Source organism: Triticum dicoccoides, chromosome 4A, assembly GCF_002162155.2.
Source record: "Triticum dicoccoides isolate Atlit2015 ecotype Zavitan chromosome 4A, WEW_v2.0, whole genome shotgun sequence".
Classification (NCBI taxonomy): Eukaryota; Viridiplantae; Streptophyta; class Magnoliopsida; order Poales; family Poaceae; genus Triticum; species Triticum dicoccoides.
The window spans coordinates 179,062,766-179,134,854 of NC_041386.1; positions in this window are offsets into that span (position 1 = coordinate 179,062,766).

Sequence of the window (72,089 nt, forward strand, 5' to 3'; positions counted from 1 at the left end):
CCCAGATTTGTTGTTTTATGCCTATTTCAGTGTTTTGAAGAAAAGGAATGTCAGACGGAGTCGAAACGGAATGAAATCAACTGGAGAAGTTATTTTTGGAAGGAAACACACCCGATGGACTTGGACCCTACATCAAGGAAGGAACAAGGTACTCACGAGGGTGGGGGGCGCGCCTCCCCCCTAGGGCGCGCCCCCCTGTCTCGTGGGGCCCCCGTGGCTCCCGTGACGTACCTCCTGCACCCATATATACCTATGCGACCTAAAACTTCCAGAACGCAACATAGATCAGGAGTTCCGCCGCCAGAAGCTTCCATAGCCACCGAAAACCAATCTAGACCCGTTCCGGCACCCTGCCAGAGGGGGTAATCCCTCACCGGTGGCCATCTTCATCATCCCGGTGCTCTCCATGACGAGGAGGGAGTAGTTCTCCCTCGGGGCTGAGGGTATGTACTAGTAGCTATGTGTTTGATCTTTCTCTCTCGTGTTCTTGAGATGATACGATCTTGATGTATCGCGAGCTTTGCAATTATAGTTGGATCTTATGTTTCTCCTCCCCCTCTTCTCTCTTGTAATGAATCGAGTTTCCCCTTTGAAGTAATCTTATCGGATTGAGTCTTTAAAGATTTGAGAACACTTGATGTATGTCTTGCCGTGGATATCTGTGGTGACAATGGGATACTGCGTGCCACTTGATGTATGTTAAGGTGACCAACTTGCGGGTTCATGAACCTATGCATAGGGGTCGGCACACGTTTTCATCGTGATTCTCTGGTAGATCTTTGGGGCACTCTTTGAGGTCCTTTGTGTTGGTTGAATAGATGAATCTGAGATTGTGTGACGCATATCGTATAATCATACGCACGGATACTTGAGGTGACATTGGAGTATCTAGGTGACATTAGGGTTTTGGTTGATTTGTGTCCTAAGGTGTTATTCTAGTACGAACTCTAGGGCTGTTTGTGACACCTATAGGAATAGCCCAACGGATTGACTAGAAAGAATAACTTTGAGGTGGTTTCGTACCCTACCATAATCTCTTCGTTCGTCCTCCGCTATTAGTGACTTTGGAGTGACTCTTTGTTGCATGTTGAGGGATAGTTTTATGATCCAATTATGTTAGTATTGTTGAGGGAACTTACACTAGCGAAAGTATGAACCCTAGGCCTTATTTCCTATCATTGCAATACCATTTACGCTCACTTTTATCACTTGCTACCTTGCTGTTTTTATATTTTCAGATTACAAAAACTATTATCTACTATCCATATACCACTTGTATCACCATCTCTTCGCCGAACTAGTGCACCTATACAATTTACCATTGTATTGGGTGTGTTGGGGACACAAGAGACTCTTTGTTATTTGGTTGCAGGGTTGCTTGAGAGAGACCATCTTCATCCTACGCCTCCAACGGATTGATAAACCTTAGGTCATCCACTTGAGGGAAATTTGCTACTGTCCTACAAACCTCTGCACTTGGAGGCCCAACAACGTCTACAAGAAGAAGGTTGTGTAGTAGACATCAAGCTCTTTTCTGGCGCCGTTGCCGGGGAGGTTAGCGCTTGAAGGTATATCTTTAGATCTTGCAATCGAGTCTTTTAGTTTCTTGTTTTATCACTAGTTTAGTTTATAGAAGAAAACTATAAAAAATGGAATTGAGTTTGTCTCATACGCTTCACCTTTTTAATATCTTTCGTGAGTATGATGGAAAGGATAATTGTGCTCAAGTGCTAGAAGAAGAAATCTATAATATGTTTGGCACTAAATATTTGAATGATGAGCATGATTGCAATGTTGTTAGTATGAACTCCTTGAATATCCATGATGCTAATGATATGCAAAGCCACAAGCTTGGGGAAGCTATGTTTGATGAAGATAATATTTTTTGTCCCCCAAGTTTTGATGAGCAAATTTATTATGATGAAAGCATGCCTCCTATTTATGATGATTATATTGATGAAAGTGGATTTGGAGAGGTCATGACCTTATTTCGCGATGAATCCACTATTCCGGAAGAGGTTCCAATTGATTATGAGAACAAAGTTGATATCTATGATGATTATTGTGATGATTTGTATGCTATAAAGAATAATTATATCCATGAAACTTGTCATCATGATTTTAGTTTTCAATTGGATTATGCCTCACACGATAATTATTTTGTTGAGTTTGCTCCCACTATTATTCATGAGAAGAACCTTGCTTATGTGGAGAGTAGTAAATTTTCTATGCTTGTAGATCATGAAAAGAATGCTTTAGGTGCTGGTTATATTGTTGAATTCGTTCATGATGCTACTGAAAATTATTATGAGGGAGGAATATATACTTGTAGGAATTCCAATAATACCAATTTTCCTCTCTATGTGCTTAAAATCTTGAAGTTACGCATGTTTTGCTCTCCTATGCTAGTTGATTATTGTTCCCATAAGTTGTTTGCTCACAAAATCCCTATGCATAGGAAGTGGGTTAGACTTAAATGTTCTAGTCATATTCTTCATGATGCTCTCTTTATGTTTCAATTCTTATCCTTTATGTGAGCATCATTGAAATCATAATGCCTAGCTAGGGGCGTTAAACGATAGCGCTTGTTGGGAGGCAACCCAATATTATTTTTTCCCTTGCTTTTTGTTCCTGTTTAGTAATAAATAATCCATCTAGCCTCTGTTTATATGTGGTTCTATGCTTTTAATTAGTGTTTGTGCCAAGTAGAACCTTTGGGAAGACTTGGGGAAAGTCTTGTTGATCATGCTGTCAAAAACAGAAACTTTAGCGCTCGCGAGAATTGCTGCCATTTTTATTTGGAGAGTGATATTTAGTTAATTCTTTTTGAATATAATTAATAGATAAATTCCTCAGGTCCAGCAATTTATTTTAGAATTTTATGAGTTCCAGAAGTATACGTTTGATTCAGATTACTACAGACTGTTCTGTTTTTGACAGATTCTGTTTTTCATGTGTTGTTTACTTATTTTGATGAATCTATGGCTAGTAAAATAGTTTATAAACCATAGAGAAGTTTGAATACAGTAGGTTTAACACCAATATAAATAAAGAATGAGTTCATTACAGTACCTTGAAGTGGTGATTTATTTTCTTATACTAAGGGAGCTTACGAGTTTTCTGTTAAGTTTGTCTTGTGAAGTTTTCAAGTTTTGGGTAAGGATTCGATGGACTATGGAATAAGGAGTGGCAAGATCCTAAGCTTGTGGATGACCAAGGCACCCCAAGGTAATATTCAAGGACAACCAAGAGCCTAAGCTTGGGGATAGCCCGGAAGGCATCCCCTCTTTCGTCTTCGTTCATCGGTAACTTTACTTGGAGCTATATTTTTATTCGCCACATGATATGTGTTTTGCTTGGAGTGTCAATTTATTTTGTTAGGATTTGCTTTCTGTTTTTTAGAACAATGTTTTGCATCTTTTATTTCAATAAAAGTGGCATTGATAGCCTTTACTATGCCTATGTTACAAGTATACATGTTGCTGTTTGAAAACAGAAAGTTTACCGCTGTTGCAATAATTCCCTAGAAAATTAAGAATGTGATAAAATGTTTAAACCTTTTTAATATTAAGATCTGATAAATGTAATACAGTGGGAATTTTATTTCATAATTTTTGGAGCTAGGGAAGTATGGATGTTGCTGCATTCTTTATAGACTATCCTGTTTAGGCAGATTGCTGTTATGTTTGTATTGTTTGCATATGTTTGCTTCTTTAATGATTCTATTTTAGGATAGGACTATTAAATATGCAGAGGCCTTTAGTATGCAATATTGAATAATAATTTTAGTGATTTGCTACAGTATAGTATGATAAGGTTTTGGCAATGGTTTATACTAACTTATCTCACGAGTCCTTGTTGAGTTTTGTGTGGATGAAGCTTTTGAGATTTAGGGAGACCTTGATATGAGAGGAATTAAGGAGACACAAAAGATCAAGCTTGGGGATGACCAAGGCACCCCAAGATAATATTTCGAGAAGTCTCAAGCATCTAAGTTTGGGGATGCCCCAGTTGGCATCCCACCTTTCTTCTTCAACAACTATCGGTTAGTTTCGGTTGATCCTAAGTTTTTGCTTCTTCACATGATGTTTGCCATTCTTAGAATGTCATTTTGCTTCGCTTGCTGTTTGAATAAAATACCAAGATCTGAAATTGTTAAATGTTAGATAGTCTTCACATAGTTGCATAACTATTCAACTACTCATTGATCTTCACTTATATCTTTCAGAGTAGTTTGCCATTTGCTCTAGTTCTTCACATATATCTTTTAGAGCATGGTGGTAGTTTTATTTTGAATAAATAGATAAACTCTCATGCTTCACTTATATTATTTTGAGAGTCTTAAATAGCATGGTAATTTGCTTAAAATCCTAATATGCTAGGTATTCAAGAATAATACAATTCTCTTTATGAGTGTGTTGAATACTACGAGAAGTTTGATACTTGATAATTGTTTTGAGATATGGAGATGGTGATATTAGAGTCATGCTAGTTGAGTGGTTATGAATTTGAGAAATACTTGTGTTGAAGCTTGTGATTCTAGTAGCATGCACGTATGGTGAACCGTTATGTGATGAAGTCGGAGCATGATTTATTTATTGATTGTCTTCCTTATGAGTGGCGGTCGGGGACGAGCGATGGTCTTTTCCTACCAATCTATCCCCCTAGGAGCATGCGCGTAGTACTTTGTTTCGATAACTAATAGATTTTTGCAATAAGTATGTGAGTTCTTTATGACTAATGTTGAGTCCATGGATTATACGCACTCTCACCCTTCCACCTTTGCTAGCCTCTCTAGTACCGCGCACCTTTCGCCGGTACCATAAACCCACCATATACCTTCCTCAAAACAGCCACCATTCCTACCTATTATGGCATTTCCATAGCCATTCCGAGATATATTGCCATGCAACTTTCCACCATTCCGTTCATCATGACACATTCATCATTGTCATATTGCTTAGCATGATCATGTAGTTGACATCGTATTTGTGGCAAAGCCACCGTTCATAATTCTTTCATACATGTCCCCATGCATCATTGCACATCCCGGTACACCGCCGAAGGCATTCATATAGAGTCAACATTGTTCTAGTATCGAGTTGTATCATTGAGGTGTAAATAAATAGAAGTGTGATGATCATCATTCAATAGAGCATTGTCCCAAAAAAGTCCAAATAAATAAAAAAAGAAAGGCCATAAAAAAGGAAAGGCAAAAAAAGGCCAAATAAAAAAAGAAAATAAATAAAAAGGGGTAATGCTACTATTCCTTTTTCCACACTTGTGCTTCAAAGTAGCACCATGATATAGTGAGTCTCATATATTGTGCTTCAAAGTAGCACCATGTTCTTCATATAGAGAGTCCCATATGATGTCACTTTCATATACTAGTGGGAATCTTTCATTATAGAACTTGGCTTGTATATTCCAATGATGGGCTTCCTCAAAATTCCCTAGGTCTTCGTGAGCAAGCGAGTTGGATGCACACCCACTTAGTTTCTTTTCGAGCTTTCGTACACTTATAGCTCTAGTGCATCCATTGCATGGCAATCCCTACTCACTCACATTGATATCTATTGATGGGCATCTCCATAGCCCGTTGATACGCCTAGTCGATGTGAGACTATCTTCTCCCTTTTTATCTTCTCCACAACCACCATTCTATTCCACCTATAGTGCTATATCCATGGCTCACACTCATGTATTGCGTGAAGATTGAAAATGTTTGAGAACATCAAAAGTATGAAACAATTGCTTGGCTTGTCATCGGGGTTGTGCATGATTTAAATATTTTATGTGGTGAAGATAGAGCATAGCCAGACTATATGATTTTGTAGGGATAGCTTTCTTTAGCCATGTTATTTTGAGAAGACATAATTGCTTAGTTAGTGTGCTTGAAGTATTATCATTTTTATGTCAATATGAACTTTTGTCTTGAATCTTATGCATCTGAATATTCATGCCACAATTAAGAAGAATTACATTGAAATTATGCCAAATAGCATTCCACATCAAAAATTATCTTTTTATCATTTACCTACTCGAGGACGAGCAGGAATTAAGCTTGTGGATGCTTGATACGTCTCCAACGTATCTATAATTTTTGATTGCTCCATGCTATATTATTTACTATTTTGGGCATTATTGGGCTTTGTTATCCACTTTTATATTACTTTGGGACTAACCTATTAACCGGAGGCCCAACCCAGATTTGTTGTTTTATGCCTATTTCAGTGTTTTGAAGAAAAGGAATATCAGACGGAGTCGAAATGGAACGGAATCAACTGGAGAAGTTATTTTTGGAAGGAAACACACTCGATGGACTTGGACCCTATGTCAAGGAAGGAATGAGGTGCTCACGAGGGTGGGGGCGCGCCTCCCCCCTAGGGCGTGCCCCCCTGTCTCGTGGGGCCCCCGTGGCTCCCCTGACGTACCTCCTGCACCCATATATACCTACATGACCTAAAACTTCCAGAACGCAACATAGATCGGGAGTTCCGCTGCCAGAAGCCTCCGTAGCCACCGAAAACCAATCTAGACCCGTTCGGGCACCCTGCCGGAGGGGGCAATCCCTCACCGGTGGCCATCTTCATCATCCCGGTGCTCTCCATGACGAGGAGGGAGTAGTTCTCCCTCGGGGCTGAGGGTATGTACTAGTAGCTATGCGTTTGATCTCTCTCTCTCTCTCTCTCTCTCGTGTTCTTGAGATGATACGATCTTGATGTATCACAAGATTTGCTATTATAGTTGAATCTTATGTTTCTCCTCCCCCTCTTCTCTCTTGTAATGAATCGAGTTTCCCTTTGAAGTAATATTATCGGATTGAGTCTTTAAAGATTTGAGAACACTTGATGTATGTCTTGCCGTGGATATCTGTGGTGACAATGGGATACCGCGTGCCACTTGATGTATGTTAAGGTGACCAACTTGCGGGTTCATAAACCTATGCATAGGGGTCGGCACACGTTTTCATCGTGATTCTCCGGTAGATCTTTGGGGCACTCTTTGAGGTCCTTTGTGTTGGCTGAATAGATGAATCTGAGATTGTGTGACGCATATCGTATAATCATACTCACAGATACTTGAGGTGGCATTAGAGTATCTAGGTGACATTAGGGTTTTGGTTGATTTGTGTCTTAAGGTGTTATTCCAGTATGAACTCTAGGGCTGTTTGTGACACCTATAGGAATAGCCCAACAGATTGATTGGAAAGAATAACTTTGAGGTGGTTTCGTACCCTACCATAATCTCTTCGTTCGTCCTCCGCTATTAGTGACTTTGGAGTGACTCTTTGTTGCATGTTGAGGGATAGTTTTATGATCCAATTATGTTAGTATTGTTGAGGGAACTTACACTAGCGAAAGTATGAACCCTAGGCCTTATTTCCTATCATTGCAATACCGTTTACGCTCACTTTTATCACTTGCTACCTTGCTGTTTTTATATTTTCAGATTACAAAAACTATTATCTACTATCCATATACCACTTGTATCACCATCTCTTCGCCGAACTAGTGCACCTATACAATTTACCATTGTATTGGGTGTGTTGGGGACACAAGAGACTCTTTGTTATTTGGTTGCAGGGTTGCTTGAGAGAGACCATCTTCATCCTACGCCTCCAACGGATTGATAAACCTTAGGTCATCCACTTGAGGGAAATTTGCTACTGTCCTACAAACCTCTGCACTTGGAGGCCCAACAACGTCTACAAGAAGAAGGTTGTGTAGTAGACATCAAGCTCTTTTCTGGCGCCGTTGCCGGGGAGGTTAGCGCTTGAAGGTATATCTTTAGATCTTGCAATCGAGTCTTTTAGTTTCTTGTTTTATCACTAGTTTAGTTTATAAAAGAAAACTATAAAAATGGAATTGAGTTTGTCTCATACGCTTCACCTTTTTAATATCTTTCGTGAGTATGATGGAAAGGATAATTGTGCTCAAGTTCTAGAAGAAGAAATCTATAAAATGTTTGGCACTAAATATTTGAATGATGAGCATGATTGCAATGTTGTTAGTATGAATTCCTTGAATATCCATGATGCTAATGATATGCAAAGCCACAAGCTTGGGGAAGCTATATTTAATGAAGATGATATTTTTTGTCCCCCAAGTTTTGATGAGCAAATTTATTATGATGAAAGCACGCCTGCTATTTATGATGATTATATTGATGAAAGTGGATTTGGAGAGGTCGTGACTTTATTTCGTGATGAATCCACTATTCTGGAAGAGGTTCCAATTGATTATGGGAACAAAGTTGCTATCTATGATGATTATTGTGATGACTTGTATGCTATAAATAATAATTATATCCATGAAACTTGTCATCATGATTTTAGTTTTCAATTGGATTATGCCTCACATGATAATTATTTTGTTGAGTTTGCTCCCACTATTATTCATGAGAAGAACCTTGCTTATGTGGAGAGTAGTAAATTTTCTATGCTTGTAGATCATGAAAAGAATGCTTTAGGTGCTGGTTATATTGTTGAATTCGTTCATGATGCTACTGAAAATTATTATGAGGGAGGAATATATACTTGTAGGAATTGCAATAATACCAATTTTCCTCTCTATGTGCCTAAAATCTTGAAGTTATGCATGTTTTGCTCTCCTATGCTAGTTGATTATTGTTCCCATAAGTTGTTTGCTCACAAAATCCCTATGCATAGGAAGTGGGTTAGACTTAAATGTGCTAGTCATATTATTCATGATGCTCTCTTTATGTTTCAATTCTTATCCTTTATGTGAGCATCATTGAAATCATCATGCCTAGCTTGGGGCGTTAAACGATAGCGCTTGTTGGGAGGCAACCCAATATTATTTTTGTCCCTTGCTTTTTGTTCCTGTTTAGTAATAAATAATCCATCTAGCATATGTTTACATGTGGTTCTATGCTTTTAATTATTGTTTGTGCCAAGTAGAACCTTTATGAAGACTTGGGGAAAGTCTTGTTGATCATGCTGTCAAAAACAGAAACTTTAGCGCTCGCGAGAATTGCTGCCATTTTTATTTGGAGAGTGCTATTTAGTTAATTCTTTTTTAAGATGATTAATAGATAAATTCCTCAGGTCCAGCAATTTATTTTAGAATTTTATGAGTCCCAGAAGTATATGTTTGATTCAGATTACTACAGACTGTTCTGTTTTTGACAGATTCTGTTTTTCATGTGTTGTTTACTTATTTTGATGAATCTATGGCTAGTAAAATAGTTTATAAACCATAGATAAGTTGGAATACAGTAGGTTTAACACCAATATAAATAAAGAATGAGTTCATTACAGTAACTTGAAGTGGTGATTTATTTTCTTATACTAAGGGAGCTTACGAGTTTTTTGTTAAGTTTGTCTTGTGAAGTTTTCAAGTTTTGGGTAAGGATTCGATGGACTATGGAATAAGGAGTGGCAAGAGCCTAAGCTTGGGGATGCCCAAGGCACCCCAAGGTAATATTCAAGTACAACCAAGAGCCTAAGCTTGGGGATGCCCTGGAATGCATCCCCTCTTTCGTCTTCGTTCATCGGTAACTTTACTTGGAGCTATATTTTTATTCGCCACATGATATGTGTTTTGCTTGGAGCATCAATTTATTTTGTCAGTATTTGCATTCTGTTATTTAGAACAATGTTTTGCATCTTTTATTTCAATAAAAGTGGCATTGATAGCCTTTGCTATGCCTATGTTACAAGTATACATGTTGCTGTTTGAAAACAGAAAGTTTACCGCTGTTGCAATAATTCCCTAGAAAAGTCAGAATGTGATAAAATGTTGAAACCTTTTGAATATTAAGCTCTGTTAAATTTACTACAGTGGTAATTTTATTTCATAATTTTTGGAGCTAGGGAAGTATGGATGTTGCTGCATTCTTTACAGACTATCCTGTTTAGGCAGATTGCTGTTATGTTTGCATTGTTTGCATATGTTTGCTTCTTTAATGATTCTATTTGAGGATAGGACTATTAAATATGCAGAGGCCTTTAGTATGCATATAGAGACATACTTATATTAGACTCCTGCGATATTGTTTGATCCTGTGTTCGGCTTTTCTTTGTGAACACCGAACAGAGCATCAGGGGCTACTGTCTATGCGGTAATATTTTTCCTATATTTCAAATACTTACCTCAAAGCCTGTCAGAAGGCTGGCACATGCTTATGTCAGTCCGCTCTTGGCGGAATGAACCTTCTGGATCACCGCACTCATAATAGTGCGGTGCTCTTCGTCGATGGAAGCGCTGCGAAGCGCTCCCAGCAGATTGTCCGGTGCCTCTGGATGGACAGAGGTCACCGGCGCAGGCGTCTTGCCCCTTTTGGAAGGAGGCCGCCTCCCTGAGTCCGGAACCACTGGAGGTTCCGGCGCGGTGTTCGGCTGAGGGCCGAACTCAGAGCCCTCGGGAGCCTTGCTCCCTCTGCTCCCGGAATCCAGAAGGTCGCCTCGAGGCGCCTCCGGTGCCTCTTGAGACAATACCTCGGCGTTGTCCGTAGGGCAAGGGGAGGTGGCGGTCGGAAGTGGATCGCTATCCATATCCGATGAGCCCAGGGAGCCGTCCGACGATACGTCGATATAGGCTCGTGGCGGCCTGCATAATCATAATTCAGCGTTAGATGAAGCAATTCGACAAAGGTATGCTATGAATTACTCTGGCATCCAAATACTTACGACTTTGCCAGGGGCTTGGCCCTAAGCAGCCACTCGTCTTCGCCTTCGGCGGTGGTGGTGGAGTAGTCAGGAAGGAGAGTCCTTCCCTTCTTGGACCCTTCGCCCCCCCCCCCGGTTGGGGCGGCCTTCCTTTTCTTGTCTCCCTCGACTGGAGGGGGAGCATCTTCATCTTCCTCCTCGTCTTCGGGGGAGGAGTGCGTCGCGGAGTTATCGGATGATGAGTCCGATAACACCTGGCGTCGGGAACTCTTTCGGGTTCCCTTGGCCTTCTTGGTCTTCTCCGGCACCTTGTAAGGAGCCGGAGTCAGCATCTCCGTTAGGAGAGCATCCGCGGTGTCTTCGGGCAGAGGGGCCGGACAGTTAATCTGCCCCGACGTCCCCACCCAGTCCTATCAAAGGCGTGGAGCTCAGACCCCGCACATGATTAAGCTAGGGGAAATAAAATATACTACCGGATCTATAGAACTCACCAAATGCGATGGGCGCTTCGTGCTTAGCCCGCGGTCCTCGGTGAGAGAGGGAGGGACCTCGGCGCCCTTGAACAGCACCCTCCAGACGTCCTTATGCGTCATGTCAAAGAGCTCGCTCAGAGTCTGGTGCTGGGCCGGGTCGAACTCCCACAAATTGAAGTCCCGTTGTTGACACGGGAGGATCCGGCGGATGAGCATGTGTACTATGTTGACAAGCTTGAGCTTTTTGCTTGCCATATTCCGGATACACTTCTGGAGTCCGTCCAGCTCCACCGATGAACCCCAAGACAGGCCCTTCTCTTTCCAGGAGGTGAGCCACGTGGGGATTCCAGATCGAAACTCGGGGGCCGCCACCCAGTTGGTGTCACGCGGCTCGGTGATGTAGAACCACGCTGATTGCCACCCCTTTATAGTCTCCACGAAGGAGCCTTCGAGCCATATAACATTGGGCATCTTGCCCACAATGGCTCCGCCACATTCTGCTTGTTGGCCTCCCACCACCTTCAGCTTGATATTGAAGGTCTTCAGCCACAGACCGAAGTGGGGCCGGATGCGGAGGAAAGCCTCACACACGACGATGAACACCGAAATGTTGAGGATGAAGTTCGGGGCCAGATCATGGTAGTCCAACCCGTAGTAGAACATGAGACCATGGACGAATGGATGGAGGGGAAACCCCAGTCCACAGAGGAAGTGGTGGAGGAAAACTACCCTCTCGTGAGGTTCCGGGGTAGGGACGATCTGCCCCGCGGTGGGCAGCCGATGCGCGATATTCGCGGCTAAGAATCTGGCTCCGTGCAGCTTCTTGATGTGTCCCTCCGTAACGGAGGAAGCCATCCATTTGCCTCCCACTCCGGACATGTTTGTAGAAGGTTGAGGGGAAGGATGTGGACTTGGGGTGTTGGATCTCGAGTGCGCAAGAATGGATGAGCAAGGAGGAAGAAGGCGTGGGTAGAAAAAGGTTAAACCTTGTCCCTTTATAAGGGCGGCCGAAACTATGTGCCCCCACTAACCTGGTAAACTCGCTTATCCCCCAAGCGCCGTAATCGATGGCGCGGTTGGGTTACCCACGCCCGTATTGATGAGAAACCCGTAATAAGGGGGACATGATCTCTGCTTTGACAATATGTGTCAAGAAACTACCTCGCGTTATGTGCGGGGCTAGTTAAAGGAAACGGTTCGAATAATCACCGGGCCATGGCATAATGTCATGTTGCCAAAACGTGTCAGCAGATTAGATTTGTGGAAATATTATTCTCTCTACGGTGGTATGTGGAACTTATTTTGCAGGGTCGGACACTATCCTTGTATTCAAATTCTTCTATGGTGTATTCGGACGAGGAACCCGCCTTGCAATGCCGAAGACAATACTGCGCGCCGGACTCATCGTCATTGAAGCCTGGTTCAGGGGCTACTGAGGGAGTCCTGGATTAGGGGGTCTCCGGACAGTCGGACTATATCATTTGGCCAGATTGTTGGACTATGAAGATACAAGATTCAAGACTTCGTCTCGTGTCCGGATAGGACTCTACTTGGCGTGGAAGGCAAGCTAGGCAATACGGATATGTATATCTCCACCTTTGTAACCGACCTTGTGTAACCCTAGCCTCCTCCGGTGTCTATATAAACCAGAGGGTTTTAGTCCGTAGACGACATACAATCATACCATAGGCTACATTCCAGGGTTTAGCCTCTCCGATCTCGTGGTAGATCAACTCTTGTAATACTCATATCATCAAGAATAAATCAAGCAGGACGTAGGGTTTTACCTCCATCAAGAGGGCCCGAACCTGGGTAAAACATCGTGTCCCTTGCCTCCTGTTACCATCCGCCTTAGACGCACAATTCGGGACCCCCTACCCGAGATCCGCCGGTTTTGACACCGACAGTACCTTCGTGCATATCAAAGTATCCCAAATTTCATTTGCATTCTCAAGATGGCTGATTTTGTTGAATTATTCGGGGCACAATACGTTGAAGAGGATATCACAAGCTTGAACATTGTATTGCAACATCTTCAACTCTTCCATGGTAGCTTCATGGTTTGGTTCTCTCCCATCAAAGAATTCACCTTGCAAGCCAATGCACACAATAGCCCAAACAGTGGGGTTATGTCCAAGAATATGCATATTCATCTTATGCTTCCAACTAGCAAAATTAGTACCATCAAAGTAAGGACCTCTACGGTGGTAATTTCCCTTGCTAGACGCCATACTCTCGTAGGTTGTGAAACCAAGGCTATGATCACCAAAAGCTATGGAAATTAAGGCAAATGGAGACCAAAGCTTTGATACCACTTGTAGGATTGAAAGTATGTCTAGAGGGGGTGATTAGAGTACTTGACCAAATAAAAATCTAGCCTTTTCCCAATTTTATGTCTTGGCAGATTTTAGCTACTTAGCACAAGTCAAGCAATCAACCTACGCATGCAAGTCTAAGAGTATATCAGCGGAATGTAAAACATTGCACATGAAGCTAAAGGGAGGAGTTTGGAGGGAGCAAATGCTATGTGGACATAGAGATTTTTGGCGTGGTTCCGATAGGTGGGGCTATTGTACATCCACGTTGATGGAGACTTCAATCCACGGAGGGCTCCACCCACAAAGGGTCCATGAAGAAGCAACCTTGTCTATCCCACCATGGCCATCGCCCATGAAGGACTTGCCTCACTAGGGTAGATATTCACGAAGTAGGCGATCTCCTTGCCCGTACAAACTCCTTGGTTCAACTCCACAATCTTGTCAGAGGCTCCCAAGTGACAACTAACCAATCTAGGAGATACCACTCTCCAAAAGGTAATAGGCGGTGTGTTGATGATGAACTCCTTGTTCTTGTGCTTCAAATGATAGTCTCTCCAACACTCAACTCTCTCTCACTGATTTGCATTTGCTGGAAAGAAGATTTGAGTGGAAAGCAACTTGGAGAAGGCTAGAGATCAAGATTCAAATGGTTGGAATGGAATATCTTGACCTCAACACATCAGTAGGTGGTTCTCTCTCAGAAAATATATGTTGGAAGTGTAGGCATGTTCTAATGGCTCTCTCCATGAATGAAGAGTGGGTGGAGGGGTATATATATAGCCTCCACACAAAATATAACCGTTACACACAAATCACCAAACTCGGTGGGACCGAATAATGAAACTCGGTCAGACCGATTTAGTTCAAAATGTGAACGTTAGGAATTTTGGTGGGACCGACATGTCAACTCGGTGTGACCGATTTCGTTAGGGTTAGGGAATAACGTAATCTCGGTGAGACCGATTACACAAACTCAGTGAGACCGATTTTGGTAATAAGCTAACCAGAGAGTTGGTCAGGAAATCTCGGTGGGACCGATTTGCTCATCTCGGTGAGAAGGAAACGTTACGAAGGGGAAACAGAGAGTTTGCATTGCGAACTCGGTGGGACCGATCGCTCATCTCGGTTGGACCGAAATGTTACGAAGGGAAACAGAGAGTTTGCAATCCCATCTCTGTGAGACCGAGATCCCTATCGGTATGACCGAAGTGACTAGGGTTTGTGGCAGTGGCTATGTCAAGTGAACTCGGTGGCGCCGGATAGAATGTTTCAGTGGGGCCGAGTTTGACTTTTGGTTTGGGACATATGTGGATATGATAAAGTGGTTGAGGGTTTTTGGAGCATATCACCAAGCATTTTGAGCAAGCAACCAATTAAGCAACACCTCATCCCCTTTTCCTATGGACTCAATGTGATCTTGGATCACTAAAAGTAAAATGTAGAGTCTTGAGCTTTAGAGCTTGATCCAATCTTTTGTCCTTAGCATTTTGAGGGGTCCACATTCCTAATCCATGCCATGCCAATCATTGAGCTTACCTGAAATATTTATCTTGAGATATCATTAGCTCAATGAGCTATATGTTGTTAATAATTACCAAAACCACCCAGGGATAGTTGCACTTTCAGAAGTGTGCCACAACATCAAGGGAACTCCAACCTGTTTGAGTAGGGGGGTCACTAGGTATGTGGTTTCCTTCACGATTCATGCAATTTCATTCTTCATGCTAGCTTGAGACCTTAACTAATATTTTATTCCTCTATTTTAGGCATGACACAACAAGAAGGACGTGCCACCATTGTACGACCTCTATGCAATGGACCATACTTCCCCATACAAGAAGGCCAAGGCATTCTCTAAGGATGACCTCGATCATCCAGAGAGCTTCACCAACATCTCCTCCCACAACAAGCTCGTGAGGTACAGAGACGTTGGGAAGAGGAGGAAAGGGGAGGACTTCAACCCGATCCAGAGTCCTTTTGATCCAGAGATCGTCATGCTATCTAGTGGCGGGAGGTACGATGGCTCGGTAGCCATTGGGGATGGACTAATACATTGTCGTAGAACTCTCCCGGAGATCAAGAAGCCCCAGACAAGCTCCAATCCTAAGATAAGGCCTCGAGCACGGCCAATGGAGCTCGCCATTAAGGCTAGGGCCCAGGTGCTTCTGGCAGATGCAAACAGGTAGGCGGCGGAGAGGGAGAGGGACTTGGTGGAGAGGACGGATAGTCTGTTGGAGGCGGAGAGGAACCGAAACGACGCGTCTCCCTGGCCCTATACAAGCTCCTTGTGGTAAGTTCCTCCTCATATTAGCCAAAGCACACACGTAATGTTCGTTTCATTACTAACTAATATGACTGGCTCGTGAAAACAAAATGTGCATACCGTGTGCCAGAACAACGGTTAGACCCCTCCGCCAATGCCTCAGATTGGTATAGCACCGACGGTGAGTTTCATTTGAATGGTCATTAGTTACTAGTATTCATATTTCAGTTGCATCATGGTAACAAGACATTGCAAATGATCTTTGGTGCAACATGCCCGCCGACAAGCATCGACCGATCCTTCTCCGTCTAGCACATGCGCAACCCCGACCGGTCCTTCTCTGTATGGCACAAGAGTGTCCTTCACCTCCGTGATGATGGTAAGTTTTCACAAGTATTTTTCTTAACAAATGCATATTTATCTTAAGAAATGACCTAGTTAGCTTACCTTAAACCCTACCGCCGTCGTTGAAACGAGGCAAGCATCGAGGGAACCGTGGAGAACGTCGGGGAAGTGATGTCGCGCCATCCGGCCGCCTCTCGCGATGGGAGAACGAATACTCTTGTGGCTCCGGCTGGCTCTGCACCCTCACGATCGGCAGACCATACTCAATCGATTCATTATCCTATGGATGCTCGACCTTAGACCTATATGCCCACCACCTCCGCCTGACTTTCGCCTCGGGCGAATCATTCTGCTCCATCGCCCAGAGGAGATACTCGATGAACTCGAAGGACTGCGGCGTGACTACCGCTGAGGAGTACATCGCCGCCATCTCGCTCTTTCGCATACATTGCCACATGGCCCTCACCGTCCTCAAAATCTCCCACTCATTGTCAAACCAAGTAAGGATCTCCTTCAACCTGGCTACCTTTGCCTGGTCACTGCCGGCGATCTGCCCAATTAACTGCTGCATCCTCTCCATAGATGTCCTTCTAAGAGGTCTGGTGCTAGCTTTGGAAGATGGTAGGAGAGATGATGGTCTTGCAATAGAGAAGAGGGAGAGTCGAGATAGTGGTTTTGCACTGGAGAAGATGGAGAGGAGAGGGGGTGGTTTTGCAATGGAGAAGAGGGAGAGGCGAGACGGTGGTTTTGGAATGGAGAAGATGGAGAGGACAGGAGGTGATTTTGCAATGGAGAAGAGGGAGAGGAGCGTGTGGCAGCGATTTATGATTGGACGAGAGGGCCGGTGCGCTGTGACTGGATCAAAATCAAAATCTATTTACCCTCCAATTAAGAAAGTGACCCCACATTAACTAGTTTCCCTTTTATTCTGGGTCATAATTGACCATGATTTTCACAAATAAAATATATGTTATACGTTACAAAATAAATATAATTTGAAAGTACGTTCAGATACGAACCAAACGATACAATTTTTGGTGACATGCATTCACATTTTGCTTGTCAAATACAGTATGTGGTCAAACTTTGACCCAAAATACGCAAAACAAAAAATACTTCCAAGCCCAGCGCCGCTTGATACGTCTCCAATGTATCTATAATTTTTTATTGTTCCATGCTATTATATTATCTATTTTGGATGTTTAATGGGCTTTATTATACACTTTTATATTATTTTGGGACTAACCTACTCACCCAAGGCCCAGTGCAAATTGTTGTTTTTTTTGCCTACTTCAGTGTTTCGCAGAAAAGGAATATCAAACGGAATCCAAATGGAATGAAACCTTCGGGAGAGTTATTTTTGGAACAAACGTGATCCAGGGGACTTGGAGTAGACATACCCCACCCTCGTGGGCCCCTCGCATCTCCACCGACCTACTTCTTCCTCCTATATATATATCCATATATACCCCGAAAACATCCAGGAGCACCACGAAACCCTATTTCCACCACCGCAACCTTCTGTACCCAAGAGATCCCATCTTGGGGCCATTTCCGGAGCTTCACCGGAGGGGGAATTGATCATGGAGGGCTTCTACATCAACACCATAGCCTCTCCGATGAGGAGTGAGTAGTTTACCACAGACCTTCGGGTCCATAGTTATTAGCTAGATGGTTTCTTCTCTCTCTTTGGATCTCAATACAAAGTTCTCCTCAATCTTCTTGGAGATTTGTTCGATGTAATTCTTTTTGTGGTGTGTTTGTCGAGATCGGATGAATTGTGGGTATATGATCAAGATTATCTATGAACAATATTTGATTCTTCTCTGAAATCATTTATGTATGATTTGTTATCTTTGCAACTCTCTTCGAATTATAAGTTTGGTTTGGCCTACTAGATTGATCTTTCTTGCCATGGGAGAAGTGCTTAGATTTGGGTTCAATCTTGCGGTGTCCTCTCCCAGTGACAGCAGGGGCAGCAAGGCCCGTATTGTATTGTTGCCATCGAGGATAAAAAGATGGGGTTTATATCATATTGCTTGAGTTTATCCCTCTACATCATGTCATCTTGCCTAATGTGTTACTCTGTTCTTATGAACTTAATACTCTAGATGCATGCTGGATAGCGGTCGATGTGTGGAGTAATAGTAGTAGATGTAGAATCGTTTCGGTCTACTTGTCATGGACATGATGCCTATATACATGATCATGCATAGATATTCTTATAATTATGCACCTTTCTATCAATTGCTCGACAGTAATTTGTTCACCCACCGTAATTCTTATGATATCTTGAGAGAATCCACTAGTGAAACCTATGCCCCACCGGGTCTATCTTTTATCATATAAGTTGTCGCATTCTGGGAACGGGGGTCCCCAGACTTGCCTGCCTACGGCCCGCAGCATGGCTCCTCCAGCGGCCCCGTATGGCCCATCTTCACCAGCAAACACCCAAGACCCTCGTGAGGGGACAAGCCTCGCGAGGTGGACAACGCAAGACCTCCTCAGGGGTGGCCTCACCAGGCTGGCTTGCGAGGGGTGGAGAGATCAAGGCAAGGCAAACCTCACGAGGTTCCAATGACGCAAGCCATGATGATCAAATCAGGAGGGCGCCAGCGCGCATAGTGTCCTCGTTTCCTCTTTGGTGCTAAGGAGGCAAGCGCAGGCGAGGAGTTCCAAGGTATCAGGCAAAGGTTTCCATATCGGTGCAACAAGACCAAGACCAGTAGGATGGTAGGACGAAGGTCACCGTGGAGCCCAAGACGGCGTCACCACCAGAGCCTTTGGTAGGCGAAGACTACTTTTGTCAGGATAACTTGTACTAGTTGTCTCCCTTCGAATTTGGCCGTTGTGGGATCCCTTCCCGCTCAATATTTGGGAAGACGACCATGGCCTCTCTAAATAGGACTAGCCACCACCATAGCTAGGGAGACGGGTCGAGAGAGGATCCAAGAAACACACAAGCTCACAAAGCACAAGAACACCTCTCCTCAGGAGGCTGTTCTTCCCTTGTAACTGTTCATCCTCAGCCCAAGAGGCAATCCACCACACCACACTGGAGTAGCGTATTACACCACAATGGTGGCCCGAACCAGTATAAATCTTGTGTCTCGTGTTCTTTGGGTCCGTCGAGCTAGGCTGTGAGATCGTTGAGTGTGCGAGCAAGAGAGGGGGGAGATCTTCGTGCGCACCCCAGTGTTCGAACCTCAAAGGTTTTGTCGGAACCCGAAATCCGACATTTGGCGCGCCAGGTAGGGGTGCGCGGAAGCCTTCTTCTTCGTCGATCCACACTTCATCGCTCCACCAAGCTCATGGCCGATGCTCACCGGGCTCGCGCGGAGCGCCAGGCCGCTCTCGCCGCCCGTGTCGCTCAGACAACCCTAGTAGGCGGGCCTCCCCACCGTTCTCCGTCACCCGCCGCCAACGTCGTCACCAGTTCGGCGGCAAACGAGCAGCAAGCCTCTTCATTGCATCCCTCCGTGCGCCGTGACAGCCACACCGCCACCCTGTCGCTGACTCCGGCCGGCTCGTCATCTCACGCTCGCCGTGCGCCCACAGATGTGCACGCCGCGCTGCTCATGGCGCGCGAGCTCCTGCGCTACTGTCCAGTCAACGATCTCTACGAGGACTGGCTGGACCGCATCACCGATCTCGTCAGTGCCGCCGGAGGCTCTCCTGCACCATCACTCTCACTGCCTCACCTGCCCCCAGCTGTGGGCGATGTGGCTCACGGAGGGCCTCCACCTCCTACGCAACAAGACGGCGCCCTCGCCCGAGGTGTGCAACTCACGGTGCGCCTCCTCCTCTCCCACATTAGGACGGCGCCCTCACTCCAAGGTGTGCGACCCAGCGGCAAGACCCACCGCGCCACGTGCCCACACATGAAGAAAGAAGCTGCCAAGAGATTCCCCGTCCACAAGGAAACACTCCACCACTCCCACCTCCGCTGCGCCAGGATTGCTTGCTACGACAGGGCCATGCGCCGCGTGCCGTGGCGGCGTAGGGGAACAACTACCAAGCTCTGCCTCCACGATGGGCCCCGGTAGCCACGGCGGGCTATTGCGCCTTAGCTCCTGAGTTGTGCAGTGTCGTCTGGCCGGGCAAGTTCAAGCCAGATCTGCCTCCTCACTATGACGGCACCCCCGACCCTGCGGAGTTTCTACAGCTCTACGAGCTAAGCATCGAAGCAGCCAACGGTGATGAAAAGGTCATGGCGAACTGGTTTCCCATGGCTCTCCAGGACGGCGCCCGCTCATGGCTCCTGAACCTGCCCCCATGCTCGATATCCTCCTGGGGCGAGATGCGCAACCGCTTCATCGCCAACTTCCAGGGCACTCGCGACCGCCCCCCGGTTGCGGGTGACTTGCGCCGCATCAAACAACAACCAGGAGAAACCCTACAGAAATACATCCAACGCTTCAATAGCGCGTGAATCAAGATCCCCAAGGTAACAGATGAGACTATCATCTCAGCGTTCTCCGACGACGTCCGCGATGTCAAGATGAAGGAGGAGCTCGCCATCCGTGAAGATTCGTGCACGACCTTGGAGCTGTTCAACATCGCGACCAAGTGTGCAAGAGCTGAGGAGGGGTGCCTCTCCCTCCTCGAGTTTCCTGCTACAGATCCATAGGAGAAGAAGGCCAAGACCAAGGACGTGAAGTGCAAAGGAGTGGCCGTGCTCGCCGTAGAACCAGACACCAAGCGTGGCCGAGATCTTCTCGAGTCGTCCAAGGGCAGTCGCACGTTCTGCGCCTTCCACAACGTACGCACGCACAACACAAATGACTCTCAAGAGCTCAGGGCCATTCGAGATGGATGCTTTGGTCGACGCCCCAAGCGCAATGACCGGGGCTACGGCCGAGGAGGTGGATGTGGTGGAGGACGTTGGGACGACCGTGGGCCCCTCCAGGAGTGGCGCGACCAACCTCGCGAGGATCGTTGGCAGGACCAACCTCGTGAGGGTGCCTGGAGGGACCAGCCTCATGAGGACCGTCCTCAAGGCAACCCTGGTCTCCCTCCGCTGCTGCCACCAAGAAGGAACGATGACCATCAACAGGACGAGGGGGCTGGGGGCTTCCAAGAGCCGCGAGCTATCGCATGTATCTTGGGTGGAGCTCAAGCCCCAGCTTCTCAGCGAGTCTTCAAGCAGTTTGCTCGCGAGGTGAACGTAGTACTCTCCAGGCTCGAGGCCACACGCCCACTCAGATGGTCCAAGAATGCCATCACCTTTAGCTCGGCAGACCAGCTCAAGTGCGCGGTAGAGGCCGACGTTCTCCCGATGCTCTGTTCACTCGTCATCAGCAATGTCCAAGTTACCAAGACCCTCATCGACGGTGGCGCAGGGCTCAATGCCCCGTCCATCGAGACTTTCGACAACCTTCAAGTGCCATACGATCAGCTCCAACCTACCAAGCCTTTCTCAGGAGTGACTGACGGCTCTACCACCCTGATAGGGCAAGTTCGTCTCTCTGTCACCTTCGGTCAATGTGACAACTACCACACCAAGCTCATCGACTTTGACGTCGCCCACATCCGTCTGCCGTACAATGCCATCCTTGGGTACCCAGCGCTGGCCAAATTCATTGTAGTCGCCCACCATGGCTACAATTTCCTCAAGATGCCCGGAAGCGGCGGAATCATCACCATCCCCTGTGAAGAATGAGATGTGGTGTGCTCCCTCGAGAACGCCTTCCAAAATGCATCACTCGAAGATCCCGGCAGCAAGGCAGCGCAGTACCGTCCTGAGGCTAACCCCAAGAAGAAGAAGCTGCTGCTCCACAGTGGGCCTCAAGGGAGCGGCACCACTTCAGGATCTACGCCCGCGCCTGGGGCGCCTCCCTCCCTTGCATAGGGAGGCGCACCCGGCGCCGTCCTTGAGCAGGGCTTGGGGGCTCTCTTCTGGAGGGCCTCAGACCTGGCCGGCATCTCGAGGGAGGCGCTCATGCACCATGTGGAGGCATGCTTCACAACACATTTCCCTCAGGAGGGCGCCAGGTGGAGAGCACCTGGCGCTTAGTATTTCATCGACAAGGCATATCAGGAGCTTCAGGAAGCAAGAACAATACGCGGCGACCGCCGCCCACCTAGCGTTGCTCCCCACCCAGGCGAGGGTGGTAAGCTGCGCGTCTGCATCGACATCCCAGGGCTCAACCAGGCCACATCTCAGGAGTGCTTCTGGCCTTCGCGTGTTGGACGCTATGAGGGTCCACCTCATAGCTACGTTCACATGCCCTTTGGCCTGCCGAGCGTGGCTGCTGCCTTCCAGCGCAAACTGCGGAGCGTCATGGCGGGTCAGGAGGACAGGCATCACGCAGTCCTGGCGGAGATGGAGACGGTCCTCCAGAGGCCGCCCGAGCCTCCAGAGCCTCCTGAGGCTCAGGGCCCCGGCGGCTCGTGAGGAGCGACTTCTTCGCTACGTGTCTTTAGCTACCCTAACACCCCTTCAGCAGCCAAACCAGGTGATATCTCTCCAAGTCCATTTAGCTGGGAGCGCCCCTTGGGCTGCATCATTCCTAGGCCGCGTGGGTCCGTCCCTGTGGCATGTATGTGCTTGAATCTTCAGTTCACTCTGCTCGGGGCGCCCCTCCGGCAGCATCATCCCCAGGCCGCTCGGGTCCGACCCAGTGGCATGTATCGTTCCTATGTTTACTTGAGCCAGTTTGCTTCTCATGCATAATCTATTTATGGTTATCACCTGCTTGATTGTCACCCACCAAGGGAACCGCACGCCGATTGTCTTTCTTCAGGACCCTTCGCATAAGAAGGCTAGGCACGACATCTGTGCTCGGGCCCGTCCCTGCAGCGTCGATAAATCCAACGGCTGAACTCTATCTGGCGGCAGGCCCCGTTCACGTCACCTCCTGGGGTCATTGGTGCTTGGCCTTCTCGTACGATAGCCTCAGGAAATCCACTCGGTGCGGGTTGTCTAACCATCTCGCAGGAGCGCAACAACCATCAAGAATCAAGATCGGGTGCAACCCACCTTGAGGTAGGGCCTCGTGAGTCCTACGCTGGCTCACGAGTGCCCAGTACACCTCCTCCATCCCTGTCATGCAAGCCATGTGTTAGGGCGGGGCTGTACATGCCCCGGGGGCTCCACTTAGAGGGAGCCCCCTCCCACGTACCAGTGGATGCACCATGCTCCGCGCTGGTAGTTGACACTACCGAGGAGCGGCTATGCCCATGCAAGTGCGGCAGCGCCATGGTCTGTCCTGGTGATAAACAACTGAGGGCGGCCTCACGGCTGTACCAACCTCAGGGAGCCTCCGGGCTCGGTGTCTGGCCTCATCACAACACGTCCCCTTGGGAGAGTCGTGCGAGGGGGCTGGGCACGGGGGTTGCGCACGGGTCACGCCCAAGCGTACGCCACCCTGCCAGGTCCCTCGGACCTGGTCATCGCGCGCCCTCCCAAGCGGAGCTAAGGTATGAAGATCATTTGAATGTCAAGGGGGACTCCTGAGCATCGCGACTCAGGAGCCTAACTAACCATGTAGCCCCTCACTCCTTGGTCCGTCCTGGTGATCCGGTCGGCCCAATGGCGGCTAAGGTATGCGCGGGGTCGGGCTCTGCCGATGTAGAACACTAGACCTACCTTTGCATCTCCTTTCCACAAGCTGTTTGCGTGTCAAGGGGGACTCCTGAGCATCGCGACTCAGGAGCCTAACTGACCACATAGCCCCTCACTCCTTGGTTCGTCCTGGTGATCGGGTCGGCCCAATGGCGGCTGAGGTATGTGCGGGGTCGGGCTCTGCCGACGTAGAACGTAAAGCAAATGGGAAGGAAATCTTAAAATCTCAAAGCAAATATTACAAGACATATTGTTCTCCGAATACCAAACACAAGTTTAAATGCCTCCACGAGGCATGCTACATGCTGCAGGAGTTTCAACAGGAAAGGAGCCACAAGCTAGTCATCCCTGGACACCGCCGGCGCCCGCAAGAGGTGCCCCCTCTTGGGTGGCGTCGCCTTCACCTGTACCGCCGGTCAAAGGCGCGGAACCTTTGCATCAGGGCCTCCACCTGACCCTTCACGGCTGCGCCGGCAGCTGCGTATCACTCGTCGTCCACAGGGTCCAGCAGCTCGTCAAGGTGGGCAGCAGGATCGCGAAGATGGAGGTGGCTGAAGATGCGCGTCAGCGCGACTGAAGAAAGGACGCGAGCCTCTTCCTCTGCCATGGGGCCGATGCCGCTCACGACTTTCTCAAGCACCTCGACCAAGTAGGGAAGCAACTGGGCGGTCCGTCCCCATCGGTGGCCAGATGTTTCTCCAGGCCCTTCTCATAAAGTGTCTTCAACGCCTCGCGAGCCCTCTCCTTGAGGAGTGCGAATGTTGTGCGGTCCTCGGCCCGAACCTTTGCCTTGCCATCAAGTTGGGCTTTCTCCGCCTGCACCTTTCGCTCCAGCTCCGCCAGCCGGCCGCGCTCGGTGGCCTGCGCCTGCGCCAACTGCTCTAGCTCGCCGTCGCGACCCTTGATGGCATCCTCTCAGGCCTTCATCCTCTCTTCCTTCGCCTTACGGCCACGAGCATCTTCTGCACGCTCTTCACACAGGGCCTTCAGCTCGGCCTCCAGCACCTGGTAGCGACCTTGGGCGGCCTCGACGTCCTTTAGCACCGCCTCACAAGCAGCTGTTGCCTAAGCGACGGCTCGGTTCTCCTCTCGGAGGTCACCGCGGCCTGGCTCAGCGCTGCTCGAATGGACACGTCATAATGAAGCCAGCCAGAGACCAGCTCTAGGGGCCCAGCCGCCAGAAGGGGTTCGGCGCCCTGAAGATCTTCTCGCAGCCGGGCCATCTCAGAAAGGGCCCGCACCAGGACGTCAGGAGAAGCGGAGGAACCTGGGGTCAGCAACACGGCAGAAGGAGGAGGAAGAGGCATCGTCGTCACCATGGCCTGGGAAGCAGGAGGCTCCCGAGCCTCTGGGGCCCAGCACCTGAGCCGGACGTTGGCAACTCCGGGACCAGCGGGGCCTCGGGGGCTGACCTCTCCCGAGAATGCTCCACCCCGCCTCGCGAGAGTGATCGAGCTGAAGAAGCACGAGCACCGTCTCCATCTTCACTCATGGAGAGGGGTGCGGCCGTAGGAGGCGACCTGGGTTCAAGCGGTACCACCTCGGCCTCCCTTCTCCTCTTCGCGGCAATCCTAGTTGCACAACGAAGAAGGGGAGTCAGAAGAAAGCATCATAAGCAAGAACAAGGCGGGACAAGAGCACTTACTGATCCACCGCAGCATAGTCCCTCCGCTTCGAGAGCAGAAGCAGGGGCTGCAGCTGGGCCGGAAGTAGCCCCAGGCGGCGGTGAGGTAGGAGCATTGTCCTGGGAAAGCAGCGCTGACCTGCTCTTCGTCGGAACCATGGGCGGCTCCCCCTTCTCCGGGAGGATATCGTCCTCTCCATCGTAATCAGGCAAGAAGCGGAGGATGTCGACCTTGCGCAAGGGGGAGGTCTCCCTCATCTCCTCGGGGGCCGCCTCTAGGTCGCACTCCTCGTCCTCGTCCTCCTCCTCTTCTTCCCTACGGGACTCACCAGAAGATATGTCCATCATCGCCGTCGCCACAGGGACCATAGAAGGCACCGGTGGCACCAGGCCGCGCCCGTCAAAGGTGGGCATGGCAGCCGCGACCTGCGCCCCGTCCTTCTGGAGGAATAAGGGAGCGTGGGGATTCGGCGGATACTCTTGGTCGTCTCCGACCTGGAGACGAAGGGCCGCGGCTAGCTCCTCATCGGACAAGGCCTTCAGGCTCAGGCAGAGCTTGTCTTCTCCATCCACAAGCGTCCACAGGGGGTGCGTGCGCGCGTGGAGAGGAGCCACCCGCTGCGCCAAGAATTCCTTCAGGAGCATGGCCCCCGTCAGTTTCCCCGCCTTCACGCTGCCCGGCCTCAGGTCGGCGTTCATCTTCTCCTACACCATCTTAGCCCACTCGTCGGTAAGCTTCGCACAGGGCCACCCCTCATTAGGCCAGGGCATCCCCGTCGGCAGCTTCAGTCATGGGTGGACACACTTGGCATCCATCATAACCCACTTGCTCCTGAAGCCATCGGCCTTCTTCCCAGTCTTCGAAATCGTGTTGGCCTTGCTGGATGCGATGAAGTTGGCGCACCCCTCGGTGTGGCCTTCATTGATCCACAGGTAGAAGAAGTGGTGCAGCAATGCCACAGACGACATCACCCCGACGTACGCCTCGCAGTAGAAGGCAAAGATGGACAAGAGAAGAACGGAGTTGGGATGGAGATGAAGAGCCTGTAACCCGTAGTACTGGAGGACTGCGTAGAAGAAGTCGGAGAAGGGGGGAACGAGGCCGCCGGCGATGCTGCCCATGAAGAAGGGGTAGAAGAAGCTCTTCGGGGCTTCGGGCACGGCGGAGCCAGCCTGGAGCACGGTCTCCCCCTTCTCGTTGTTCTCCCCTGCTGTCAGTAGCTGCGTGACGGCAAGGTTCTTCGCCGAGACATTGGGCGCCTCCAGGCCCGGCTCGTACCAGGCGGGTGGTGAGTCAACCTTGGTCTTTCGGGGCGCCATTGGACAGAAGCTTGGAAGGAGATCGGAGCAGATCTGGAGGTTTCGGAAGCAAGGGGCGAGAAAGAGGATCTAGATCAAGGCGGAGGAAAGCAATGAAGATGAGTGTGGCCCTCACCAGTCTTTTGTCAAGTCGGGCAATTGCCGAGGCTACATGGGGAAGTGGAGACGCCCACGTATAGTCAATCGCCACGCGTCAACCAAGGCCACAGTCTGTTGGGGCTCGCGGAGCTCCGAACTTGCCCTTTGGCTTCGCCTCAAAGCCAAGCCGGAGCACGCCTTGGGCCCGGAGGCTACTGTCGGCTTTCTGGGAATGGGGTCCCCAGACTTTCCAGCCTGCGGCCCGCAGCGTGGCTCCTCTAGCGGCTTCGTACGGCCCATCTTCACCAGCAAACACCCAAGACCCTCACGAGGGGCCAAGCCTCGCAAGGCGGATGAAGCAAGACCTCCTCAGGGGCGGCCTCACTAGGCTGGCTCGCGAGGGGCGGAGAGATCAAGGCAAGGCAAACCTCGCGAGGTTCCAATGACGCAAGCCATGACGATCAAGACCAGGCGGGCACCAGCGCGCACAGTGTCCTTGTTTTCTCTTTGGTGCTAAGGAGGCAAGTGCAGGCGAGGAGTTCCAAGGCATCAGGCAAAGGTTTCCATATCGGTGCAACAAGACCAAGACCAGCAGGACGGCAGGACAGAGGTCACCGTGGAGCCCAAGACAGCGTCACCACCAGAGCCTTTGGCAGGCGAAGACTAATTTTGTCAGGATAACTTGTACTAGTTGTCTCCCTTTGAATTTGGCCGTTGTGGGATCCCTTCCCGCTCAATATTTGGGAATAGGACTAGGGCCTCTATAAATAGGACTAGCCACAACCATAGCTAGGGAGACGGGTCGAGAGAGGATCTAAGAAACACACAAGCTCGCCAAGCACAAGAACACCTCTCCTCAGAAGGTTGTTCTTCCCTTATAATTGTTCATCCTCAGCCCAAGAGGCAATCCACCACACCACACCGGAGTAGGGTATTAAACCACAACGGTGGCCCAAACTAGTATAAATATTGTGTCTCGTGTTCTTTGGGTCCGTCGAGCTAGGCTGTGAGATTGTTGAGTGTGCGAGCTAGAGAGGGGGGAGATCTTTGTGCGCAGCCCAGTGTTCGAACCTCAAGGGTTTTGCCGGAACCCAAAATCTGACATAAGTTTCCCATCTATTTTACTTTGCAATCTTTACTTTCAATCTATATCATAAAAATACCAAAAATATTTATCTTATTATCTCTATCAAATCTCACTCTCGCAAGTGACCGTGAAGGGATTGACAACTGTCATAGCCCTAGAATTGTTTGCAATAGTTTCCAAAGGCTCTGGTGGTCACAGTGGACTAATTTCTGGAAGTTGAATTGAGGTTTGTTGAAACCCTTAGAAATCAGTTCAAACATAACCAACTTTAAAAATCTTCTCAAATGAGTCCAATAAAATGTTCCTGTTATTCTATAGAATTATTGGCAAGAGCTAAAATTCAAACCAATATTTTTATTAGCTCAGAAACATTTATTTTGGCCATTTGAATTAATCCAATAATTACTTGCTTTGGATTTATACTTAATATATATTAAATATAACTTCAATAATTCTGGAAGTTTGTGAGTGGCTTTGTATATATTTTAGCAAGCCATATAATAACCTACAGAATTTATTAAAATGATTTAGTGGCTAAAACTAAATCAAAACAGAGAGGAAATAAATAGAAAACTGAAACAAAAGAGAAAGGAAAGACACTCACCTGGCGCTTACCTACAGCCCAGAGGCCAGTACTGTGCAGCCAAGCAGCTGGCCCAACCCACCACCGCCTCCTCCCTGTCGTCTTCCTCCCCTGCTAGGAGGACGGAGGCGCGTGCCCGCCCCGCGCCGGCCACCTCCTCCCTCCCTGCCTGCCTGGCTCCTCCCCGGTGCGCCTAGACGACGCCACGGAGACGCCCTCGACCCCCTACACCTCTCCCCTCTCTCCCAGGACCCTTTCCCCCTCCTCTGCTCTCTCCCCGCAGCACCACCGAGCGCGGCGGCCACCGCCGCTCACCATAATCACAGCCACCGTGCTCCTCGCGCTCACTCGACCTGCCAGGGAGCTCCGCCACGACGTCCTCGACTTCCTCGCTCCGCCACTCGCCATCGGGCGCGCCCCTCTGGCCTCACCGAGCTCGTCCCCTACTGCCATCACCGGAGATCCCCCTTGCCGCCCTGACTGCTCCGGACCGTTTCCGAGCTCGCTGACCTCCTCGTCCGACTCGCCGTGAGCCCTTGACCCCGTACATCCCTCTCTTCTTCCCTGTAGGCCTCCGTAGCCACCGGACCGCCTACGCCCGAACCCGCCGCCGCCTGCGCTCGCCGCCGATGCGACTCCGGCGACCAAATGGTCCACCCGACGCGTCCAACCCACTCACCGCATCGCGTAGGCCCCCGCTAGCGCCTCAGCTCGCTAGCTCTCGCTCACGCCCGAGCTTCGGCCACCGCGGCCGAGCTCCTCGCCGTCGCCACCGGCCACCCTAGCTGCAGACACAGCCACCATTGGACGTGCCGCATCGTGGCCATTCCAACGGGACCAGCCTCGCTTGCTCCCATCACCGGTCGCTGGAACGACGAACACCGCCGCCTCTGCTTACGCCGGCGTCGAGTCACCGGCAGGGTTGACCCTGTTTGACCTCCCCTGTGTCCTGACGTGTGGGCCCAGGCCCCTGTTTAATTAGTGTTAATTAACTTAGTTAACTAGATGAGCCACTGACATGTGGGCCCAGCCCTAGATTAGTTTAGTTAATCACCTACTTAGCACTAACAGGCATTGTTAGTTAGATGTGACACTGACACGTGGGTCCCATAGGTCAGGTTTGACCTGGACCGGGCCTGTTGACCTACTGAGGTCAGCATGACCTAGTGCTGATGCAATAAACCCATTTCTGGTTTTTAAATAAGTCTAAATGTTTTATTTATTTTAGAAAATAGCTAAAACTTCTAAAAATCATAGTAATTCAACCGTAGCTCCAAATCAAATAATTTATATATGAAAAATTATCAGAAAAATGCAGTCTATCCATCTGTACCATTTTCATGCATGTTTGAGCAATGTTTGTCCATTGTTTTGGACAAAAAAATAAAGGGCATTAAGTAATCATATATGGAGTTGGAATTTGAATCATGTACTTAAACCAACTTCATTTAAATCATAGCTAGATGCATTAGCTCAAATCACAGCACATTGCCATGTCATATCATGCATCATATTTGTGGCATTGCATTGATTGTGTTTCTTCCTTGTTTGCTGGTATTGTCCCCTCTCAGTAAATGTGGTTCCGATGATGAGTTCGATGACACCGATGAAGAGCTATTACCATCTTCAGAAGTGCCAGGCAAGCAAAACCCCCTTGTTCATTCCGATACAAACCCACTTGCTCGCTCCTGCTCTCTTTTACCGCATTAGGACAACAATGATTCAACTGTTACATGTTGCGGTAGTTGAACACCTTTCCTCTGCATGACCTGTCATTGCCACAGTAAATAGATGAAACCCACTAGCATGAGTAGGAGTTGTTTGAGCCCTGATGTGCCTACTCATTCATGCTTGTTTGTCATGCCAGCTACTGCTTAGAGTTGAGTCAGGTCTGATTCATCGGGAATGAATTGGAATGGTGATGAACATGTCCTACTGTGTGTGAGCTAAGTGTGTGAACACGATTTGGTAAAGGTAGCGGTGAGAGGCCATGTAGGAGTACATGGTGGGTTGTCTCATTGAAACCGTCCTCAGGAACTGAGTTCTGTGTTTGTGATCCATGAACAGCTACTACCACGCATTGGGCCCGAAACCAATGGACCCTCTCGACTTATTAACTGCCTTGCCCTTTGTCCAGGAGTTGCAACTAGTTTCTGGTGTTTGTAGGATATGTGTTGGCGGCCGTGCATAGCACTGACCCTAGGGGTGCGCTATGATGCGGTAGATACACCATGGCACGGTGTACCAGGCGCCCGTTTGGTGTCTCGGGAACCCTGCACACATCGTTTGGGGCCGTGAGCGAAACTCCGGACGGATCTCCTCATGGATGGAACCCGAATAGGCGATAAACCTGGACTAGAGAGTTGTGTGGTTAGTCAGGTCGTGGCCGACTCCCTCGCCAGGCTTCCGCTTGAAGATTACCGAGATACACGACGTGTACATGGTGGTAAGTGGCAAGAGCGTGTGTGAAGAAGTACACCCCTGCAGGGTTATAAATGATCTATTCCAATAGCCGTGTCCGTGATAAAGGACTTCTGGGTTGCCTATAACAGTTCATAGACAAGTGAAAGTGGATACTCTAAAACTCGCAAGATAAGTGTGAGTGCTATGGATGGCCTTCTCATAGGGAGACGGGAGCGGATCCATAGTGGTGTATTGAATGGTGAATATGTGGACTCGTGTGCGCCACCTCAAAAGAGTTGCTTGCAGTCGTAGTTCAGGTTAGCCACTGACTCAAAGCTGGCTTGCTGCAGTTAAAGTCCACCCCCCTTGTTGATACCGATGCATATGTAGTTAGTTCTGATGTAAGTCTTGCTGAGTACATTTGTACTCACGTTTGCTTAATTTATGTTTTGCAGAGAGACGCCAGTCTCGCTAATAGTTCCCTCTGGACTCCGACGTTTAGCTTGATACCTCAGCTACGATCTTGTGCCCTCGGCAGGATCTGGTAGATAGTCAGGCTTCTAAGCCTTTTTCATTTATAGATGTCTGTACTCAGACATGTTAAGCTTCCGCATGTGCTTGATTTATATGCTCTGAATGTTGGGTCATGAGACCCATGTTTGTAATATCTCGCTCCTCGGAGCCTATTGAATAAATACTTTGAGTCGTAGAATTTTGTTGTGATGCCATGTTGTATTTACACATATCGAGTATATTGTGTGTATGATTGAAATGCTTGGTATGTGTGGGATCCGACAACCTAATTGTTTATCCTTGGTAGCCTATCTTATGGGGAAATGTAGTCCTGTGCTTCCACGAGCCATAGTAGTCCGCTACAGCCCGGTTCACCGGAGTCCTGCTAGCGCAACACTACTGCTCCAGAACACTTGACTGGCCGGCATGTGATTCACTTCGTTCCTGTGTCTGTCCCTTCGGGGAATTGTCATGCGGTGACATCCAGAGTCCTGCCTAGCCTGCTACAGCCCAGTTCACCGGAGTCCTGTTAGCTGAGTGCTACAGCCCGGATTCGCACGCTACTGACCGACATGCTCGATGTTGATTCATGTATGCCTGTCCCCGTAAGTTAGTGCCACTTTGGGTTCACGACTAGTCATGTCGGCCTGGGTTCTCTGTCATATGGATGCTAGCGACATCATCATATACATGAGCCAAAAGGTGCAAACGGTCCCGGGCCATGGTAAGGCGACACCCGTGGGAATACCGTGCGTGAGGCCGCAAAGTGATATGAGGTGTTACCGGCTAGATCGACGTGACTTGAAATTGGGGTCCTACCAGCTTTGGTATCAGAACCTGACTGGCTGTAGGATTACCAAGCCAAACTGGTCGATGTTGAGTCTAGAAATGCTTTAGTTATATAAGGGAATTGATTGTGGAAGGGAACATAAGGCCTTTTTACTCCTTTACCTTATGTCCTTCTGATCTGAGTCAACCTCTTCTTTTCTACGGGGATTAAGAACTAGGACTTCTCATCTATCTATCAGGATGACGTGTTACTAATCCATAGACCTATAGAATTGATAGTTTCAAGCCTCAGTTCCGTTCCTACTACTTCCGTATGTTGACAGTTGATCTCAGAACCTTGATATTGTGTTGTTGAGTGGTTATGCCACCATTTTGCAGGATGTCTCAAATCTTTTGAGCATTTACAGCCGTTATGCTGTCCGAGTCATCCCAGGTCTCTAAATAGTCTGATGCAATTGCAAACCCCTTCCTCCTGTTCCTGATGTCCATTTGGGCCAGATTAATCACACTAATCGGTGAGTTGAGGTACTCTGTTGCCTCGACATATATGTTGGAGCTATTTTTATGACCCTAGGTGTTTTAGGGAGTCACCTAGTGATCTAGCCATGTTTTGTATCCCCAGTGTGTGATTCTGGCCATTATTCTCGAAAGCATCCCGTGATGCCATGTAGTAGTAGGTATTCTATTCATGGGTTCTTGAACCCGAGATTCACCCTACTTACCTCATGTTGATAGTGTTGCTAGTTCCTTTAGGATATTAGTAACCTTTGCGATAGTCCTCGAGGTTCGTGGTACATCCTTGTTCCAATTACCATGAACCATTCTTGGCAGTAGTTCTTTTAAACCAAAAGGTTACGACCAGAGTGCTCTTGATGAGTTCTCCATTCTATATTGTGAATCTGCCAGTTCTACCTTTTCCGCATGGGTTATCCGGAAGAAATGTTGAGCTTCGCTCGACATACTAATCTTTGCATCCACAACTCAGAAAAAACATATGTTCCTTTGGGTTGTCCCTCTTTAGTTGTATCCTGATCCCCGTCTATCAATTTGTAGTCAGGAGTAGTCGTGCACTCGTGTTATCGATGCCTATTACTCTTGTGGTTCGTAAAGCCATTCTATTCCAGAATGACTAGGAGAAACAAACTCCAGTACCTCATCCACATTTAGAATTGGGTCAAAGCAGTTGTATTTCGCAGATCAAATGCCAATCCAGCTTTTGATTCTGTTCTACCCTGAAGTATTGCCCTCTTGATGTCAGGAATGTCATGATAATTGCACCAACTCTTATGAATTCCTGATGCAGTGATACTTCTCGCCATCATCATTCCCTCCTCGGTTCTGTGTTGTTGCAACCGGAATACCAGCAAGTGAACCGTGATGTGTGAAATCAATACTCCTAGCAACTAGTTGCTTGGTAGTAAATGTACAATATCCTCATTCTTAGCCTGTTGGTTTTGACTCATCATTCTAAGATAGATTGTGCTACCTAATCCTTATTTCCGGTGCACTCTTCGATCAATGAGTTAGGATTATTCAATCCCTTGCTTATTTATTCATATTGTCTTGCTCTGAAAAGCAAGATTGTTCTCGAGCATAGTAACATATCAGTGGTTCGTGATGTTCCGAATATCTTCTCGGAAGTATTACCAGGTTGTCACCTGACCGCTTTGTTGAGTTCGTGATCATGCTGGTTTTCCTCCAAACCACCCATTCTCCAAGAATCTATGTTGGATACCCCTGAGCTAGTTGGTTAAGCTACACAATAACTTGGAGAGTTGGAAGATAAAAGTTTGTCTGACTTAGTTCATGTTAAGGGATATCTTTTGTGTGTGTGTGTGTGTGTTGAAGAAAGATGACATCTTCATCGATTGATCCTCATGGTCAAATGTCGGTGCTATTGTCTTAACCAATCTTTGATTTGAGTATAGGCTAGCGTCAAATCAAATCAGAACCAATGATATTCATAATGTTGTCTTACTCGTGGTTGTTCCTCGAGCATACACCATTATATCTTTTGGGTCTGACTAATGCTAACACCTTGTTCACATGATTGTGGAATTCCATTTATATGGAAACTTGGATGAATTGTTGTTCAGCCCATCAGCAGCATTTTGTCTCCTCCATGATTTGTGTTGAACATCCAGCTAGTGTTGGAAACTTGTGTAAGCATTTTCTTCATGCCCCGTTCATGAAGTATATGTTGGATGAAAGAAGTGACTTCCTTGATTCACGTGCATTTTATGTAAGTTGCCGCCGTGAATTTGAGAAAGGTTTGTTTTGTTTCCTCTGGAATCATCCCAAGTCAGTCATGCACGTGCGAAGTATTCTATGGTCTGATAGACTGATCATCTTCATTCCATATGTATCCCTAGCACACCAAACCACTGATTGACTTGTTCAGGGAGAAGAAGTTCTCCATAAGAGCTAATCATATGACTTATGCAAGGACTTCGTTATCCTCAATGATGGTTCCCAACCTTAACTTGGTAGTGTTTTATTATAAGACTACTATGTGGCCATGCTTGTCTAGGACAGCATGTTCACATGTGTTTAGCAGGACCAGCTCATGTTTTGAAGCTTGCTATCTTAGTTCATTTTCCGAGAATCTCACAACGTCATCTCATCGATTTGTGTTGCAAACTTTCACTTTTCTTTCTAGATTCGATGAGTCTGGAATATCCTGACACCAACCAGATCCGAATCTCAGGCAGATATGATGGTTGGAACGTGTCACACGAATTATAATATTGGTCTCTTGGTAACCGGGTAACATGGATGTCGTGGCCGATACACCTAGCCGGAAGATCTATCGTTGTAGTATCTTGATTGAGCTATTTGACCATCTTCTCCATGAGGATTTAGTGCAACTTATTCTAGAAGTTGTTCCTCAGGGGTCGTTGTGCTCTCGGTTTCCTCGATTATGCTAGAACCATTCAAACAGTGGAATCACCCTCTACTGCTGAGTTTATCCCCAGTTACTAGAATCATTCCCAACATTTGCATTTTGTTCCCAGCTTGCACCGCCATTGTGCCATTCTATCTTGGACTAACTTCTCGGTAATTCCTGGCCAGGATCGTCTTCAACAGTGGTACTACCATGGATCCCATCCATTTCCGATGATAAGAAAAATCATCCATCGCGTTGTCTTCAACAAGGTAGTCCACATCATCCATTGGAATCCGGATATAACATTCCTTTGAACTCCGCCAAACGATCGATTGTGATTGCCTTAGGCTGGTATAAAGAGTTTCAATGATCTTTGTATCAAAAGTAATCCTTTTTGCCACCTAAGGGAATAATTAGACGAGTCACCTCCACCGAGGTGTCCCATAATGGAATCATGGAAATTATTTCATTGCTATCTTGAAACCATTCACCATCCTACCTAAGCGTGGAATAGTTCCCTACCAAATCGAACTTCACCATCCGTTACTATCCATCCGTCTTGATGTATGTTTTGTGTCCCAACTCAAGAGATGTTTCAACATCTCACTCCATGAGTTGATCCTGAGTGCTCGAACCTCAGGAAGATCGATTCTTCTAAAAATTCTCCATTTATACTCGTTGTCATGTTGGATGTAGTTCTCAAAGCAAAGACGCCAAGATCAACATGATGCGATGGATCAATATATTCGAGAAGAGCAGTTGGTTCATGAGGATTGCATTAGATTTGTGTCCCCTCTGTCTTCTTACCTCACGTCTTGAATCTCGGGACGAGATTCTTGTTTAGTGGGGGTGAGTTGTCACAGCCCTAGAATTGTTTGCAATAGTGCATAAGAGAGCATCCATGCATCATGTCTAATTTCTGAAAGTTGAATTGAGGTTTGTTGAAACCCTTAGAAATCAGTTCAAAAATAACCAACTTTAAAAATCTTCTCAAATGAGTCCAATGAAATGTTCCTGATATTCTATAGAATTATTGGCAAGAGCTAAAATTCAAACCAATATTTTTATGAGCTCAGAAACATTTATTTTGGCCATTTGAATTAATTCAATAATTATTTGCTTTGGATTTATATTTAATATTATTAAATATAACTTCAATAATTCTAGAAGTTTGTGAGTGGCTTTGCATATATTTTAGCAAGCCATATAATAACCTACAGAATTTGTTAAAATGATTTAGTGGCTAAAACTAAATCAAAATAGAGAGGAAATAAATAGAAAACTAAAACAAAAGAGAAAGGAAAGACACTCACCTGGCGCTTACCTACAGCCGAGAGGCCAGTACTGTGCAGCCCAGCAGCTGGCCCAGCCCACCATCTCCTCCTCCATGTCGTCTTCCTCCCCTGCCAGGAGGACGGAGGTGCGTGCCCGCCCCGCGCCGGCCACCTCCTCCCTCCCTGCCTGCCTGGCTCCTCCCCAGTGCGCCTAGACGACGCCACAGAGACGCCCTCGACCACCTGCACCTCTCCCCTCTCTCCCAGGACCCTTTCCCCCTCCTCTGCTCTCTCCCCGCAGCACCACCGAGCGTGGCCACCGCCGCCGCTCGCCGTAATCACAGCCACCGTGCTCCTCGCACTCACTCGACCTGCCAGGGAACTCCACCACGATGTCCTCGACTTCCTCGCTCCGCCACTCGTCACCGGGCGCGCCCCTCTGGCCTCACCGAGCTCGTCCTCGACTGCCGTCACCGGAGATCCCCCTTGCCGCCCCGACTGCTCCGGACCGTCTCCGAGCTCGCTGACCTCCTCGTCCGACTCGCCATGAGCCCCTGACCCCGTACATCCCTCTCTTCTTCCCCGTAGGCCGCTGTAGCCACCGGACCGCCTACGCCCGAACCCGCCGCCGCCTGCGCTCGCCGCCGACGTGACTCCGACGACCAAATGGTCCGCCCGACGCATCCAACCCACTCACCGCATCGCGTAGGCCCCCGCTAGCGCCTCAACTCGCTAGCTCGCGCACTGCAGCACTGCTCGCGCTCACGTCCGAGCTCCGGCCACCGCGACCGAGCTCCTCACCGTCGCCACCGGCCACCTAAGCTGCAGACACAGCCACCGTTGGACGCGCCGCGTTGTGGACGTTCCAATGGGACCAGCCTGGCTTGCTCCCGTCACCGGAATCACGAGAATGACGAACGCCGCCGCCTCTGCTTACGCCGGCGTCGAGTCGCCGGTAGGGTTGACCCCTGTTTGACCTCCCCTGCGTCCTGACGTGTGGGCCCAGGCCCCTGTTTAATTAGTGTTAGGTAATTAGTGTTAATTAACTTAGTTAACTAGATGAGCCACTGACATGTGGGCCCAGCCCTAGATTAGTTTAGTTAATCACCTACTTAGCACTAACATGCACTGTTAGTTAGATGTGACACTGACACGTGGGTCCCACAGGTCAGGTTTGACTTGGACCAGGCTTGTTGACCTGCTGAGGTCAGCGTGACCTAGTGCTGACGCAATAAACCCTTTTCTGGTTTTTAAATAAATCTAAAAGATTTATTTATTTCAGAAAATAGCTAAAACTTCTAAAAATCATAGTAAGTCAACCGTAGCTCCGAATCAAATAATTTACATAAGAAAAATTATCAAAAAAATGTAATCTATCCATCTATACCATTTTCATGCATGTTTGAACAATGTTTGTCCTCTGTTTTGGACAAAACAAATAAAGGGCATGAAGTAATCATATATGGAGTTGGAATTTGAATCATGTATTCAAACCAACTTCATTTAAATCATAGCTAGATGCATTAGCTCAAATCACAGCATATTGCCATGTCATGATCATGCATCATATTGTGGCATTGCATTGATTGTGTTTCTTCCTTGTTTGCCGGTATTGTCCCCTCTCAGTAAACGTGGTTCTGACGATGAGTTCGATGACACCGATGAAGAGCTATTACTATCTTCAGAAGTGCCAGGCAAGCAAAACCCCCTTGTTCATTCTAATACAAACCCACTTGCTCGCTCCTTCTCTCTTTTATTGCATTAGGACAACAACGATTCAATTGTTTCATGCTGTGGCAGTTGAACACCTTTCCTATGCATGACCTGTCATTGCCACGGTAAATAGATGAAACCCACTAGCATGAGTAGGAGTTGTTTGAGCCCTAATGTGCCTACTCATTCATGCTTGTTTGTCATGCCTTCTACTGCTTAGAGTTGAGTCAGTTCTGATTCATCAGGAATGAATTGGAATGGTGATGAACATGTCCTACTGTGTGTGAACATGATTTGGTAAAGGTAGCGGTGAGAGGCCATGTAGGAGTACATGGTGGGTTGTCTCATTGAAACCGTCCTCAGGAACTGAGTTCTGTGTTTGTGATCCATGAACAACTACTACCACGCATTGGGCCCGAAACCAATGGACCCCCTCGACTTATTAACTGCCTTGCCCTCTGTCCAGGAGTTGCAACTAGTTTTTGGTGTTTGTAGGATATGTGTTGGCGGCCGTGCGTAGTGCTGACCCTAGGGGTGGGCTATGATGCGGTAGATACACTGTGGCACGGTGTACCGGGCGCCCGTTTGGTGTCTCGGGAACCCTGCACACATCGTTTGGGGCCGTGAGCGAAACTCCGGCCAGATCTCCTCACGGATGGAACCCGAATAGGCGATAAACCTGGACTAGAGACTTGTGTGGTTAGTCAGGTCGTGGCCGACTCCCTTGCCAGGCTTCCGCTTGAAGATTACTGAGATACACGACGTGTACATGGTGGTAAGTGGTGAGAGCGTGTGTGAAGAAGTACACCCCTGTAGGGTTATAAATGATCTATTCGAATAGCCATGTCCACGATAAAGGACTTCTGGGTTGCCTATAACAGTTCATAGACAAGTGAAAGTGGATACTCTAAAACTCGCAAGATAAGTGTGAGTGCTATGGATGGCCTTCTCATAGGGAGACGGGAGCGGATCCATAGTGGTGTATTGAATGGTGAATATGTGGACTCGTGTGCGCCACCCCAAAAGAGTTGCTTGCAGTCATAGTTCAGGTTAGCCACTAAGTCAAAGCTGGCTTGCTGCAGTTAAACTCCACCACTCCCCTTGTTGATACCGATGCATCTGTAGTTAGTTCTGATGTATGTCTTGTTGAGTACATTTGTACTCACATTTGCTTAATTTATGTTTTACAGAGAGACGTCAGTCTCGCTAGTAGTTCCCTGTGGACTCCGACGTTTAGCTTGATACCTCAGCTACGATCTTGTGCCCTCGGCAGGATCTAGTAGATAGTCAGGCTTCTAAGCCTTTTTCATTTATAGATGTCTGTACTCAGACATGTTAAGCTTCCGCATGTGCTTGATTTGTATGCTTTGAATGTTGTGTCATGATACCCATGTTTGTAATATCTCGCTCCTTGGAGCCTATTGAATAAATACTTTGAGTCGTAGAGTTTTGTTGTGATGCCATGTTGTATTTACACATATCAAGTATATTGTGTGTATGATTGAAATGCTTGGTATGTGTGGGATCCGACAACCTAGTTGTTTATCCTTGGTAGCCTCTCTTATGGGGAAATGTAGTCTTGTGCTTCCACGAGCGATAGTAGTCCGCTATAGCCCAGTTCACCGGAGTCCTGCTAGCCCATCACTACTGCTTCGGAACACTTGACTGGCCGGCATGTGATTCACTTCATTCCTGTATCTGTCCCTTCGAGGAATTGTCACACGGTGACATCCGGAGTCCTGCCTAGCCTGCTACAGCCCGGTTCACCGGAGTCCTGTTAGCCGAGTGCTACAACACGGAGTCGCATGCTGCCGACCGACATGCTCGATGTTGATTCATGTATGCCTGTCCCCGTAAGTTAGTGCCACTTTGGGTTAACGACTAGTCATGTCGGCCCGGGTTCTCTGTCATACGGATGCTAGCGACAGCATCATATACGTGAGCCAAAAGGCGCAAACGGTCCCGGGCCATGGTAAGGCGACACCCATGGGAATACCATGCGTGAGGCCGCAAAGTGATCTGAGGTGTTACCGGCTAGATCGATGTGACTTGAAATCAGGGTCCTGACAACAACCCCTTTATCGCGTTGGTTGTGAGGTTCTTATTTGTTTGTGCAGGTGCGAGGTGACTTGCGTGTAGTATCCTACTGGATTGATACCTTGGTTCTAAAAAACCGAGGGAAATACTTACGCTACTTTGCTGCATCACCCTTTCTTGTTCAAGGGAAAACCAATGCAGTGCTCAAGAGGTAGCAAGAAGGATGTCTGGCGCCGTTGTCGGGGAGACCTATGCACAAGTCAAGACACACCAAGTACCTATCACAAACTCTTATCCCTCGCACTACATTATTTGCCATTTGCCTCTCATTTTCCGCTACCCCACTTCACCTTTGCCGTTCTATTCGCCCTCTTTTTCTGTTTGCCTCTTTTTCACTTGCTTCTTGTGTCGCCGTGTGTCGTCATGGCTAATACTTCTATCATTTTTAGTACTCCCGATCATGAAGTTCTTAATTTTGAACAAAGGAAGGGAGAAAATCTAAAAGATGCTTGGCATCGAATTTGCAATGCTCAGAATAGATCTACTAGGAAGCAATCCACTTCCGTTCTTCTTCGCAATTTTTATTTAGGAATCACTCCTTGGAACATATGTATTCTTGATACCATTACTAGAGGGAATTTCTTGGGTAGCCATACTTTTGTTTCTTATAATGCTATGATAGGTTTGTTTGGCCCACCACCTCTTTTGGTTAATGGAAGTATTTTAACTTTGGAACATGTGATGCAAAGGCTTGAAATTATTGAAAATAAAGTTGCCTATGTGGAGTTGATTGAAAATTTGGATAAAAAGATACACAACCAAATCACCCAATACGGATCTAAGGTAGGGGTTACTCTGAATTTTTTTAAAAGAAAAAGAACCTATAGTTAACGAAAGAATAGATCAAGATTCCACAAGAATTGGTAAACTTGAGGGTATTATTACTAATTTAGGGTCTGTCTTTTCTTCCGTTAAAAATACTCGAAATCCTCCTACTAACAAGATTGCCAAATTAATGTATGTTCCAAAAAATAAGGGTGAATCTTCTAGTAAGGAAAATGCGGATCTCAAATCAATAAGTGTTCACCCCAACTTCTTCAATATCATTAAGGAACCTTTCGCTACAAATGAATTTCTTGATTTCTTGCCTAGGAGTTTGATCATTAATGAAAAGAAGGAAACTCCCAAGGGTTATAAGTGTTCTATTGAGAAATTGCATACCAAATATGCTAATACCTAGATCTATTCTTGCTTTTATGCCTAGCTAGGGGCGTTAATCGATAGCGCTTGTTTGTAGGCCACCCAATTTTATTTTTGTTTCTTGCTTCTTGGTTCTGTTTAGTAATAAATAATTCATCTAGCCTCTGTTTAGATGTGGTTTTATGCTTTTAATTAGTGTTTCTGCCAAGTAGAACCTTTGGGAAGACTTGGGGGAAGTTTTTGCGATCTTGCTGTAAAAAACAGAAACTTCAGCGCTCACGAGATTTGCTGCCATTTTTTACAGGAGAGTGCGATGAGGTTGATTATTTAATAAGATGATTAATAGACAAATTCCTCACGTCCACCAATTTATTTCAGAAATTTTGGGGTTACGGAAGTATTCGAAACCTACAGATTACTACAAACTGTTCTGTTTTCGACAGATTCTGTTTTTTGTGTGTTGTTTGCTTATTTTGATGAATCTATGGCTAGTATCGGAGGGTATGAACCATAGAGAAGTTGGAATACATTAGGTTTAAAATCAATATAAATAAATAATGAGTTCATTACAGTAACTTAAGTGGTGTTTTGTTTTCTTATACTAACGGAGCTCATGAGATTTTCTGTTTAGTTTTGTGTTGTGAAGTTTTCAAGTTTTGGGTAAAGATTTGATGGATTATGGAATAAGGGGTGGCAAGAGCCTAAGCTTGGAGATGCCCAAGGCACCCCAAGGTAAAATTCAAGGACAACCAAAAGCCTAAGCTTGGGGATGCCCCGGAAGGCATCCCCTCTTTTGTCTACGTCCATCGGTAACTTTACTTGAGGCTATATTTTTATTCACCACCTGATATGTGTTTTGCTTGGAGTGTCTTGTATGATTTGAGTCTTTGATTTTTAGTTTACCACAATAATCCTTGATGTACACACCTTTTGGGAGAGACACACATGAGTCGGAATTTATTAGAATACTCTATGTGCTTCACTTATATCTTTTGAGCTAGATAATTTTGCTCTGGTACTTCACTTATATCTTTTAGAGCACGGTGGTGGTTTTATTTTATAGAAATTATTGATATCTCATGATTCACTAATATTATTTGGAGAGTACTTTAGAACAGCACGGTAATTTGCTTTGGTTATAAAATTGGTCCTAATATGATAGGCATCCAAGATCGGTATAATAAAAACTTTCATAAAAAGGCGCATTGAATACTATGAGAAGTTTGATACTTGATAATTGTTTTGAGATATAAAGATGGTTATATTAGAGTTGTGATAGTTTAGTAGTTGTTAATTTGAGAAATACTTGTGTTGAAGATTGCAAGTCCCGTAGCATGCACATATGGTAACCGCTGTGTAACAAATTTGAAACATGAGGTGTTCTTTGATTGTCTTCCTTATGAGTGGCGGTCGGGGACGAGCGATGGGCTTTTCCTACCAATCTATCCCCATCGGAGCATGCACGTAATGCTTGGTTTTTGATGACTTGTAGATTTTTGCAATAAGTATGCGAGTTCTTTATGACTAATGTTGAGTCCATGGATTATACGCACTCTCACCTTTCCATCATTGCCAACCTCTTCAGTACCGTGCATTGCCCTTTCTCACCTTGAGAGTTGGTGCAAACTTTGGCGGTGCATCCAAACCCCGTGATATGATACGCTCTATCACAAATAAATCTTCCTCAAAACAGCCACCATGCTTACCTATTATGACATTTCCATAGCCATTCCGAGGTATATTGCCATGCAACTTTCCATCGTTTCATTTGTGACACGCTTCATCATTGTCATATTGCCATGCATAATCATGTAGTTGACATCGTATTTGTGGAAAATCCACCATGCATAATTTATCATACATGTCACTCTTGATTCATTGCCCTTCCCGGTACACCACCGGAGGCATTCATATACAGTCATATTTTGTTCTAGTATCGAGTTGTAATCATTGAGTTGTAAATAAATAGAAGTGTGATGATCATCATTAATAGAGCATTGTCCCAAATAAAAAAGGGGGAAAGGCCAAAAAAAGGAACGGCCCAAAAAAAGAAAAGAAAAAAGAAATAAAAAGGGACAACGCTACTATCCTTTTTTCCACACTTGTGCTTCAAAGTAGCACCATGATCTTTATGATAGAGAGTCTCTTGTTTTGTCACTTTCATATACAAGTGGAGTTTTTTTTATAGAACTTGGCTTGTATATTCCAACAATGGGCTTCCTCAAATGCCCTAGGTCTTCATGAGCAAGCAAGTTGGATGCACACCCACTTAGTTTCTTTTGTTGAGCTTACATACATTTATAGCTCTAGTGCATCCATTGCATGGCAATCCCTACTCCTTGCATTGACATCAATTGATGGGCATCTCCCTAGCCCGTTGATTAGCCGCATCGATGTGAGACTTTCTCCTTTTTGTCTTCTCCACATAACCCCAATCATTATATTCTATTCCACCCATAGTGCTATATCCATGGCTCACGCTCATGTATTGCGTGAAAATTGAAAAAGTTTGAAATTACTAAAGTATGAAACAATTGCTTGGCTTGTCATCGGGGTTGTGCATGATGAGAGCATTCTTGTGTGACGAAAATGGAGCATGACCAAACTATATGATTTTGTAGGGATGAACTTTCTTTGGCCATGTTATTTTGAGAAGACATGATTGCTTAGTTAGTATGCTTGAAGTATTATTATTTTTATGTCAATATTAAACTTTTGCCTTGAATCTCTTGGATCTAAATATTCATGCCACAATAAAGAAAATTACATTGAGAATTATGCTAGGTAGCACTCCACATCAAAAATTCTATTTTTATCATTTACCTACTCGAGGATGAGCAGGAATTAAGCTTGGGGATGCTTGATACGTCTCCAACGTATCTATAATTTTTTTATTCTTCCATGCTATTATATTATCTGTTTTGGATGTTTAACAGGCTTTATTATACAATTCTATATTATTATTGGGACTAAACTACTAACCCAAGGCCCAGTGCAAATTGCTGTTTTTTTGCCTATTTCAGTGTTTCGCAGAAAAGGATTATCAAACGGAATCCAAACGGAATGAAACCTTCGGGAGAGTTATTTTTGGAACAAACGTGATCCAGGGGACTTGGAGTAGACGTCAAGAAAGGAGCGAGGATACCACGAGGCAGGGAGGCGCGCCTACCCCCTGGGCGCGCCGCCACCCTCATTTGCCCCTTGCAGCTCCTCCAACATACTTATTCCTCCTATATATATCCATATACCCCGAAAACATCCAGGAGCACCACGAAACCCTATTTCCACCACCACAACCTTCTGTACCCAAGAGATCCCATCTTGTGGCCTTTCCCGGAGCTCCGCCGGAGGGGGAATCGGTCACGGAGGGCTTCCACATCAACACAATAGCCTCTCCGATGATGTGTGAGTAGTTTACCACAGACTTTCGGGTCCATAGTTATTAGCTAGATGGCTTCTTCTCTCTCTTTGGATCTCAATACAAAGTTCTCCTCGATCTTCTTGGAGATCTATTCGATGTAACTCTTTTTGCGGTGTGTTTGTCGAGATCCGATGAATTGTGGGTTTATGATCAAGATTATCTATGAACAATATTTGATTCTTCTCTGAAATCTTTTATGTATGATTTGTTATCTTTGCAAGTCTCTTCGAATTATCAGTTTGGTTTGGCCTACTAGATTGATCTTTCTTGCAATGGGAGAAGAGCTTAGCTTTGGGTTCAATCTTGCGGTGTCCTTTCCCAGTGACAGCAGGGGCAGCAAGGCACGTATTGTATTGTTGCCATCGAGGATAAAAAGATGGGGTTTATATCATATTGTCTGATTTTATCCCTCTACATCATGTCATCTTGCCTAATGTGTTGCTCTGTTCTTATGAACTTAATACTCTAGATGCATGCTGGATAGCGGTCGATGTGTGCAGTAATAGTAGTAGATGCAGAATCGTTTCGGTCTACTTGTCGCGGACGTGATGCCTATATACATGATCATGCCTAGATATTCTCATAATTATGCACTTTTCTATCAATTGCTTGACAGTAATTTTTTCACCCACCTTAATACTTATGCTATCTTGAGAGAAGCCACTAGTGAAACCTATGGCCCCCGGGTCTATCTTTTTTCATATAAGTTTCCCATCTATTTTACTTTGTAATCGTTACTTTCATCTATATCATAAAAATACCAAAAAAATTTATCTTATTATCTCGATTAGATCTCACTCTCGTAAGTGGCTGTGAAGGGATTGACAACCCCTTTATCGCGTTGGTTGCGAGGTTCTTATTTGTTTGTGCGGGTGCGAGGTGAGTTGTGTGTAGTCTCCTACTGGATTGATACATTGGTTCTCAAAAACTGAGGGAAATACTTACGCTACTTTGCTGCATCACCCTTTCCTCTTCAAGAGAAAACCAACGCAGTGATCAAGAGGTAGCACTGCTCCTCTTCTCTTAAACCACCGCTGCTCCTCTCATGTTCCAATCTAAATCCAGCGCCGCTCCTCTCCTCTTCCATTTCAAAACCACCGCCCCTCCTCTCTTGTTCCAATCCAAAACCAGCACCGCTCCTCTCCCGTTATAATCCTAAACCAGCGCCGCTCCTCTCCTCTTCCATTCAAAAACCACCGCTGATGAGTGAAGGTGTTGTGGAGAAGTAGATCGATGGAGGAGTACAACCGATATGTGAGGATCGCAGACAGCGACCCTGTGAAGCTAGATAGGATGTTGGAGATACAGTATTGGTTTGACAACAAGGACCAACTAGCAGCAACGGTGACATCCACGGCCAAATATCTGCAACAGAGCGAAAAGGCGGTGATACTGCCGAAGGGTGTCGCGCCAGAGTACATAGAGCTGCTCCTCCAGGCCATGGAGCAAACAGATTCACCGAATCCGATCGTGAGGCAGCGGTGGTGGGAGTATCGATCCCAGATTGAGCATCCACCAGAGATTGAAGGATCGAGCATCTACAGGGTGCCGTTTGTGAGGGTGACATGCTAGAGCGAGCCGGTGGAGTCTTTGTCGATCGAACCCAACTGCAAGAGGAGAAAAGCAGTTGGCATGGCGACACTTCCCCGACATCCTCTCCCTCGCCATTCACATCGTCTCACGGGACGGTTGTCTGCCCCCGAGGAATAGGAGGGGACTGCCCCCCAGCCCAATAGTTGGGCAGGTTGTGAATTGTTAAGGGGAGCTTAGGGTTGTTAGTATTTGCAGGTTGTGAATTGTGTTTTGTGTTGTGTATTTTGAGAGTATTTTCAGATAAGAATGTCTTTTGAATTTCAGATTTGCAGTATGGAGCATATGAAGTATTTTATGAATTCTAGAGATCTATTTTTAGCACTTAAAAAATGTAGTTTCATAGGAGTATAAAAGTGCAGACAATGTAATTCTCAGAGAAGAAACTGCAAGTTTCAGTTTTAGATAAGAAACTGCAAGTTTCAGAGGCAGGGCATTTATATTAACACGCCCTTTTCAAACGGGGATAACATGATGTTGGAAGTTTTATTCATGGTCAAAAATGGAACTACCAGCCATTCAACATCATGCTGATCAACATTCATGCATAGCACATCTTCATATCATGCATAGTCAAAAAGATATGCTATTTTCAAAATGCCCACACAATGTCGAGTGTGTGAAAAACGGAGAAAACGAGGGACGAAGTTTTGGCAAGTGTTGGACGTTGTGTGCGTAGATGACAATGGGGACCCACATGTCAATAATTGTAGAGGCAAAAAATTTGGAGATATTTTCCCTGCATCAGGTGGAATCGAACCCGGGCGGAACAGCGGTCGGGTGGTGTCACTTGGCCACTGGGCTAGTTCAGTAGTTTTGGTAGAAATAAGGCACTGCCTCCGTTGGTTATTTCTCGTGCCTTTGTGCGCTTGCCGCGGCGTCGCTGTCTACCATTGTGAACATGCTGAACAAACGAGAGGAATCTGGAGAGGACCGTACGTGGAAAGGCGGACGGTCGGGACCCACCAGGTCTATGGCCGTAGGCAAGCAAGTGCCTCATTGAAAAAACACTTCCTCCTAATGCTATACTGACGTTGGGGCCCACGGGTTTGTCAACATAGTTACTTTTTTAGGTGCTTCAACGTAGTTACCAAAGGATATAAATTTACAACGAAGCCGGGGAGCTGGCATGTATCATTTACTATCAGTGGGCCAGCAAGTATCAGCTGGGTCGTGGGCTGCCCCGTCTAGGCTTTGTTTTTTAATATGCGCAGCCCACGACATGCCGGTTTGTATTTTCTTGAGGGCTGTCATGTATCGACTGGCCTATGGACCTCCCTATCCGAGGTTTTATTTTTCCTGAAACATCGGTAGCCCAACTTATGTATTTTTTTGAACAAAACGCAGAGGTCTGTTCTATTTTTCTATATAAGAATAGGAACACCAGGTCCAGCTTATGTTTCCCTTCTAACTATATTATATACTTAAATTATTTTATATGTTATTATATATTATTGTTATTGTCATCATATATTTAGCAGATACTTACATATATAAGAAAACGATATCCCACATCTTATTAACTTATAAAAATAATTTTTTTACAATAAAATCCTGGATTTTTTTACATTAAGGCAAAATCCTGGTGATTGTGTACAAAAGCTTGGTAAGATTTAAGGACAATATAATAATAAATCACTTATTATTTAATTATATTTATAACAAAATGCTCAACCCCTATTTATTTTTTGATAACACTGCTCCGCCAAACCCAACATTATAATTAGAACCAACCCAACAAAATCATGTATTTCAAGAAAGTGCAAATGGCCTGTAATTTTTAGAAAAAAAATTAATGGGACGCATGGACACTACATTATTTGTTCAGCTAGCCCAGCAAATTCATGTATTTCGAGAAAGTGAAAATGGGTTATAGTTTTAAAAAATGGGCGACGCTACATTATTTGTTCACACAGCCCAGCAAATGGACTGTAATTCTCAAAAAAAAAGATCAAATGGACTGTAAATTCTGAAAAAAAGGTGAATATGTGCCACATTTTTGGAGGCTGAAATGTGGGCCAATAGGTCGAAACCAACATATGTCATTGTCAACTTAGTCAACAAATGATTTTGACATCGTTAGCCATTGGATTTACATCCAATGACCGACATCCATCTTCAATCTCTCGTCTTCTTCCTCCAGCGCCGCCGGGAGCACCTGTTCAAGCCTCCTGCTCCTAGCAGCTCTGCTTAGCACGCTTCGCTATGAAGCGCTACCCCACCGCCGGCCAACCATCCCTCCACCCCTCCACACCTCATGCTCTTCTCCACTGACTGCCGAATCATGCCACACCAGAACATGTTAACCCTCGTACACCTCTTCGTCTGCAACTCCACTCCCGCGCCTTCCCATCTCCGTCTTGTTGCTGCCTAGGGCCTCGCCCTCGTCCACCACCTTGGATGCACTCAGTGCGGCGTGGTCAACAAAAAAAAATTAATACTCCCCCTGCTAGCTGGGACCCACCATAGTGGGAGGCTGACTTGTGGGTCTACTAAGTTTACGGGGACGGAGGGCTTTATCAACTTAGTCAATATGAACGATTATAGCTCTAGTGACCGTACAATGTCCATCCAATGGCCGTAGTGCTTCTTCAACCTCTGGTCTTCTTGCTCCAACCGCCCAAACCAGCGCCTGGCGTGCCGCCTGCTCCTGCCTCCTTTGGCCAGCTATGCTGCCGTGGAGGCCTCACCGCCCCATACTACTCCCACCGCTGGCCAGGCCATCCCTCTACTCACCCACACCCCATGTTATTCTGCGGCGATGGCAGCCTCACACCACAGCTGAACCAGTGAACCCTCGTACTCCTCTCTGTGTGGGCATCCACTGCCGCGTCTTCCCTAGCTGCACGTCGTCCCCTTCCTAGGCCTCGCCGTCATCCACCGCCTTGGTGCTCTCGGCACGGCGTGGTCAATGTGGTCAAGGAATGACTTCCATCGAAAGAGTACTGTATGTGGAGAGGCTGATAGTTGGGTCCACGGCCGTAGCAAGGAAGTGCCTCCTTATTACGCGCAAAATAATGATTCCTCCATCTGACAGCTAGGACCCACCGGACAGGCCACCATATTTCACAAGAAAAACGTTTCTTCCCTGACTGCTGGGACCCACCAGCTACATCTTCCCGCGCAAGGAAGTGCGTCCTTATCCTTCCTGATAGCTGGGACCCACCGGGTCGAAGCGTACATACTATTGTCTTTCTTGTCGCAAACATGTACATACATACTGGTCGATCGGTCGCTCTGCAACGATGAACCGTGGACGAGTAAGTAGCAGCACATGTCATAGTAGAGCCCCCCACGTAGCAGTTCAGGTTGTCCCGTCTAAACCGTGTACACGTACATACAGCCACACACCAAAAAATACGGCCACGTACGTACATACGGGCGGGGTCTCGAACACCAACTCGCGCATACGTACGGTCAGGGCTCGTGTACATCGAGAGGCAGCGCCGGCGTCCTGTTCATCGGGAGCCAACCGGCTGGGCTGGAACGGAGAAACTGCATCGTCATGTTCATCGGGAGGCAACGGAATGCGTCGTGTTCATCGGGAGCCAACCGTCTTGGACGGAACAGCTGATCAAAACGAGGCCTGGCATACCGCAGAATGGAGGAAACGGCCTTGCGTTCGATAGCCTATGGTCGAAATAGGATCCTGTTCACTAGGAGGGGTGTGGCATACCACAAAACGAAGGAAACATACTTCTCTTGGACCTCCTACGGCCGAAACGGGGTCCTATTAATTGGGAGGGGTGTGGCGTACCACAAAACGGAGGAAATAGACTTTTGTTGGAGAGCTACGGTCGAAATGGGGGTCCTGTTCATCGGGAGGGGTGTGGCGCACCGAAAAATGGGACTCTACGGGCTACTGTTCATCTCCACCGTCGACCTCCTCCAGCCTCCACGGGCTACTGTTCATCCACCGTCGACCTCCTCCAGCCTCCACCTGCGACTTTTCATCTACGTGCTCCCGTTCATTCAGCCTCCACCGCTCCTCCACTGGCTACTGTTCAACCAGCCCTCCACGGGGTCCTGTTCATCCACCCCCAACTGGCTCGATCGATCGGGGTCCTGTTCATCCAGCGGCAATGGCATCTACTACCACGGGGTCCTGTTCATCCAACCCCCCATCGGGAACTGTTCATCCACCCCCCAACAATTCCAACAACGCTCACTGTTCATCAAGAGGCAATATGCTCGATCAAGTTCAGTTAACAGCCAGATTGATCGATCGCTCGGGTTCAGTAACGCGTAGCCTGCAGTGTAATCACTCGGGTTCGGTAGGCGAACGCCTCGCTCGGGTTCAGTTAGAGCCCAATGCCTCGCACCCACGCATGTATGTGTACGAGAGAAACACGCATCGCTCGGCCCCGACCAACTACCGTAACCCCCGATATTTTCCTTGCCCTTGCTTCTACCTTAGTTTTTTCTGCCATGGACGACCCAAAGAATGTCATGCAGCTGCGTCTCCAGCCCGCCTAGGACGAAAAGCCCATTTTCTATCATAGAATTAGGAGCCCACCACATCTATGATGATACCAGGTTTTGTCACAGTTATCGTCATAGAAGTGTCATAAGCATGACAGGAAAAAAATTTGTTCGGCCCAAAATGTCACGGATGTTTCTTTTTTTGTAGTATGGGTACAAGCTATTCCAACTAGTAGTGCTGATCACAACACTCTATTAAAATGCTTAAGGACGTTATTTTCCCAAGGTTTGGAGTCCCTAGATATTTAATGACTGACGGTGGTTCACACTTTATTCATGGTGCTTTCCGTAAAATGCTTGCTAAGTATGATGTTAACGATAGAATATCACCACCTTATCATCCTCAGTCTAGTGGTCAAGTTGAACTTAGAAATATAGAAATAAAAATAATTTTACAAAAAACTATCAATTGGTCCCAAAAGAATTGGTCTAAGAAACTAGATGATGCACATTGGGCTTATAGAACAACATATAAAAATCCTATGGGTATGTCTCCTTACAAAATGGTTTATGGAAAAGCTTGTCATTTGCCTCTTGAGTTAGAACATATATAAAGCATATTGGGCAATTAAAGAACTCAACTATGATTTCAAACTTGCCGGTGAAAAGAGGTTATTTCATATTATCTCACTAAATGAATGGAGAACCCAATCTTAAGAAAATACCAAGTTATTTAAAGGAAAAGTTAAAAGAATGCATGATAAGAGAATCCAAAAGCGTGAGTTTAAGGTTGGAGAATATGTTCTTTTGTACAACTCCCGCTTCAGATTCTTTGCAGGAAAACTCCTCTCCAAATGGGAAGGACGCTATGTTATCGAGGAGGTTTATCGATCTGGAGCCATAAAAATAAATAATGCCGAGGGTGCTAATCCGAAGGTAGTCAATGGGCAAAGAATAAAACATTATATCTCAGGTATGCCCATTAATGTTGAAAGCAATATTATACAAACTATGACACCGGAAGAACACATAAAAGAAACCTTCAAGAACACTCCAAAATTGTGAAAAAATAGGAGGTATGTGATACGGTTAGTAAAAGGACTCTGAAAAATCCACAAAAATATTATCTGTCAGTGTTGGAATATATTAAAAATTAGGAAAATAAGAAACAACTAGGAAGGCACCCCTGGTGAGCACAAGACACCAGGGCGCACCTGGCTTGCCAAGCGTGCCTAGGTGGGTTGTGCCCACCTCGGGTACCTTCCGGACTCGTTTTTTCTTCCGTTTTCTTGTTTCCCAAGATAAAAAATCTTTATATACCCCCCAAACCTATTGACCACCGTATCGTGGAGAAATCTTCTATTTTCTTTTCCTTGCTGTTTTTGCCAGATCTGAAATATGTCGTCTCAAGATTCCGAGGAGGATTGTCCAGTTACTTATCGACCTATGCATAAGAATATCTTCAAGGATACTTATCCCTATATGTGGTATACCAATGAGGAAGATGAAGATGAATCACTCTTTCCTCGCTTCAAGCAAGAAAGCAAAGAAGCATTATGCAAAAGGATAATAAAGCTTGAAATAGAGAATGATGAGTTGAGGATGGATTATTTCACCCTCAGATGCAAGTTGGAGAGGAAGAAGGACACCCCCCACTTCATCACCACCACCTCCTTCTTCATCACCAAAGGAGACTTGAGTATCGGGTATGGGCACTCCCCTTGGCTTATGCAAGCTTGAGGGAGGTGCCCCGGTATCGTATCACCTCCACTATCTTTTGCCTCTACTTATCTTAGTTCTATCCATAGTTATCTTTTGCTATAGATGAATAAAAGTTTAGTTCGATCCTTTCTTTTCAAGTGTTTGCTTAGTGATCTATCCTTGTAATCGTGTGAGAGATATATAATAAAGTTTAGTTTTCTTTATTTTATTTTCATGTTAAAAAAGAAAGGAAATAAATGAAAAAGATCGTATGCTAATCTTATGGTAAGTAGTGACATCACATAAGGAAGAGTATAAGTAGAAAATTTTATTGGAGATTTAAACATAGCATCGGTCAATGATGCAACTCATGAAAGAATTAATAAGGGAAGAGAAGATTCACATGAAAATACACTATCCTGGACATCTTTTGTGATTGTGAGCCCCCATCAAAATATTATATGCCAAAAATGTTGATGTTGGACAAGGAAGACAACATAATGATTTATGTTTGCTCATATTCACATAGAAGTTATATTTTCATAGATCCTTCAACATATGGTTCTTGCCCCCATCTTTGCTAGCAAAAAATTCCACACTAAGTAGTAATACTACTTGTGCATCCAAAACCCTTAAACCAAATCTTGTTTTGAGAGTCCACCATACCTACCTATGGATTGAGTAAGACCCTTCAAGTAAGTTGTCATCTGTGCAATAAAGGCAATAAAAATTGCTTCTAAAAGTGTTGGATCATTTAGTGTATGAGAAAATTGAGCGTTGTATGAACTTGTGATGACAAAGAATAAAAGTGACATACTCCATAATAAAGCTTGCTATCATAAGGGGCAATATAATGCGACGTTCTTTTGCACTAAGAGATTGAACATGCAAAAAAAGCGCATGGCAACCTCTGCTTCCCTCTGCGAAGGGCCTATCTTTTACTTTTATGTATTACTTTTATGCAAGAGTCAAAGTTTTCTCTCTATTCATTTTTATTTTCTCTTTTGGTGTGCATCATGTGGTGAGGAAAGATCTAGGCACATATATCCAGTTGGATATGGGTAACATGAGTTATTATTGTTGCACCCTTGAGGCGAGTATGTTGGGTGGTGAAATCTATAAGCCCCTATCTTTCTATGTGTCCGGTTGAAACTTTTTGCTCATGTGTATCCGGAGAGTGTTAGCTATCATAGAAGACTATATGATGGTTGAGTATGTGGACTTGCCAAAAAGGCTCCGACACGTGACCCTTCTTGAAAAGATGATGAATTGTAGTTGCGAAGTTGACTGAGATCGTAGTTTATTGGTTTCCAATAGAGTTTATGCTTTATACTTCGATGTTGTGATGAATTGTTACTTATTCATGAGAAGTTTATGATAAAAGTTATGTGATAAAAGTTCTGTTCTAAAGTTTGTCATTGTTATAATAATATACATGATGCTTCTATGTAACGCCCCAAGACCGATGCACCAGGTGTCTCCCAGTTATTCGCCGTCGTTGCCATGTCATTTGCTTGCATGTTGCATCTTGCCATGTCATCATCCGCATTGCATCTGCATGTTTTCAAAACTTGCATCCGTCCGGGTCTCCCTGTTCTTTCCGTTGTCCGTTCTGAGACCAAACACACTTGCACGCGCCCGCGGCATGTCCGAAATAGTATTTTATAAGTGGCTGGAAAATGTTCTCTGAATGGGTCGAAAGTTGGCATGCAGTGTTGTTATAGTGTAGATAGGCCGCCTGCCAAGTTTTTGATCGCATTCGGAGCTCGTTTGATAGCCCAACGGTTAAACTATAGTGGCAATATAGCCGGTCAAACGTCAGACGTTTTCGGTCTCCGAAAACAGTTGCCGGGCCTCTCCTTCTCTTTTCTCTCTTTTCTAAGCCCATCAAACCCCCTTGCCCCCGTGGCCTTTTGTCAGACCTCCCCTCCTTGCATAGTGCATCGACTACCCTCGAGTGCGCGTCCGAAAATTGTCCCAAACCCAACCCAGACAGTCGTCATCGTCGGATCCGGATCAACCCCGAACAACCTGCTGCATCTTCCGTTTCTTCATTTGACTACTCCGTTGACCTGTAGCCATCCGATCTTGATCAGACGATCCAAAACTCCATCCTTTCGCTATATATAGACCAAGCTCTACCTATTTTGGTCAAACCCTAGAAATTAGGAGGCTTGTCCCTTCATCCGCTGCTGCACTCTCCACCAAATCCCCTCTCGGGATCCTTCCAGATTCGATCCCCACCAATCAGAGCCCTCCCATGGCTCCCTTCGAATCCTCCCTCTTTCTAACCGAGGAACCAGCACAGCCGCGCTCAAGAGCTCCCGAGGCCGAGCTCCTCCAACCTCACGACCCCGCGGACCCCGGCGAACCTCACCGCCGACAACCACCAACAGCAGCTCCTCGCGTGCCCTTGCTCCTCCCCAAGCATGCTCCAGCGGCCACTCCTACACCGCCTCACGCCCGAGCACCCAAGCCCCTCGATCCAGCCATCCAGGAGGACGCCACCGTGGACATTAGGCACCATCTCCCCGACGCCTCCTCCTCCCCACATCGTTTCCCTCTAGATCCCTCTCTTTTTCACCCAGTTTTTCCTCTCTCTCTCTCTCACTGTGGTTCACAGGGGCGTCGCCATGGCCGTCGCGTCGACGTTGTCACCACCGAAGCTCCACTGGTGACCAGAGTCACCACGTCCCGCACCCACAGCCTCGTGCACCCGAGGCCTGGCCTCTTCCCGAGCCTCTGCCGCGACCACTCCAGTGCCAAGACCCGTCGCCGCCCTGCCGCGCCAGGAACTCGATGCCAGCGCCACAGTGCTTCTGCCGTCCGCATTCGCAAGTGCAGCGCCCAGCCGCGCCGACCTCCCGCAGCTCGTCCCAACGCTGGACCTGGAGCCTGCGACTCCCGCCGGACCTCGCCTCGCCGGAGAACGCCGCCCTCGACCGGTTCTCCGTCACCTGGCGCCGCCAAGTTCCCCTGCCTTGCCTGCAAGCCCCTAGCGCTGCATCCTCTGCTTCCTTCGAGAGAGCGAACGACCGCGTTGACCTTTCCGTGATCGAACTGAGCAGGCCGGCCCAGCGCGCCCCTGTCGACCTCTCCCTCTCCACAGATCTGGGCCGAGCCCATGGTGAGGCCACCCTAACGCCCCCTCTTGTTTTTTTACTTGTTGGACCAGCCAGTTTCGGCCCGTGTAATGTTTTTTCGTCTGAACGGATTTAGTATTTTTCCTAGAGAATGCTATTTTGCAGAAAACCCCCCAAACAACATGCATTTAATAACTCATCATCCGTGCATCGGTTTAAAATAAGTTATATATATGAAATATGACTAGAATTTCATCTAGTTTCATAATATGCAACTTTCATCCATGTTTAAAATGCTTAAAATGTTGTTTGACTATATTTTGCTCATATGCCATGTTAAAATGATTTATTTCATAACTAAATAACCGTAGCTCCAAACTTAATAAACTTTATATGTTAATGGGGTAGAAAAATGCCTAGTTTAACATGGTGGCATCATCTTGTATGTTTAACAACTCGAAAATTGGGTTTTGCGCAGAACAGTACCAAATTCATCATATGCATATGGGGATTTTCCGAAATTGTTGTTTGTTATTTCCGGCCTCATTTAAATTCGACTAGATAGCTAGTTTACTTATGCTTCACCTCTTGCCATGTTTAACAACATTTAATATTGTCGGGTACCTAAACGAGAGAGAACTAAATAAGTCGTGTGGTGTTTTGTCAATATGCCACTCGTTGCATATTGAGATCCAGTTAACTTGTAGTGTTGCTTGTGCATTTTGCCATGCCATGAATCGTTAAACCGGACATGCATCATACTTGGTTGTGCATCATACCGTGCTTATGTGATGGTTGTTTACAATGATGTTTGTTTCTTTCCGGGTTGCTGCTCTCGTTAGCTTCGGTTTCGTTCCAGAGTTGTGAGGATCCATTCGGCTACGTCCGTTTGTCTTCTTCATGGACTCGTTCTTCTTCCTTGCGGGATCTCAGGCAAGATGCCATACCCTCAAAATCACTTCTATCTTTGCTTGCTAGTTATTCGCTCTTTTGCTATGCCGCGATACCTACCACTTGCTATATCATGCCTCCCATGTTTCCTTGTCAAGCCTCTAACCCACCTTTCCTAGCAAACCGTTGTTTGGCTATGTTACCGCTTTTGCTCAGCCCCTCTTATAGCGTTGTTAGTTGCAGGTGAAGATGAAGTTTGTTCCATGTTGGAACATGGATATGTTGGGATATCACAATATCCCTTATTTAATTAATGCATCTATATACTTGGTAAAGGGTGGAAGGCTCGGCCTTATGCCTGGTGTTTTGTTCCACTCTTGCCTCCCTAGTTTTCGTCATACCAGTGTTATGTTCCTTGATTTTGCGTTCCTTACACGGTTGGGTGTTATGGGAACCCCTTGACAGTTCGCTTTGAATAAAACTCCTCCAGCAAGGCCCAACCTTGGTTTTACATTTTCCTAACAACCTATCACCTTCCCTTGGGTTCTACAGACTCAAGGGTCATCTTTATTTTAACCCCCCGGGCTAGTGCTTGTCTAAGTGTTCGTCCGAACCAGAGCCACTTGCGGCGCCACCTCGGGGAAACTTGAGGGCTGGTTTTAGCTGTACATAGTGTTCATCCGTTGTTGCCCTGAGAACGAGATATGTGCAGCTCCTATCAGGATGTCGGCGCATCGGGTGGTCTTGCTGGTCTTGTTTTACCATTGTCAAAATGTCTTGTAGTCGGGATTCCGAGTCTGATCGGGTCTTCCTAGGAGAAGGAATATCCTTCATTGGCCATGAGAGTTTGTGATGGGCTAAGTTGGAACACCCCTGTAGGGTTTGAACTTTCGAAAGCCATGCCCGCGGTTATGGGCAGATGGGAATTTGTTAATATCCGGTTGTAGAGAACTTGACACCTAACTTAATTAAAATGCATCAACCGTGTGTGTAGCCTTGATGGTCTCTTCTCGGCGGACTCCGGGAAGTGAACACGGTTGTTGTGTTATGCTTGAACGTAAGTAGTGTCAGGATCACTTCTTGATCACTTCTAGTTCACGACCGTGCTTTGCTTCTCTTCTCGCTCTCATTTGCGTAAGTTAGCCACCATATATGCTAGTACTTGCTGCAGCTCCACCTCACTACCTTTTCCTACCCATAAGCTTAAATAGTCTTGATCACGGGGGTGTGAGATTGCTGAGTCCCCGTGGCTCACAGATATTTCCAAAACAGTTGCAGGTGCCGATGATACCGTGTAGGTGACGCAACCGGGCTCAAGGAGGAGCTTGATGAAGATCGTGTTTGTTGTGTTGTTTCGTTTCCAGTTGATCAGTAGTGGAGCCCAGTCGGGGTGATAGGGGATCTAGCATTAGGGGTGGTCTTCTTTTATTTTGGTTCCGTAGTCAGACCTTGATTGTATTCTGGATGATGTAATGCTATATTTATGTATTGTGTGAAGTGGCGATTGTAAGCCAACTCTTTATCCCTTTCATATTCAGTACATGGGATGTGTAAAGATTACCCCTCTTGCGACATGCCTACTATGCGGTTATGCCTCTAAGTTGTGCTCCGACACGTGGGAGATATAGCCGCATCATGGGTATTACAAGTTGGTAATCAGAGCCATCCCCGACTTAGGAGCCCCCTGCTTGATTGAATCACTGATGTTGTTGAGTCTAGAACAAAATGTTTTGAGTCTTAGGATTATATATATCGAAGGGTAGGATTCTTTTTACTCCTCAGTCCCTTCGTCGCTCTGGTGAGGCCTCCTGACGTAGAGTTTTGGCTCTTCTCTTCTCAAATTTCACAAAAAAAAATTAGGATCACGCGGGTATCTTGGAATCATTCTGATGGTTTTGTGACGAGAACATTGTTCTTGGTGCCTCCTAACATTTAGGGGTTGTGGCAGTGTCCCGGGGAGTTGAGCTCCGAGGTGTTGTCGTCACAATTTTATCGTTGCAGTTCTGGAATACCTGAGTTCGCCGACATCGAAAATCTCTTTTATGCAGTTGTTGGTGAGATAACCTCGACGCCACTGTCGGTGTCAAAACCGGCGGATCTCGGGTAGGGGGTCCCGAACTGTGCGTCTAGGCCGGATGGTAACATGAGGCAGGGGATACAATGTTTTACCCAGGTTCAAGCCCTCTTGATGGAGGTAAAACCCTACGTCCTGCTTGATTAATATTGATGATATGGGCAGTACAAGAGTAGATCTACCACGAGATCAGAGAGGCTAAACCCTAGAAGCTAGCCTATGGTATGATTGTATGTTGTGGTTGTTGTCCCATATGGACTAAAACCCTTCGGTTTATATAGACACCGGAGAGGGTTAGGGTTACACAAGGTCGGTTACAAAGGAGGAGATATCCATATCCGTATTGCCTAGCTTGCCTTCCACGCCAAGTAGAGTCCCACCCGGACACTAGACGAAGTCTTCAATCTTGTATCTTCATAGTCTAATAGTCCGACCAATGGAGATAGTCCGGTGGTCCGGAGACCCCCTAATCCAGGACTCCCTCAGTAGCCCCTGAACCAGGATTCAATGACGATGAGTCTGGCGCGCAGTATTGTCTTCGGCATTGCGTTCCTTATCCGAATACATCACAGAAGAATTTGAATACGATGATAGTGTCCGACCCTGCAAAATAAGTTCCACATACCACCATAGAGAGAATAATATTTTCACAAATCTAATTTGCTGACTTGTTTTGACAATATGACGTTATGTCAAGGCCCGGTGATTATTCGAACCGTTTCTTTTAACTAGCCCCGCAAATAACGCGAGGCAGTTTTTCGACACGTCTTGTCAAAGCAGAGATCGTGTCCCCTTATCACGGGATTCTCATCAATACGGGCGTGGGTAACCCAACCGCGCCATCGATTATGGCGCTTGGGGGATAAGCGAGTTTTACCAGGCTAGTGGGGACGCTTAGTTTTGTCCACCCATATAAAGGGATAAGGATTTACCTTTTCATCCATGCCTTCTTCCTCCTTTGCTCATATGATTTCGCACACTCGAGCTCTAGCGCCCAAGTCCACACTTCCCACCTCAACCTTCTCCAACCATGTCCGGAGCGGGAGGCAGGTGGATGGTCTCCTCCATCCCGGAGGGAGACATCAAGAAGCTGCGCGGAGCTGGATACTTAGCCGCAAATATCACGCATCGGCTGCCTGCTGTGGGGCAGATCGTCCCTACCTCGGAACCTCACGAGAGGGTAGTCTTCCTCCACCACTTCCTCCGCGGACTGGGGTTTCCCCTCCATCCATTCGTCCGTGGTCTCATGTTCTCCTACGGGCTAGACTTTCATGATCTGGCCCCGAACTTCATCCTCAACATTTCGGCGTTCATCGTCGTGTGTGAGGCTTTCCTCCGCATCCGGCCCCACTTTGGCCTCTGGTTAAAGACCTTCAATATCAAGCCGAAGGTGGTACGAGGCCAACAAGCAGAATGCGGCGGAGCCATGGTGGGCAACATGCCCAATGTTATATGGCTTGAAGGCTCCTTCGTGGAGACAATAAAGGGATGGCAATCGGCGTGGGTCTACATCACCGAGCCGCGTGACGCCAAATGGGCGGCAACCCCCGAGTTTCGATCTGTATTCCCTACACAGCTCACTTCCTGGAAAGAGAAGGGCTTGTCGTGGGGTTCATCGGTGGAGCTGGATGGACTCCAGAAATGTATCCGGAGTATGGCAAGCAAGAAGCTCAACCTTGTCAACATAGTCCAGGTTATGCTCATCCGCCGGATCCTCCCGTGTCAACAACGGGATTTTAACTTGTGGGAGTTCGACCCGGCCCAGCACCAGACTCTAAGCGAGCTCTTTGATACGACGCACAAGGATGTCTGGAAGGTGCTGTTCAAGGGCGCCGAGGTCCCTCCTTCACTCGCCGAGGACCGCGGACTAAGCGCAAAGCGCCTAGCGCGTTCGGTGAGTTCAATAAGTCCCGTAGGACATTTATTTCCCCTAGCTTATTCATGTGCGGGGTCTAATCTCCATGCCTTTGACAGGACTGGGTGGAGACGTCAAGGCAGATTAACTGTCCGGCCCCTTTGCCCGAAGACACTGCGGGCGCTCTCCTGACGGAGATGCTGACTCCAGCTCCTTACAATGTGCCGGAGAAGACCAAGAAGGCCAAGGGAACCCGAAAGAGTTCTCGGCGCCAGGTGTTATCGGACTCATCGTCCGATAACTCTGCGGCACACTCCTCCCCCGAAGACGAGGAGGAAGAGGAAGATGCTCCCCCTCCAGGCGGGGGAGACAAGAAAAGGAAGGTCGTCCCGACTGGGGGGCCGAAGGGTCCAAGAAGGGAAGGACTCTCCTTTCGGACAGCTCCACCGCCGCCGATGAAGACGAAGATGAGTGGTTGCCCAGGGCCAAGCCCCTGGGGAGATCGTAAGTGTTCGGATACCAGAGTAACTCGTAGCATTCCTTTGTCGCACTGCTTTCCCTAATGCCGAACATGATTATGCAGGCTGCCACGAGCCAGCATCAATGTATCATCGGACGGCTCCCTGGGCTCGTCGGACATTGATAGCGATCCAGTCCCGACCGCCACCTCCCCTCATCCTGCCGATGACGCCGAGGTGCTGTCTCAAGAGGCACCGAACCGAGGGGAGACAGTCCCAGAGGCGCCTCATGGCGACCTTCTGGACTCTGGGAGCCGAGGGGACGGGGCCCCTAAGAGCTCCGAGTTCGGCCCTCAGCCGAACACCGCGCCGGAACCTCCAGCGGTTCCAGGCTCGGGCAGGAGGCCTCCTTCTAAGAGGGACAAGAAGCCTGTGCCAGTGACCTCTGTCTATCCAGAGGCGCCGGACAATCTGTTGGAAGCGCTTCTGTAGGATCGAAAGTACGTCTAGAGGGGGGTGATTAGACTACTTAACCAAATAAAAATCTAGCCTTTTCCCAATTTTAGTTCTTGGCAGATTTTAGCTATATTAGCACAAGTCAAGCAATCTTCACACAATTCAAGCAAGCATGCAAAAAGAGTATATGAGCAGCGGAAAGTAAAGCATGCAACTTGCAAGAATGTAAAGGGAAGGGTTTGGAGGATTCAAATGCAATTGGAGACACGGATGTTTTTGTCGTGGTTCCGATAGGTGGTGCTATCGTACATCCACGTTGATGGAGACTTCAACCCACGGAGGGTAACGGTTGCGCGAGTCCATGGAGGGCTCCACCCACGAAGGGTCCATGAAGAAGCAACCTTGTCTATTCCATCAAGGCCGTCGCCCACGAAGGACTTGCCTCACTAGCGGTAGATCTTCATGAAGTAGGCAATCTCCTTGCCCTTACAAACTCCTTGGTTCAACTCCACAATCTTGTCGGAGGCTCCCAAGTGACACCTAGCCAATCTAGGAGACACCACTCTCCAAGAAGTAACAAATGGTGTGTTGATGATGAACTCCTTGCTCTTGTGCTTCAAATGATAGTCTCCCCAACACTCAACTCTCTCTCACAGGATTTGGATTTGGCGGAAAGAAGATTTGAGTGGAAAGCAACTTGGGGAAGGCTAGAGATCAAGATTCATATGGTTGGAATGGAATATCTTGACCTCAACACAAGTGTAGGTGGTTCTCTCTCAGAAAATGTGTATTGGAAGTGTAGGTATGTTCTGATGGCTCTCTCCACGAATGAAGAGTGGGTGGAGGGGTATATATAGCCTCCACACAGAATCTAACCGTTACACACAATTTGCCAAACTCGGTGGGACCGAATGGTTAAACTCGGTCGGACCGATTCAGCAAACCTAGTGACCGTTAGGATTTTCGGTGGGACTGAGATGCAACTCGGTAGGACCGATATAGTTAGGGTTAGGGCATAAAGTAATCTCGGTGTGACCGATTACACAAACTCGGTGGGACCGATTTTGGTAATAAGCTAACCAGAGAGTTGGCCAGGTAAACTCGATGGGACCGATTCGCTCATCTCGGTGAGACCGAAATGTTACAAAAGGGAAACACAGAGTTTACATTGCAATCTCGGTGGGACCGATCGCTCATCTTGGTAAGACCGAAATGTTACGAAGGGAAACAGAGAGATTACAATCCCATCTCGGTGAGACCGAGATCCCTATCGGTGAAACCGAATTGCTATAGTTTGTGGCAGTGGCTATGACATCTAAAACTCGGTGGCGCCAGATAGAAAGAATCGGTGGGGCCGAGTTTGACTTTTGGTTTAGGTCATTTGTGGATGTGGGAAGGTAGTTGAGGGTTTTGGAGCATATCACTAAGCACTTTGAGCAAGCAAGCCATTAAGCAACACCTCATCCCTCCTTGATAGTATTGGCTTTTCCTATAGACTCATTGTGATCTTGGATCACTAAAATATAAAATGTAGAGTCTTGATCTTGAAGCTTGAGCCCAACTTTTTGTCCTTAGAATTTTGAGGGATCCACTTTCCTCATCCATGCCATGCCATTCATTGAGCTTTTCCTGAAATATTAATCTTGGAATAATGTTAGCTCAATGAGCTATATGTTGTTAGGAATTACCAAAACCACCCAGGGATAGTTGCACTTTCAGCTTCGCAGCGCTTCCATCGACGAGGAGCACCGTACTGTTATGAGTGCGGTGGTCCAGAAGGTTCAGTCCGCCAAGAGCGGGTTGACTGAAGCATGTGCCAGCCTTCTAACAGGCTTTGAGGTAAGTGTTTTAAAATGTAGTAGAAATATTACCGCATAGACAGTAGCCCCTGATGCTTTGATCGGTGTTCGCAAAGAAAAGCCGAACAGAGGATCAAATAATATCGCAGGAGTCTAATATAAGTATGTCAATATGCATATGCAGGCTTCGTTGCTGGCGTCCGCCGCACTGACTGCGGAGGTCGCCGTACTGAAGCAGGACCTCGAGGGGTCCAGGAGAGAGCTCGGCCCTGCCAAGAGGCAGCTCGAGGAGAACAAGGGTAAGTAATGCCCTGTCTATAGATATGTATATACAAAAGAAGACGCGATTGCAAAATGACAGGATCATCGTATATTTGCCAGGGGCCACGACCGAGGTGGCGACCCTGAAGCAAGCGCTAACCAAGGCCGAAGATAAAGCGGCCAAGGAGCGCACCGAGTGAGAGAAGCACGAGGCTCGGGTGGGCGAGGTGCAGCAAGAGCTCCAGGCTCTCGTGGCGAAGCATGAGGCGTTGGAGCTTGACTCAAATACGCGGGAGTCTAAGCTTGCCGCGGCCCTCGAGAGCGCAAAAAGTGCCAATGCTGAAGCCCAAAAGGCCCTCCAGGAGATCGACGCAATGAAGAAGATAGCGGCGGGTAAGGCTTTCTATATGCAAAGCAAGCATGTAAAAGTAAATTACCGATTACTTACCCGAATCCGGAGCTCTCCAGGAGCATTCACAGATTTGCCCCGCAGCGTGTCCGATGCCGCACAATTTTACCAGGCTGAGGATGGAATCTCAACGGATAAGCTGTTCTGGTCTCAGTATGCTGAGGCCGAACACCCGGTGCCAATGAGCGACCAGCTGAAGTAGATGGTCGAGCTACATAAGGCGCCCGATCAGGCCATGAAGGGCTTTATAGTCCGGCTGTGGCCTGGCGATGCCCTTCCGAACAACTTCTTCGACCTGGTGAGGCGGCTTGTGGATGCCTGCCCGCGGCTGGAGGTCGTCAAGCGATCTGCCTGTATTGAAGGTGCACGTCGGGCTTTCGCCCGTGTGAAATTGCAGTGGGTCAAGCTAGACGCCGTGAAGCTGATCAAGGAGGGGCCGCCGGAGGGCAAGGAGGACCGCCACCCCGAGATGTACTATGAGGGTGTTCTGCCGGGTGCCCGTCTTATAGCGGACGAGTGTTCAAAAGATGTAATATTTGAGTGAGACTTGCTCGTTTTATCCTGTATTTATGAAAACTTGTTTCATATGCGCTATGCAATGCTTGTTTGAATTTAAAATATTACCTTCTGTTTGGCTGTTTATCCAATCTGAGAGATGGCTAGTCCTCGGCTTCTTCCCCCATGCCACGAGTGCTGGGGTGTTCGGGGTAAACCGGAGCACTCTTGTTCCCATGTTTGGGTCCTTCGAGGGAGGTGCTCTGCATAGCGAACAAGGCAACCGGACTAATAATGCTTTATCACTCTCACTTAGCCATAGAATTCTATAATTTTAAATTTCGGTGAAGCCCCTGGTATTCGGAAGGCCGAATTTGGGGCGCGATACACGCCTTTAAGCCGGAGAGGGCCGGCCCCTCGCTCTAAGCGGCATAAGTCTTTAGGGACTCGAAAACCTCGCCGAATAGCGACCAGTCTCTCACCTTATCATGACAGTCAGTTTTAGCTTTCTCTACTGAGGTGCTGAACCCAGCAGAACCGGGGCACAATCGCAGTAGTTCTCGTAGTGCTACCTTAGCCGATAGAGCGGAACGTAAGGTACCAAAACATAGGAGCCGGGCAAACCCAACATTTGACCAAAGACATGATTCGGAGCTGATGCATATACTGCTATAAGTTCGGGGTGCCGCACTTGTGAAAGTGTTCGGACTTTCCACACCGTATTGTGGGGTATGTAAGCCCCTGGTGTATTGGCCGTACCAAAGTGTACGGTTGCAAGGCGTCATTAATGAACACACACACACACACACACACACACACACACACACACACACATATATATATAGAACAAGAATGCAATAATAGTCGTAATGTCATGCATTGTTTATTCAGAAAATTGCGTTAAGGCAGAGTGATACAGATAGTGCGATAAACAAAGAGTAGGACTATGTACCTTCCAAGGGCAAGCTGAGGAATGATATTAAATCGAATATTTCGCTCGTTACTGTAATCCACCTGGGAATTCCGTGGTATGGCGTAGCTGTCTGCCTCCTTGGTTGCTGCATCATGTGTTCGACAATAGTGCTACCGGACAGTGTTTCCAGAGATTAAGGTCCTGAAAAAAGGAGAAAAATAACCAAACGGGAAGCCCCTAGTGCGGTTTAAGCCGCGTCTTGGGGCGTGCCGCAGTTGTGCCCCCCTCCCCACCTGTGCCCATGGTATTTTTAATGCGTAATTATGTACACGCGGCACGAGTTTCGCCATTGGGCTGGGATTGGGGTGGCCGCCGTATTGCTACGCGAGCTCAGATCGCGCCAGGCGGTCTATTTGCCGATTGCTCCGAGCGCGCTTGAAGGTGTCCGGGCTTTGAAGCGCCGAACTGGTTGATTGCCTTGAGAGGCTGCTTTACGCTTCTGCTGCGAGGGCCGCGGTGTGCTCCTCTGTTCGGAGAGAGCGCTCTGTGTTTCCATTGACTATAATAACTCCGCGAGGTCCTGGCATCTTGAGCTTGAGGTATGCATAATGCGGTACCGCATTGAATCTAGCAAATGCGGTTCGCCCGAGCAGCGCGTGATAACCACTGCGGAACGGGACTATATCGAAGATTAACTCTTCGCTTCGGAAGTTATCCGGGGATCCGAAGGCCACTTCCAGTGTAATTGAGCCTGTGCAATGGGCCTCCACACCTGGAATGACGCCTTTAAAGGTCGTTTTTGTGGGTTTGATCCTTGAGGGGTCTATACCCATTTTGCGCACTGTGTCCTGATAAAGCAGGTTCAGGCTGCTGCCGCCATCCATAAGGACTCGAGTGAGGTGAAATTCGTCAATGATTGGGTCTAGGACCAATGCGGCAAATCCGCCATGATGGATACTAGTGGGGTGGTCCCTGCGATCGAAGGTGATCGGACAGGAGGACCAAGGGTTGAACTTTGGGGCGACTGGCTCCAACGCATATATGTCCCTAAGCGCACGCTTCCGCTCCCTCTTGGGGATGTGGGTTGCATATATCATGTTCACCGTCCGCACTTGCGGGGGAAACCTCTTCTGTCCTCCGGTGTGCGGCTGCTGGGGCTCCTCCTCGTCATCGCTATGCGGCCCCTTGTCCTTGTTTTCGGCAATTAACTTGCCGACCTGCTTGAACACCCAACAATCCCTGTTGGTGTGATTGGCTGGCTTGTCTGGGGTGCCGTGTATTTGACACGAGCGATCGAGTATACGGTCCAAGCTGGACGGACCCGGCGTACTTTGTTTAAATGGCTTTTTCCGCTGACCGGGTTTAGAGCCTTTGAATCCGGCATTGACTGCTGTATCCTCGGTATTTTCGCTGTTAATGCGGCGCTTATGTTTGTTGCGACGTGACCTGCTATTGCCGTCCTTGGTATCCGAGGTACCATGGTTCTTTGATATGTTATTACTATGAGCCAGCCAGCTGTCTTCTCCCGCACAAAAGCGGGTCATGAGCATAGTGAGAGCTGCCATAGATTTCGGCTTTTCCTGACCAAGGTGCCGGGCTATCCACTCGTCTCGGATGTTGTGTTTGAAAGCCGCTAAGGCCTCTGCATCCGGACAGTCGACAATTTGATTTTTCTTTGTAAGGAACCGAGTCCAGAATTGCCTGGCCGACTCTTCTGGCTACTGAATTATGTGGCTCAAGTCATTGGCGTCTGGTGGTCGCACATAAGTGCCCTGAAAGTTGTCGAGGAATGCAGCTTCCAGATCTTCCCTACAGGTAATGGAGTCCGCTGGCAAGCTGTTAAGCCAATGCTGCGCTGGTCCTTTGAGCTTTAGTGGGAGGTATTTGATGGCGTGTAAGTCATCACCGCGGTCCATGTGGATGTGGAGGAGGAAATCCTCGATCCATACTGCAGGATCTGTTGTGCCGTCGTATGATTCAATATTTACAGGTCTGAAACCTTCTGGGAATTGATGATCCATTACTTCGTCTGTGAAGCATAAGGGGTGTGCGGCGCCTCTATATTGGGCTATATCGTGACGCAACTCGAATGGGTCTTGCCTGCTTTGTTCGGCCCAGCCGGATTTGCTTTTACTGTATCCGGCGTGACGTTTATCGTCTCGCAGAGTGGTGCGCCCTCGTGATCCATAGATCGATCTTGCATGCTTTGCTTTGTCCTCCAATATGTCTCGCAGGTCTGGCGTATCTCCCCATGCCTTTTTATTTGAATGGCATCGGGGTGGAGGCTGATTTTTTGGCTGGAATGCCTCTCTATCGCAGCCACGAGGTAGCCGATCAGCCGTATCATATGCTTCTTCCCCCAGTCGGGGTAGTAACCTGTACTTTGGGTAATTCTTGGAGGGGCACTCGAGTTTATATTCCTCGACCGCGAGGACTTCAGTCCATCTGTCAGCTAGCAGATCTTGATCAGCTTGAAGCTGCTGCTACTTTTTCTTCAGGCTATTTGCTGTGGCCATAAGCCGGTGCTTGAAGCGCTCTTGTTCGACGGGATCCTCTGGTACGGCGAATTCATCGTCGCCGAGGCTTGCCTCGTCTTCGGAGCGGGGCATGTAATTGTCATCCTCCTCCTCTCCGTCTGCTGCTCTCTCAGGAGGGCTGGCTCCTCCATCCTCCTGCTCTAAATCTTGTTGGAGGGGATTGTTGTTGTCTTCGGCACTATCCGGAGTGTTATTATCTCCTGTGCCGGTATCACCACTTTTGCTTTGGTGGGACTTAGAGCGATGCCGCTGACGTCGGCGCTTGGGTTGCTTCTTGGAGGGGTCATCCTCCGCTATCTCATCACCATTGCCTTCTTTGGGTGTATCCACCATGTATATGGCATATGACGAGGTGGCTTTCCAGTGCCCTATAGGCGCTGGTTCATGTTCATCTCCTACATCATCGTCCATACCGTTGATATCTTCGGAGTCGAAGTCGAGCATGTCGGTTAGATCATCGGCAGGCTATGAAGTGGGTGGTGGGTGGGCGTCGAATTTCTTCGTCGTCCGCATCCCAATCCTGTTGGCCATAATCCGGCCAGGGCTCTCCTGACAAAGTGAGATACCTTAGTGAATTCAGAATGTCGCTGAAGGGCGAGTGCTGAAAGATATCTGCGGTGGTGAATTCCATGATCGGCGCCCAATCGGATTCGATTGGCAGGGGCGCAGGCGGTTTAGAGTCCGGAAAAGAGTCTGGCACCTTGGAGTCACGGGCTTCGCAGAGGATTAGGCTAGTGTTCGGCTCGATCGCTGTTGAGACTGCAGCCCGTGAGGCGGTGTCTAGACACCCGTCCTCGATTGGCGCAGTTGGCTCCGAGCTAAGGGTCAGAGCTGATGCGGGCGTGGCCTCTGGGGTACTGTTCGGCGGCAGAGCTAGGTCATACCCATCGTGACAGTGCGGCGCGCCCGGCTGTGGCTTGAACCCGTCGAAGATCAAGTCTCTGCAGATGTCGGTCGTGTAGTTCAAACTTCCAAATCTGACCTGATGGCCAGGGGCGTAGCTTTCAATCTGCTCCAGATGGCCAAGCGAATTAGCCCGCAGTGCAAAGCCAGCGAACACGAAGATCTGTCCGGGGAGAAAGGTCTCACCCTGGACCGCATTGTTGTTGATGATCAGAGGAGCCATCGGGCCTAAAGGTTATGACACAGAGGAACTCTCAATGAAAGCACCAATGTCGATGTCAAAACCGGTGGATCTCGGGTAGGTGGTCCTGAACTGTGCGTCTAGGCCGTATGGTAACAGGAGGCAGGGGACACAATGTTTTACCCAGGTTCGGGCCCTCTTGATGGAGGTAAAACCCTACGTCCTGCTTGATTAATATTGATGATATGGGTAGTACAAGAGTAGATCTACCACGAGATCGGAGAGGCTAACCCCTAGAAGCTAGCCTATGGTATGATTGTATGTTGTGGTTGTTGTCCCCTACGGACTAAAACCCTTCGGTTTATATAGACACCAGAGAGGGTTAGGGTTACACAAGGTCGGTTACAAAGGAGGAGATATCCATATCCGTATTGCCTAGCTTGCCTTCCACGCCAAGTAGAGTCCCACCTGGACACGAGACGAAGTCTTCAATCTTGTATCTTCATAGTCTAACAGTCCGGCCAATGGAAATAGTCCGGCTGTCCGGAGAGCCCCTAATCCAGGACTCCCTCAGCCACCCAGTACTAGGGTGGGAGTTCGGGAGTATTTCCATAACTCGTATAACGGATGCTTTTTGAAGGTTGAGGTAAACGATTTCCGAAGGTTTCTTCGTTATGTGTTGAAGGATGGATACAGCTGGATGTAGGATTTGTTAGTTTTGTGTGAGATATTATGCTTCCTCTGTATCCCCAACACCTGATTGCATAACCAGAAAGTTTCGGGAGTTTATAAGTGGGAATTCAAGTAGCTCCTAGAATAATCTTTCCAACAGACACATGATACGATATGGGATCTATCATATGTATGTTTCCGGCTTATTTTGCTAGCCAATCCTTTGTTTTGTTTTTCAGTTGTGGTATTTGAGTTGCTTCGAAGTCAAATATTGATTCCATACCTTTCCTAAGCGGTGTTCTCATATTCCTATGTGAATACAAATCCTTCTTGATCTTCGAGTTTGCCATCTCAATTTCTTCTGAACCAGTGTGTCTCTCTTCAAGTGGATCTGATCTTTTTCAACATCCGCAAGATCAACTCAAGTCTTCTCAACGTTGTTTGTTTCATCCGTCCCAAGTTGTCTTTGTTTTCTCGCCCTCCCACCCTTTTTCTTAGAGGACTAAGATTTCTTAATCAAGTATCTATCTTATTGATGTGAAGTCTCTTCATTCTTTTCCGTTAATATTATTATCCGGTGATTCTCAGGAAGATACTAAGGAAGCTTCAAGTTTATTATTCTTCGTTCTCTTTTCTTCTCCAGTGGATTCAACTCAAGCTTTCGGTGTTGATCATATTCTTTTCCTTATTTAAAATGTTTTGTCATGCCGGTGCACACCCCTAATCATTCACCTCTCGCTATTCATTTGTTCCGGAGTGCTAAAGAAATCTTAGGAGATTCAAGTTTCCATTCTCATTTCGCGCAAGTTCTTTTGAGGATGTTATCTCATCCAAGCCATTTAATTCAACCGGTGCAACCTCTCTTTTAGATCGTTGAACGGTGTTTTCTTTTGAGTGGGCCCTAACCCACAGGTCTTTTCCCAGGATCTTACCCGACTCTTCTAATCTTCCTGGAGTTACTCTCAAATTCTTTCAAAGTTTGACGTAAGAATGAACTGTCATCAGTCAAATGTCTTTCTCCAAGATCTTTCAAATTCTTTTCATTGTTGATTCAACCTTTATATTCTTCATTATTCCGGAGTGTCTCAACGATTCATGGTGGTGTTCCTCGTCGTCATTCTTAGATTTTGAAGACCGAAGATGATTTTATCTTCAATCTTATCTATTCTCTCAAAGATTCGTGGTTCTAGCTTCATGATATCCTCTCATAATTGTATTCGATTGTGAGAATTCTTTTCACCCATCCGGAGCAATTCAGGAGTCTTTTCAGTTTGATTCTCCGGAGCCCATCATCTCATAATTATTCATTCTCAGCATGTAGCTATCGTTCTCCAAATCTTACTGGTGCATCATTCAAATATTCTCTAATCAGTTCGTGATCTATTCGTTCTCATGTATCAAATTCCCTCAAGTATCTTCATTCGTTTTCTAACTCTTCCCGGTGTTTATTTATCTTTTCTTCAATCGTTTTCAATTCTTATGGTGGTTCGGTTCGAGATTTCTCTTTCTCCGTTATCATATCAATTCATTCGTTCTTTCAATCCTATCGGTGGTTCGTACAAGACCTTCTCAAGTTTGCGATATATCTATCTTAATCATTTCTACGAGAATAAGTAGTATGCCAAATCCATTGCTTGTCATCAATTTAAATTGGTGAAGGATACGCATAACGTAATTCTGATTCTTGTTTCATCCAAGTGATTAATTCCTTATTCCGGAGGTTTATCAAAATTCTTGATTTCAGTTGTTCATCTTTCTTTCCCGGAGTTCCAAGCTCTCTAAATTATATCACCACAGAGATTCATTAAAATCATTGCAAGGATTCACCTTGTGTTTTCAACTTCTCTTTCCTTTCGTTTGATCATTCTTTTATTACCAGAGTTCTTCATGGAGGCTCTACATGGTGGTTCGTAAAGGATTCCTTTCATTCTTCAATTGTTCTTCAAGATTTCTCTCGAAGTTTTGATCTGCCAAGCTATACTCTCAAATAAACATGGTGTTCAACACATGTTATGTGATTCTTGACAATTTCCTTTCGTGTTTCATGATTTGCAAGTTGTCAAGAATGAGATAGTTAAACCCATCAATTTCTTCGAGCATGAGCTCTTCTCAATCCATCAATCTCTTCGTTGGAGTTATCTTGGGTTATATTTCACCTAAAACTTTCCCTAAGGATTGTTGCTATTTATGGTGCTTACAAATGACCCAAGTTCTTCACTTATTCTCCTAGTGAAATAAGTTTCTCGTCTCCTTGTTGATACCAATCCAATCTATTGTTTTTTTGTTAGTGGCAGAATCTCACCTCAAGTTTTCGAGATGTTTTCCATAAGCCCACAACAAGCTTACTCTTTTCGTTGTTGGATTTCCAACAACTCCATTCGACCCTTCTCCTAAAGATGCTTTTCCAAGCTCATTTGAGGTAGAAGATGTGGTCTTCTCCTCCGTTCTTTTGATTCCATTCTTACATTTGTTCCGGAGGCCTTCTGATGTTGCTATCTTCACTCATCATCTCAAATTGTGAGTACCGTGTTCTTTTCATGCTTATCCATTCAACCGGAGTGTCGTGTCCTTCATTCAAGTTCTCTCATCTTATCAAGTTTTGCCTCCCTTCTCAATCAGAGTGTCGTCTGAAATCTTTCTGACCCATTGTGCCATTTTTTAATAGTTCCGGAGGTAGTGTGTTGTTGATTTCAGCAAGTATCTTCTCATCTTGTCAAGTTCATGTTCAATTCCTTCCTTTTACAGTCGGAGTGTTGTCCAAATTATATCATTCTTATTCCTTTTCTATCTTGTTTTAACTGGAGTGTTGTGTCTATCATTCCTCTTCTAATCGGAGTCTCATCCAAGTGCTTTCATTTTGC